Source organism: Triturus cristatus, chromosome 1_1, assembly GCF_964204655.1.
Source record: "Triturus cristatus chromosome 1_1, aTriCri1.1, whole genome shotgun sequence".
In the NCBI taxonomy this organism is placed as follows: Eukaryota; Metazoa; Chordata; class Amphibia; order Caudata; family Salamandridae; genus Triturus; species Triturus cristatus.
In genome coordinates, this window is record NC_140579.1 from 32,701,045 (window position 1) to 32,773,133 (window position 72,089).

Sequence of the window (72,089 nt, forward strand, 5' to 3'; positions counted from 1 at the left end):
CTGGCACCTGATCTATATGCAGAAGCATTAGGTTTGCATGCTGCTGCCGCCAAGGAGATGGTGGTATGAATCCCCCACCTTTGTATGGATCTGGCACCTGATCTATATGCAGAAGCATTAGGTTTGCATGCTGCTGCCGCCAAGGAGATGGTGGTATGAATCCCCCACCTTTGTATGGATCTGGCACCTGATCTATATGGAGAAGCATTAGGTTTGTATGCTGCTGCCGCCAAGGAGATGGTGGTATGAATCCCCCACCTTTGTATGGATCTGGCACCTGATCTATACACAGAAGCATTAGGTTTGCATGCTGCTGCCGCCAAGGAGATGGTCGTATGAATCCCCCACCTTTGTATGGGTCTGGCCCCTGATCTATATGCAGAAGCATTTGGTTTGCATGCTGCTGCTGCCGCCAAGGAGATGGTCTTCTTTTGTCTTTATGAGAAGCACTTCTCAGAACCATTCAGTATACGAATCCCATCAAGAAAGGCTTTTTAAGTGCAAACCTAGTAACTGTGGTACATGTTTGTGGGGAGGCAGCAACGTAATGCAGAATCCACTGTAGTCACCTATCAAATGACTGTCCATCCAAAGTGTGCAAATGACATCTGGTCCCTTTATCATACTCCAACAACTTTCTTATTTTGGGTAAATACTGAAGTCTTATAACATACTACAGTGCCTACTCTAACTCTGTTTTGATACTAAGGGAAAGATGTAGCATTGAGTTGCATCACCCTAGTGCCATGCAAGGTGGCACAAGGGTGGTGCAATTACTAAGTCAGATCTATCAGCGCAAATCACTGCTTTGCGTTACTCTGCCCCAGGGAGGAGTTCCATGGGTGAAGTGTAGGTGCTAGGAATGCAGGGTGGCGACAAGAGTTAAACCCCCGACATAGTGGCATGGACATTGTATATATGCTACCAGAGAATCTGATGTCCCTCCTGACGAATCCCATGAACTCTGAGCCACGAGGCAGAAACTTGTTGAAGGTTGAGTTAACCTTTCTTGATCCCCTCTGAGGCGGAAAGCCGGAGGTTTTGCTCAATCTGCTTTTTTAAAATTGTCACGAATTACTTGTTTTTAAACTCACAAAAACGAGCTGTCTCACCTGTCAGTCGAAGCGCTGCCGCTTCGCGCTCACACAGACCCCCTCCTTCAGGAAACCACAACAGCGCCAGCGCGCCAAAAGGCGGAGCCACGCCCACTGCGAGGCCACGCCCACCGACCACTACAAAAACGCTAGGAAAGCGCAACTACTGCCATTCTTGATCCCCTCTGAGGCGGAAAGCCGGAGGTTTTGCTCAATCTGCTTTTTTAAAATTGTCACGAATTACTTGTTTTTAAACTCACAAAAACGAGCTGTCTCACCTGTCAGTCGAAGCGCTGCCGCTTCGCGCTCACACAGACCCCCTCCTTCAGGAAACCACAACAGCGCCAGCGCGCCAAAAGGCGGAGCCACGCCCACTGCGAGGCCACGCCCACCGACCACTACAAAAACGCTAGGAAAGCGCAACTACTGCCATTCTTGATCCCCTCTGAGGCGGAAAGCCGGAGGTTTTGCTCAATCTGCTTTTTTAAAATTGTCACGAATTACTTGTTTTTAAACTCACAAAAACGAGCTGTCTCACCTGTCAGTCGAAGCGCTGCCGCTTCGCGCTCACACAGACCCCCTCCTTCAGGAAACCACAACAGCGCCAGCGCGCCAAAAGGCGGAGCCACGCCCACTGCGAGGCCACGCCCACCGACCACTACAAATGTGTCGACCAACCAAGCGCAGCGGACGAGCGCAGCGGACGAGCGCAGCGGACGAGCGCAGCGGGAGCGCCGTCTGCGCACCGAAGGCGCGCCTAAGGCAAGCCCGTCTGCGCCAAGACCGCGCCTAGCGCACGAAACTCTGCGCAAACCTCAACCATCATTAGGTACCTCCCTGAAGACCTCTATCGATTACAGGGTGGCAAACACTGCCCCTGTATACTCGATCTAACAAAGTCTGCGGACACTATCAGCTGTAAAAATTGCAACTGGACGACTACTAATCATCCAGCCTCTATACCCACTCCCCTATTGCATCCCAAGGCCGCCCCAACGCTCTTTAAAGGAGGTTTGATTAACGCACGTTCTATGTGCAAGCATAATCAAGACATTTGCGACCTCATCTGCGACTCGGACCTGGACTGCCTAATGATAACCGAAACTTGGCTAACAGAAGATAGCAATCCTGATATTGCTGCTTCCCTACCTCAAGGCTACACATTCTTTAGGCAGGACAGACCAAAAGGCAGAGGAGGAGGTGTCGCCATAATACTTAGGAACACCTTCCCATGCCACTCCTTCAACCTAGAGCCCCTAAAAAACACGGAAGGTTTAGGTTTCTCAATCAAATTGAACGAGCAAACCTCCTTCTCTGGTGGCCTCATTTACCGCCCGCCCGGTAATGCCACTGAATTTCTTGATTCATTGTGGGACTCCCTGGGCCACTTTCTTCTCCGATACCCCCACTTCACCTTACTCGGGGATTTCAACCTACATCTCGACTCCAAATCTGATACCCAAGCCATCAATTTCCTCCAAACACTAGAAATGTTTAATCTCCAACAACTAGTCTCCCAGCCTACCCACCTGCTTGGTCACACCCTTGATGCTGTATGTACCAATCTCTCTTCCCTCATCACCCTACCCCCGCTCCCGCAAATCTGGACTGACCACAGCTTGATCTTGTTCCACATCCATAGCGTACATTCCCCCTCTCGCAATAACACTAACTCACGCCCCTCCAACCCTATCAATTGGAAAAAAGTCCAAGAAAGCTTGACTCTTAAACCTATGGATCAATCCCATACCCCTACTCTGTCCGGAAATGTAGAAGTCGACGACGACCTCTTTTACAATTGGCTCACACAGGAAATGAAAACCAGAAACCCCCCCAAACGTCAAGGCATCTCTCATAAAAAATCCAAAATCAATGCCCCCTGGTTTACCCCCGAACTTGCCACCTCTCACCTACTTTGTAGGAAAGCAGAGCGAAAATGGCGTAAGTCCTATGACATTGACGATCGTCTCTTATATACTCAAACAAGAAAAGCCTATCTTGCGAGTATCAAAACAGCCAAGATGTCCTACTATGTGAACGCCATCAAAGAATCCCATCAAAAACAAAAGACCCTGTTTTCTATAGTAAAGTCATTCACCCAGCCCAAAGCACTGCAACCTGAAATACCTCCATCACAAGACTTATGCGACAAAATCTCCGACTATTTTGAAGAGAAAATTGTTTCCATTCAAAGCAATTTCCCTCCTTTCTGTACCTCCTCATTCCCCCCTCCCTCTGACTCCTTTCCCGGAAATTTGAGCAGTTTCTCCCCTGTAACTCTGGCGCAAACTAAAGAAGTCATCCTGGCCTGCAAATCAGGCTCCCCTTCCGACCCCTGTCCCCCCAAAATTCTTCACCAAATTATCGACGTGATCAACCCAGCAATTAACGACATAGTCAACTCGTCGCTTAGCACAGGAATTGTCCCCCCCCGGTGGAAGAAAGGAATTGTCAAGCCTCTTATGAAAAAGGCCAATAAACCACCGTCTGACTTGACCAATCTTCGCCCGATCTCTCTACTCCCAGCCTTAGGAAAAATAACCGAACAACTGGTCTATAGAGAACTTAGACAATACCTGGAAGCAAATAACATACTCCATCCGCAGCAGTCTGGTTTCCGTCCCAAACATTCGACGGAAACAGCGCTGATAGAATTATCAGACACGATCAAACTGTTACAAGATCAGCGAAAAAATTCAATCCTCATTCTTCTTGACCTGACCGCGGCGTTTGACACCATTTCCCATTCCATCCTCATCAGTAGACTGATGAACATAGGGATTTCAGACTACGCTCTATCCTGGTTAAAATCATTCCTTGCTGACCGATCACAGACTGTCGCTCTGGGCCCTTTCCATTCAAAAGAGAAAACGATTTCCTCAGGCGTCCCGCAGGGTTCTATCCTAAGTCCCCTCCTTTTTAACATCTATCTCATTCCTCTCCTGTCCTTGATTGAATCCTTTGGAATACCTGTAACCTCCTACGCCGATGACACCCAGCTCATCGTGCCCTTGGATGGTAACTCCACCAGCGCCGAACTCAACCTCAAGAACTGCCTAACGGAGGTCTTCCATTGGATGAACGCAAATCATTTGAAGTGTAATTCAAATAAAACGGAGATTCTCCCAATTGGAAAGAACACCTCCTTCCGCCCAGCCCTCTGGTGGCCAGACGACTCAATCGCCCCCCCCCAAACTGTAACTACGGCCAGGAATTTAGGCGTCATTTTCGACTCAGATCTCTCCTTTGATCAACATGCTAAGACTGTAACCGGCAAATGCTTCGGGACAATAAGATCCTTAAGAAAGTTCTTCAACTTCCTCCCTCTCGACGCCAGAAAGAGTGTAACAGTAGCCCTTATAATTTCACGACTAGACTACTGCAACGGCTTACTGGCAGGGGCAAAAAAGAGCACTCTCGCGAAACTCCAGAGCGTGCTCAATACAGCTGCTCGACTTGTACTCAAACTGCCCCGTAGAGCTTCCATCTCCGCAGCCCTTCGATCCTTACACTGGCTACCTCTCCACAAGAGAATTTTATTCAAGATTCTAATCGTCGCCTTCAGAGCTTTCAATAAATCCGGTCCAAAATACCTCCACAGACGTTTTCCCCACTACACCCCCAGGCGATCTCTCCGTTCGTCCCAGGACAACCTCATCCTGCCTGCAAAGTATAATCTGAAGACGAAGGGAGGTAAAACCCTAAGCTACCTGGCCACCAAAGCATGGAACAATCTGCCCAAACACCTCAGGCAACTAACGCAAGAAAAACCATTCAGAAAGGCTCTGAAGACTTGGATCTTCAGCCTCCCCGATGATCTCACTAAAGCAGCCATCTAATCCCTCTCTGTCCCCAGACCGGTCATCAAGGATTCTCAGCGCCAAGATGCTCCTTCCGGAGCGAACGCCGCGCTTTACAAATACCCCTACAAATACCTGGGGTACTAGTTCCTCTATTTCCTATTTGGATTTAGAAAACGTCATAGACCCCGAATCCGCACTGGTGATGGCAACAGAGGAAATCAGAACACCTTTGAACAGAGGAGGGATAGCCGCTTTGGTCCTATTGGACCTTTCTGCAGCTTTCGATATGGTCAACATTGGTTGACCGTATGCAGAGTCTGGGGATAGGAGGTTCTGCACTTGCTCCCCTATAGTCGTTGCTTGCTAACAGGCAGTAGGTAGTGGCAGTAGGAGAGTTCACCTCTAAGTCTTACTCTCTGCCATGCAGAGTCCCACAGGGATCATTTTTGAGGCCTACAATGTTTCATTTGCATGTCACACCACTGGCCAGGCTTATAAAATCTTTTGCCCTATCCCTGGCATCCTATGCAGATGACACGCAAATTGTTGTGTCGCTGTCGAAGGATGAGGTCAACTTTGGGGACACTTTTGGGAAGTGCATGAGTGAGGGGAGTAAATGGATAGATGGCAACTGTCTGAAATTAAACTCATCACAGACAGAGGTCCTTTTATTTGGCAATAACCCATCCTTTTGGACGTGGTGGCCATCTGAATTAGGCTCTCGTCCCACTGCAGTATCTAGAGTAAAAGATCTGAGAATAATGTTAGACACTGAGCTGCAGCTGAAAGAACAAGTCAACAAGGTCACCTCTGCCTCTTTTTGCTCCTTAAGACTATTAAAAAAGAAAATAGAGAAAAATCTTCCCTTCGAGCTCTTGCAGACAGTAGTCAGTTCTCTTGTATTGGCCAGACTTGACCACTGCAATAGTCTCCATCGTAATCTCTCAGCAGGCTCACTGAAGAAGCTTCAGACCTTGCAGAATTCAGCGGCACGCTTTCTTTTAAAAACTCCCAAATTTGAACCAGCTAGAGGTGCCATCAGGAAACTTCGCTGGTTGCCGGTCAGGCTTTAAAAGCATTGTCGCGCGGCCTACAAGACCCTCCAGGGACGAAGCCTTTTCATTTTTATGATCAGTTTGAGGTGGAATACCCCCAGCAGGGCTCTTCGTTCAGGTTTTGCCAAGAACCCGGGAGTTCCCTCTTTTAGAAGGACCATTTGGGGCGGCAAATGTTTCTTTAGGTCCACAGCCCTGTTTAGGAACAGCCTGCCACTGAAACTCAAAACAGCTCTCTCTCTGTCGGCTTTTAGAACGTCCCTGAAAACATGGCTCTTGTCCAGAAATAGGTGATCAGACCTTCCCTTCCCTGTCTCTTCTCGCCTCTGGTATTAGTTTGCGCTTAATAAATTCTTCATTCATTTATTCCCCACATTTCATTTTCCATACCAACGATGCAGTCACTACTTACATTGGACATGTTTTACTTCCTGCAGCATTCCTTAGGACTACTTTCTTTTCCAGATGATGTGTTTCACGTGCAGTATTTTATCACGCAACATGTAACATTTGTACATACTGTGAACCTACTCCGTACCCCCTGGTGTCTGACCGAATTCAGGTGGTGAGTGGGTGTTTATGCTGATGCTGCAGGCAGTGTGAATTTGGTACATCATAGAGGTGTGCAGACTACATGCACATCCAGTCTTTGGCCTCTCTGCAGTGCGCACTTGGAGTTGGTCACATATGTAGCAGCTGCAGTTGTGATTCTATGGTAAAGTGTGTGAAGGGGTGTTCCACAGTGAAACTTCTGACAGCACAAAAAAAAAGAAAATGCAGTCCTCACAGGTGAGTGGGTGTTTCTGTATGCAGGCGAGATGGTGACGTGGGGGAGATTAAAGGAATTACATGCAGGAGAGAGTAAAAATGGTGCTGAAGAGGAAAGAGGCGACTTGTTAGACATGCAAATGAAGGATTTCAGAGGGAAGGAGAAGAGAAAAAAGACGTTAGTCTCTAATAAAATGAGAGACTGCAGAGGAAGGTTAATGGAGAATGGAGGAGTGATTGAGACACTCTAAAGACCACTGCGCTTTCCACAGATCCTGGCCATCATTCATTCAAAATCTTACATTTTTATTCCACTTATTCAGAACATACTCATCATTATCGCCCGTGTATGTGATACTGTAGCGGGCAGTGGGAAAGCTGAAAGGGTTTGATTGTCTTTTGATGTGATCTATATCTCTGGATGCTGGAACAAAACAAGCACAGGGAGACGCCGATACATGTGTCAGATGGCATGCGGTGTGAAGGACAGGTGTGTGGGTTACATGTTTAAGCCACCGCCTTAATGACATAAGACATCAATCTTAGTTACATTTCTGTGGTCACGTTTATTTTTGACCCCCCACCTCTTTTGAGTAGTACTAGATTGTTCAACCATGCTTACCCACGAAAGCAAGGCATTTCATACTAGCAATGTTGTTCATTCTTTGAAAAGCGTCGGTGTTTCCGTCTGTGCAGCCTCAAAGCCATCAGTCGTACAGGCGGAGGGGTGTCCTGGCAGTCTGCTCCAGTGGAATTATATAATGCCAAGTTAGGAGATTCTAAAACGACATTATAGGACCCTCCTCTCTGCCTCTGCCATGCTCTCTCTTTCCTCTTTCTGCCCAGGGCTTGCTGTGAGAACTCAGGCCAGGCGCCTTGAGACCCCCGCTGGCACAGAGAGGGGAGAGACAGGGCTGCATGATCAATTGTACCAGCACTTTGCTTTATTTGACAATCCACATAGCATGTTTACGGCGGTTCCATCTGCACCGAGTTGGGCGCAACCAACAGTACCAGAATGGAAGGAAACGCATACAAAGATGCTCCCAGCAGGCACAGAGGCGCCACTCAGCTCTCCTGCAGCTGCGCACAGCACCCTTACTGGAGGTGTGGTGCCACAGCAGTTACACAGTTGAGTCAAGGACTCTGTGGCAGGTGTGTGTGGTGCGCAGATCTGCTGCTTAGGAAAGAATAGTCAACAAGGATAGTCAAAAAAAGAAAAAATATATTTTAAGCCCATTTCAAACTCCGAGTAATACGAGAGCCTCTGATTTAGCTGCCCCCAAACACCTCCCCCCCCCCCCCCATTGTGAGGGGGAGAGAGTGGCGACCTGCCCTGCAAGCTTGACAAGGCAGAATAAAATCCCCTTTGAGCGGGGAGGGCCGTTGGGCGGGCAGGGCCCTGGAGCTCATCCAAAAAGACGCGTGACTTCAAACCGAAAGTGAAAGAGACAACGCAGAAGTGGGGGGGAGAGCGGGGAGTCAGCAGTCGACGCCAAAGGAAGCAGAGACACGAAAAAGAGAGAGAGAGGAGAGACTAGGGGAAGAGACAGACGGAGAGAGACCGAGCGAGAGATCAAGGGAAGAGACAAGAGGGAGAGACACAGCCTCAGAAGAGGCTGACAGATAGAGACTAGTGCACGGAGGCTGAGGAAAGACATAGAGACACCAGGTGAAGAAAGAGAAGGAGAAGAAACAGCCGGGGAGAGATCGGTCAAGGGAACAAGGGAAGAGGCAAGAGATAGAGACGAATCCTGACAAGAAAGAGGCTGACAGAGAGAGACTAGTGCAAGTAGACTGAGCAAAGACAGAGACCAGGTGAAGAAAGAGAAAGCGAAGAGCCAGCCGAAGGGAGACCGACCCAGAGAACAAGCGAAGAGACAGAGAAAGAGAGAGAGAGATAAACAGAAGCCTACGGAGGCGCTAAAAAAAGAGAGACAAACTAAATTAGACGGAGAAGAGACAACATTCAAGAAAAGAAAGATAAGGGAAGAGACAGGCGAAGGGAGAACTGTGCAGACACTGACGGAGACTGGCATAAGACTAACGAAGAGAGACAGGTGAAAGGTATATAATAAGAATAGTCAAAGACACAGAGGGTGGGATACTAAGAGCGAGCCAGAGAAAAACAGACAAAAGACAAGCAATAAGAAGAGACAAACGAAGAGAAATTTGGCAGAGAATGAGAGGGACTCATTATTAAGAGAAAGACTGAGACAGATCAGGGTGGAGACGGGAAGACGACGAAACATCGCTGTAGGCACCAAGTAACCCGCTTGTCCAGTCCGTGAAATCTGCTGACCGGAGGCTCGTGCGTCCACCATGCTCGCCAGGGGGGTCTCACTCACGCCCCCCGCTGGTGGCTTCAGCTTCGAGAACTGCGTCAGGTGAGACCCCCTAGTACCGAGCTGGGCAGACCTGAGTAGTTTTACGTCCTAAAATGGTGGTTGCCACCATGGCCTGAGGGAGGGCTTCACCTCAGGAACAAGACCCTCTCCTGTGAGGGTTGGAGGATTCAAACCCCCTCACCGGAGTCTCCTCATGAGAAAGCAAGGGGGGAGGGGGGAATGCCCGTGTCCCCTGCAAACCACGGACTTTGCCCGTGCCTCTGAATACGGGTGACCCTCCCTGGTCGCTTCGAGGCCTCCCCATTAGGGTCCGTGGTTCATGATGCTGCACACCGACCACCCCATAAAACCTCTTCTCCATGTTAGCGTCATCCATAATAAACTCTTTGTAACCAGGGCTGTCTCGCACTGTTTTGGCGCCATACTTCAACATGTGTGTTTTGTGGCAACACACCAATTTGTGTGTGTGAGACTCTCCCTATAATGCAATGCACCCTAAAATACGTACACAGAGAGGCGGAAGAGAGTAACTTCTTGATTGGTGTTGGGGGGGGGGGGGGCATTCTTACCGTCTGGGTCTAGTTTGCAGTACACCTGCACAGGATCTCACGTGTTTCCGAGTCTGCATGTCCATTTACTGCAGGGACACAACCCCCCCCCCCCGCCCCCTCCACAGCCACAATGGTTCTCTTGCACTTACCTCCATCATGTAATGTCCGACTCAAATCAGGCTGGGGGAAGCAGGGTGCAGGTTATGTGAAGGGAAAGAAACCCCCTTGAAAGCAGGGTACAGCCACGGGTAAGTACACATGAACATTAATCTCTCTCGCTCTCTCTCCCCCTCCCTCCCTCCTCCCCCCCCCCCCCCCCCAACAGCTAGCCCTCCTGCACCTTCTCCCTTCCTGCAAGCAGGGCTGACCTTTGCTGAAATAGCGCCTGCGGGTGGTGCCAAACAATTTGGCATCCTCACTACTGCTACTTATGCCTACTGCTCCAGGGCCGGACTGGGAACCGAAACCGGCCGGCTGCGGAGGCGGGTAGGGGGTGGGGGGGGGGCTCGGTGGGGGGGGGGGATAGGGGGAGGGGGAATGCTAGTGTAATACTTTGTGCTGCTGTTGTTGCAGGGGGCCGATATTGCAAAACTGGCCCCGGTAACAAAAACATCCCCCAAGGGTCTAAAACCGGCCCACCGGTGAAACGCACGGTGCCTGCTATGGCCAGTCCGGCCCTGCCTACTGCCCCCTCCTGGGTTATAGGTCATCCCTGGCCTGGTCTTTTCTTTCAATCTGACTGCAGGTGAAACCCTTCTCATGGCAGTCAGCCCTGAGGACTCGGCGCCAGGTGTTTCTGGGCTTTCCTCTTTTCCTTTTCCCTTGAGGGTTCCAGGTCAGGGCTTGCCTAGTGGTGTTTGATGCGGGTTTGCGGAGGCCGTGACCTATCCAGCCTCAATGCTGCAGATGAGTGAAATGAGGCCGCAATAGGCCCCCTTTTATGTTCAGCGGTCAGTTGGCGCACCCCTTCGTTGGGCCCAGCTTGCCCATGGCAAAGGCTGGCCCGCCTGAAAGTATAGGCCCAGTAGTGTCGTCTATTCGAACATACCAAGCTTAAACTGAACCATCGACTTGGAGAGTGGTTGTTTAATAAACACTGTAACGAGAAAGATGGAACGCAGTGTAATGGAATTACCACTAAACTAATAAAACATGAATTTCTCATTTACTTCCTCGTTGCAGACATTTCACAGTAATGCAGCCAAGGCATTCAGAGTAATGTATGTTCAACCAACACCTGGGAGGAACATAAAAGAGAGAAAGACGTAAAACAAATGCTGCTCTAGTGCGATTTATTCAAGTGTTTCCACCACTGATTTATAATTAAGGCTCCCGGTTTTATGGCATTTATTTTTTTAACATTTCTGTCTTTATTTATCCATATTTATTTTTGGGCCATTTTAGCCATATTTATTTTGTGTTTTTTCTATAAATGTAGTTGTAAAACTGTACATTCCCATATTTATTTAGCTGATAAAACACGCGCTCATACTTTGATGCCTGTCGTGATTTCGGGATTTAAACTGACAAATATTACGTAACAATATATCAACTATATATTAGCATTACACCACAAATGTACATTGACATATGCCATTATTTAAAGAAAAGTCATCCTGTATTTTAATTTCCCATGCTGTCCATCTGCTCAGCTGTTAGGCTACAATTCAATAAAGACAGCTCGGAAAGCCACTTAAAAGAAGCATTATTTTCTGTATTTATCCACTGTTAAAAATAAATGCAGACAGAAAACATATCGTTTTCTGTCTGTATTTATCAGTAAAAATCCATAAAAACACAAAACAGGGAGCCCTAATTATAATGCTATTTTTACTCCGAACTCACCATAATCCTCTCCATCATTGGATTTATAGTGCACGTGCAAACGTAGAAGGAACCGCCCAAGTCGCTGCCTTGCACATTTCCAAAAGAGGTAGCCGCTGAACCTCCACCCAGGAAGCGGGCATCCCCCGGGTTGATCTTCCCTGTGCAAACCCAGGACAGGTTGACCCTTTCTCTTTGTAAGCAAGAGAGAAAGTGGATTTCACCCATCGATTCAGAGATTGTAGTCGGGAAGAGAAATAGATTGTTGCTTCTTTTATTTGGAGGGGATAATTTCCTCCTTTTTATTAGACATAAAAATGGGACTATGAAAAACCCTGCTGGAGATGATTGCGCAATACATGATGAGGTAATACCAGATTTCACTGCTGCTCCCAATATTTTTTACTGGTATGGACATAAAAATACGGCAAAATACCGGTACGGTGGCAATCCTAGGAGGGTCCTGTTCACATGTGGTGATCTAGGTTTTCCCTCTCTTGAAGGCCCCTTATGGCCCACAGGGATGGCAGCTAGAGTGGTGGCTTGATCTGCATTGCCTACACACACACCAGGAGCTGGTGAGACGGGCAGCTCCCCACTGGCCCCGGTGCGTCTCGCAATGTCTGACTTCATGACACGTAGAGCCTTGGGGGGTCTGCATGAAGCTGCTTGACAGGGCCTAGTACTTGGCGGTCCAGCTTTTGACTGCTTGGATCCAGTCCGTGCCTGGCCTACCACGGCCTCTCTCGGGTGGTATTAGCTGGCTCCGAACCATGTTTGGCTTGTCATGGCAGTGACCCCACTGGCCAGGCCTGGCTCCAGGGTTCTCAATCTGGGAGGGCCATGAAAACACCTGGGCGGGCCATCAAGATGCATGAGGGAAGCAGGCAAGAAACAACAAAGGCCTACTGGATACACGGACGGAGGTCATTGCTGCTCTCTGTATATAAAATACCCTCCCACATAAAACCAGCTAACTACTTGATGTTGGAGTTATTACAAGTATTAGAATTTTGGGTTGCTTATCAAAATCTTTGGCCAATCTTCAAACAGGCTTCCTTCAATGTCATATAACACAAAATCTTTGCCCTGTCTATGGTTGCAAATATGTTAATGCCGGGGAACTACTGTATGCTCGCTTCATTGACATCGAAGCGACATTTGTTGGAGTTGATAGGAACATATTGTGGATTAAATGTATTAGCTGCAGGCTTCCATACTGTCTGTTGCAAGCTGTCCAGCAGCTTTAAGTCAGATCCTTGGTTCAAATAAAGCTTAGCAGCGTCTCCACTTTTCCCCCCAGGATCGATATTAATAAGGGGGTGCACCATGGCCGTGACCTCAGCCCTCTCTGGTTCAGCCTCTATGTGGCAGACGTCTGGGCTGCTTTGGCTATTATAGATCTCGAGCATCAAAGAGGGAATGGAGCTTGACACCAATATTACAGTACGCAGCGGACACAATCACACTGACCAGCATTAGCATCAGCCTGCGTCACCAATCAAGCGCCCTCCATATATACAGCAAAAACAAGACCGCACTAAAAACAGCAAACACAGAGGGTTTAGTGTTTGGCGGAAAGGTCAAGAAAGCAGGGCAGTGGTGTATGACTCGTCAAGCAGTTGCCAAATTACCAGCCTACAGACACCTTGCTTTGGTTAAACGAAAAGGACAGTTGTCATGACCATTGCTAACCCTGAAAACGCATTCTTACATAGGTGTGGTACGGATGTTGTACTCACCTCGCAGGCCCAACAGAAAAGGCATTCCTAGATGCAGCAAGGGCCATAGCTCTGTGCACCTTGGCCTCTGCTGCAGAGGCGCATACAGGGAAACTCTCACAGAGATCAGTTGAGCTTGTTCAGAACATTGTTCAGGGTACCTAACTCCACCTAGTATGAGCGAGCTAGAATGGAGTTTAGTCTAACCAAGTGCATTCTGGGAATGAAGCTTTGTCCTGATTTACACCAACGTAGAAATTCAGAGAGAGCGACATTAAAATCTCTGCTTCTGTTGGGGTTGCTCGGCTTAAGGGCTTCCCCCACATTCCCACAGTTTACATTCATACTTGTATGCTAATTATCCCCGGGCTAAATTTTAATTATGCTGGAGTAATCAGAGTAAATTCTGTAATATCGTGTCACTATTCTGATGCAAAATGACTGAAAATGACACAATTAACATTGCTCATATAATTTTTAATAAATTGTGGCAAAAATGCTTATTGCAAGAGCACAGGAACAGTAAGCGAGTAGCAGCTGGCTGCTGTTGTTCGTGTTCTGTTGTAATTAGAACTATTCTCTTACAGAAAAGTGTATCCTCAGGTCCATTATGGACATGAGAGTGAATATTGTGCTAAGAAAAATGTGCTAAATGAAGGGTTATCCTTTTGCGTAATCGCACACAATTTTGCTATAATTTTGCTGCAGCAAATTACACTAGTTACGCCCACCATGATACTAACATCACTGGATATGCAGCAGGTATGGAAAATTGGATTGCTGCATGGAGACGATCTACTTGACTGTAGGAGATAACCATCTTGGGTAATGTCCCCCTGATTTTTGCCCTATCTGTTTTGCAGGCTTTAGAACTCTGTGCACTCTGCCAGAGCTAACCCGTAGTAACAAACCTGTGCTCCCCGTAAACATTTTTAAATTGTCTTTTTGCTAAATGGAACATTTAATTTGCCTATAAGCCCCTAGTATATGGTTTAAAGTGCACCAGGACCTGGAAGTAAAATGCCGTTTGTGGACTGCAGCACCTATTGTGACATCCACTACAGTGGCAGGGAAAACATGCCTTTAGGCGTACCTGGTGTAACCTGACTGTTCCTACACGGGGTTCCTTGACTGCTAAAATGCAACCTGTTAAAATAACCCTTTTTGACAGGAGAAATTCTTCCTAGTAAATATTAATTAGTTAGCCCTATGTGGGCATTGTAGCTCAAAATGCAGTTTGCATGGTGTTTAAAAGTAGGACATGTAGAAATTTTAAGTTGAGATGTCCTTACAGTGACTAACACGCAAACGCTATTTTCACTGTAGGATGCCTGGCTGGCCTGTACAGAAACACTGGGAAGCGATATTACATATTTATTTTGCTATCCCCAATTAGGGACCAGCTAGAACAATGATTGAACAACCAGTTTCATTTTTATTTTGAAACCCAATACAATGGTAAAGTCGCATGTTTAATAAATGTTGAGGAAAGTTACTTTTTTCCTGTCTGAAGCTTTAGGAGCCTAATTTTCATCAGCTCTCCAGCAGCAATTGAGTGAATGATTAGCCCTGATGAGTTGTGAAAACTGCTCCTAGAGCAGAGACAAAGGCTTGAGTGTGGGGAGGTGTTTTTGTTCCTCTGAGAGGAAGACTAGTTGATGTGTGATCAGGAACTTAATTGACATCAAAGGGGTCTACCCTGTCGCATGCAAATGTTAGTTGATGCCAGGAAAGGCCCCCAGCCCTTGTCCTCCCAGTCAGGAAGGCACCAAACGCAGTGGGCAGTGAGTTGTCACCTGAGCTGATTAAGAGTGATCACAAAGGAGAGGACTGTTCATTAGCCTGGATGCACTTCTGGGTGAGCACACAGGCTTTGCACAGGGGATAAGGGTTTTCCCATTGTGTACTGTAGCAGTGAGACGCACTGGAATTGTTTGCAGTAGGGCAAACGGGAACTGCTGCAAAAGTGGGTAGGGTTACCACCAGGAACTTTTATCCATTGATTTGAGAGGGACTAAGAGTCTGTGAGATGGTGGCCTCTGCTGGAATGAGTCTTGACACTTCGTTGCGTCTACCTGGACATCTCCTACCAGCCCTGAGAACCTAGGACTTGTAAGTTTTTGACCTTAAAGACCTCCAGACGACCAGGGCAAACCACCCCAACCTATTCGTCCAAGGCACAACCTTGCTGGGCTAAGAAATTAGGATTCTCCCACTAAGAGTTTCTCCGCAGTAGCAAATATGATTCAGTGGGCTCTCGTGAGAAGTAATGCGGCCTCATGCGATCCACGGTCTAATACAGCCTGCTGCCTGGCCCCACTGAAGGATTCCGAGCTCTAAAAAAGAGAGTAAGTCTGAGGAAAGAAATCTTGATTAGGTGAAATTGTTAAAAGTATTCAGTAGGTTAGAGGATATCCCTGTGCGCGAATTTCAAATTTTCCCAATCTGAGCATTTTTCACCGAAACCAACGGCTTCAGTGGAACATAGACCAATGCCTAACTGACTTGCCGTGCTGAAGGAGTTTGACTTCCATTATTAAGACTAAATCCCAAGGTAAAACCTCCGACCATGTCGAACCTCGTTGGTTTAGCAAATTCGCACTCGATCGCGGTCAGCCTGACATTTCACCTAGGTCCCGGTCTACCACGACCATTGACTAGAATTGTCGTTTCCATTTTCATATGCTATTTTGCCTCAAATCTTTAAACAATCAAATCTGGTTCTCCGGATTTGATTTTTGATTATTTTAGTGTCATTTTATTAACTATAATGTTGTCTATTTTTCTAATTCGGTTTGGGATTTTTATTGCTTGATGATTTGACTTTATTACTATTTTGGTAGTGAATAAATATTTTACACTTTGTCCTAAATTAAGCCTGCTCTCTCTGGACTTAAGCTCCAGGGGGTCGAGCTCAACCTAATTGAGTGACTTCAATGGTTCACCCTGACAAAAATTGTGATTCTTCCTTGTGGTGAGTAGTCACTCACCTTAAATAAATAATCTAAATTCTTACAGTTATTCTGTACATCATTACAAAAATCAAGTTGACACACAATTCGGCACACAGAGATTAAGAGACTGATTTAAATCTTGCTTTCTTACTGCCGTCCCACTGCGGCGGTGGTCCCAAGTACTCCGTCAATTTGACAGTGGCCCGCCCGCCATATTTAGATTTTGTGGCAATAGACATGAGACCGGTGCGGTGGCCGTCTTATCAGCTGGCTAGCAGTACTCCATTGCCATCAGGCCGGCGGGATTGCGCCGAGCCGATTTAGATGTTCCCATTGAGCTGGTGATGTCCTGGTGGCGGAGTCTTGATGTATTGAGGCAATGGTAGCGTGGAGACAGGTAAGTACTACTTATTTACATCTCAGCACACATATATGTTGTGTATATTTCAATATGTACATGTAGGTAATGTGTACTAATCATTGTTTTTACATATAGCATTGCACACACCAATGAGTGTACATGCACACAAACCACAAAAGCATATCTTAGAATCTGGCGACAAAGGGTTGGCTGTACGTCGTGGTCAAGTAGCAGCAGGACAGGGAGGACCTGGATAACGGCGTTAAAGATGGAATCGGTGGTCTGGCCCCGAGAAAAATGGTATTTTTCACCTTTTTTTCTTTGTTTCCCCCAACCCGGGCTTGGAGGTTTCTCCACTACAGTTGCCTCCCGGAAAGGCACTTTGTAATCTGGACGGAGGGAATCTCGGCGGAACTCCCTCCAACAGCTGTTTTAGTCGCTGACGTCGTCCGTGCAGGAGACAGATCCTGGCGGAGTCGGCGGGACTGTGTCGGCAATCTTCCATCCAATGCGCAGCCAACATCTGAGTCGGGCAGGTGGACTGCCAAGGCGGCGGGTGGGAAAACCGCCAAAAAGCGACTGCGAGACCAGTCCCGCTAAGATCTAAATCAGGCCCTTAGTGATTTGTTGAGTCTAGCGCCAAGGCCGGGATTCAGACAAATACGTTTTCACAGGAATCTGATCTTCTTCACTCATGTCAGAGTTCATAAATCCATGCATCAAACCTACCAATTTCTCACCTTTTGTGGTGTCAGGGAATGCTAACGATTGAGATTTCTAATACAATGCGGACAAATACTATTGATGAGAACAAAAGATGATTTATAGTTAGGAGGGAGATAGGTTCCTCTTGGTAAATATTTGGTGAAACCAGTAAATGATGCATTGTAATGGATAATGGGCAAGAAACACGGATTAAAACAATTGGAATTAAACGCCATTTTACATGAGATTCAGTGTCTCTCAAAGGTACGGTTCATTTAAAGCTCTTGCCGCAATCACAGTTTTCATAGAGAGGTATGGCTTTAGAAAAAGGCACAAAAGGGAGGTTTAAAGCATCTTGCTGCCTTTGTAAGGGGGCAAAGGATGGGGCAGACAAAGTCACATGGAACACACCAAAATAAGTATTCTTTGGCATGTGATTGACTCTGACCCAGCCCTATCAACCTTTCAGAGACGATAACTGTTTCATCATTGAACAGCCGTGGGTAGGTTGCCACCCTGCAGTATTGTTTCTGGTCTAGCGTGCATTTTTATGCAACTGGGAAAATGAAATTAGACTGCTTTTTTCCATTTCATGACAAAGTTAAAACAGCACAGTCAGGAACAAACCACTTCAAAGGTGTTTTACAGTTTTCGATACTATTCCGAAGTGATCTTTAATCCAAACAGGGGAGAACTAACAGGTTAAAAAAGAATACAAACACTACCAATGCAAGAGGACGAAAATACGGTTCGTCCCTCTCCGCTACTGGTTACGGCACAGAAGCCATTTTATTTGTAACTGTCCCGGATCCATGAGGGTGCAGTTACATTTGAGCACCTACACAGAACACAAACCTTCTTCTACATCTGCGAAGATTTACTACCCTAGAAGACCTTATCTTAAGCCCTGATGAAGTTTACACCAGTTGGACGAAACACGTTGGCTGTTTGGCTGTTGTTTTGTGACCAAGAAGAATAAAGAACACTTTATATAATACCTACAGTGGACAGACAAAAATATTTCTGGTGCAGGTGGTGCTTTCCACTTTTGTGTTAAGGTGTCATTGGTCTTGGAGACTGCACCTTGGAAACGGCAGGAGCAGTGGAGATGCACACCGTGTGAGCTATAACACTCCCAATTTTGGGACTCTTTTGGGGTAATAAGTGGTGGGGAGGTGCGTCACAATCACACAGTTGTGTGTTTGTCCGGCTTGCTGTTTCAAGGTTTTGAGTGTAAAAAAGAATACAGAGAAGTCTACACATTACATGCAGGCACCAGCTTAGGGCCTTTCAAGAATCTCCTTAAGGAAAGAAATTGCCATTTTTCTCAGACAACAAGCAACCTTTTCAATTGGTAGTTTACCGGTCAAGGTCTTGACCCGGGAGAAAGTTTCCCTGGCGGATATTGAGAGTGTCCCGTCCTCGTGGGCAAAGAAAGAAAACCTTGAATATGTTACAGCAAAAAAGTGCTTTTCCCTCAGCTCTCATGTGAGTGAGATGCTAGGCACAGAGGACAGGAGCAGGCACATGTCAAACATTGAAAAAGAAACACAAACGGACACTCTTCTGCATGGGCCTTGTTAACTTCGGTTTATATAGCGCCAACTCACCTACAGGTCTCTAGGCGAAGTCTACTGGGTTCCCTTGGGTGGGCCTGGCCACCTGTCTCTCCTCTAGAGCTGGGCCTATTGCTGGCCACATACGCTACTCTTTTACCTCTGGCAGATTATTTCTCAACCCCCTCAACAGTCTGGAAACAAATCCCTCTCTCTCTCTCTCTCTCACTCTCTCTCTCTCTATTTCTCTTTCTCTTTCTCTCTCTCTCTCTCTCTCTCTCTCTCTCTCTTGCGCTATCTCTCTCTCGCGCTCTCTCTCTTTCTCTTGCTCTCTAACTCCCTCCGGCCAATGTACATTCCAACAACCAATCAGACTCCGGCCATTCAATGTCAATCATCCAGCACTTCATTTTGCATCATTCCTTCCAGTACAATGTCAGTTTCTGTAAAGCCTAAACACAAGGCTTGCCTCGTGCTCAGCCGCTAGGGCACGTGCTGCAGTCAACACCTTTCCTTTATACACACTTTCACATACCAGCAGGGGTGGTGGGCTTACACAGTTAACTAATAAGTATTTACATCTGACCCCAGTCCGTTAGCGGTGCCATTGAGTGAGTCCAGAGGCTGTTTAGTTTGTGTTGTGATCTAGACAGTGTCTTTTATCTGCAATGCACATTCTGTGTATGGACTCTCTTCTGCTCCCAATTTTGCCTCTGTGTAGAACTTGCAGGAATTCTTTAGAAAGGGGGAGGTTGTTTGTAAGATGGTTTCTGTCAAATTTCCGTGCTTGATTATTTTCTATATTTTCTTAAATTACGATCAACTGTACTGGTCGTTCCGTACAAGTGTAAATGACTCATGTTTTTCGGCAGCCTAACGCTGGTGTCTTGTTGTTGGCGGCCACCGCAAGAAAGGGTGGTGGGATGGGTGGATGGAACGCGGGAGGGGGAGCGCGTGGGGGGTATCACACAGGCGGGGGTTAGTAATAATATATAAAAAAAAGAACTTACCTAAAGCCGCCGGCTGCCTCCCGTGTCGTGACTCCTGTCCTCTTCGTGGTCCCAGTAGCGCCTGGGACAAACTCCCATCCAATCCTCGTGCTGCAGTGCAGAGATTGGCCTGTGCAGGCTGGAAATACGCTCCGCTCAGACCAGGGAGGCTGTGGGGTTTCTCCAGCCCAGCTCTTCCATGCAGCCGGGCTGGAGAAACCTAAGTACGCATTTGTGTTTGGCCGGCCGGAGGCACATAGCACTCCTCCTCCCATGCCTCGACTCCGTCCCTTTTATTTTTCATTTGCTGGCTCTGAGCCAGGCAGTGGGGCAATGCTCCTCCGCCATTGCAGAGGAGCCGCCGCTGTAAAACAGGACTCCCCAAAACGCTGAAGAAGTTCTAAATATTGTGCAAATGGCTGCAGTAAATGATAGTCCATCATGGCCATTCCTGCAATATATGTGGACATGTTATAAAACATACTGGCTCATTAGTTACTGAAAATGAGGCACAGACTCAAAAAGTCAGGGCTGGGGGGAGGGAAAGCTGGAATTTCAGCTCAGCTTTTCTCATATCACAGTCTAAAATGTACAAACTTGTTGTGCCCTCCCCCATATGTACACTATACCTGGACGTAATTCGCGGAGTTTTGCTATGCGGAACTCTGCGAAGTTACAAAAGTTCAGCGAGTGGCTGAGTGCAGTGCGAACTGCAGTTTGTGCTGGTACTCCTGCTGCTTGGGTAGAAATTCTACCCGAGCGGCAGCTCGCGAACTTACCGTTCAGGATCGCAAACTTACCATTTGCGATTGCGAGCGGGGAAAAAACGCCGCTATACATCGCGAAGCAGAGTTTTCTGCACTCCGCAAGCTCCGCGGAGTGCAGAAAACTCCGCGAACGGAGCGCAGTTCACCGCCCAGGCCTAATGTACACTAAGTATTACATTTCTGTCCTTCCGAAATAAGGAGTTCTCAGTATTACAAATGCAAAAGAAGCAGGCACCTATCTTCTGAAAACTGACTGCTCCGTAATTGTTCTACGGTTTTGGAAAAATCTAAAAAGATGACTTCTGCAAAAAGGATAACTTAATGTTCTTGTAAACAAAAAGTAGATTAAAGTCAGTAATGGCAATTTTAATTTCAGGAATGAAGTTGTCATATTTTATTTTGATATTAATAGTACTAATGTTATTTATTTTTTTTTTTTAAATAAGGTAATCACATTTTGTTTTAATGACAATAATATGAGTTTACGAAATTTTTGTGAGCCCGGCTGAAGACGAAGAGCCAAAGGCAGCTTTTTCCAGGCCTGGGCAGTAAACACGGACACAGCCTTGCCCCCTAGGCATAATTCACAAAACTTTGGAATGGTAATTTGGCCAGCAGAAGACCATCATGGAAGTCTGGGGGGCAGAAGACCACCATGGAAGTCTGGAGGGCAGAAGACCCCCATGGAAGTCTGGAGGACAGAAGACCACCATGGAAGTGTCTGGAGGGCAGAAGACCACCATGGAAGTCTGGAGGGCAGAAGACCACCATGGAAGTCTGGAGGGCAGAAGACCACCATGGAAGTCTGGAGGGCAGAAGACCATCATGGAAGTCTGGGGGGCAGAAGACCACCATGGAAGTCTGGGGGGCAGAAGACCACCATGGAAGTCTGGAGGGCAGAAGACCACCATGGAAGTCTGGAGGGCAGAAGACCACCATGGAAGTCTGGAGGGACAGTATATTTGTAACATATCTGAGACATATGAGCCCCGCGTTGCGTGATATAGAGCTTTGTGGGCATCTCCCCTTCAAAGGCAGCCAATGAAGCTGTCTAATAGGAGGCAACACTGTCATATTTTCTCTTAACAGAGATCTGTCTGGCTGCTGCATTCTGTATAGGTTGTAACCTCCTGGTAAGGTACTCAGTGAGCCCGATATATAGGGCATTTCAGTAATCCAGTCTATTAAGCGCCAAGGTTTGCCCCAGCAATTGTCTGGAATACTGCGGATCACCTTCCTAAGTTGTCTCAAGAGTAGGAAACAAGTTGAAATGAATTAGTTCATATGCAGCTGCCACTTTAGAGTTGTTTCACAGAATGAAAAATGCTTATTTAATGAATTTGATATCGTTTTAATGTATTGTATCTGTTATGGCTGTGTCCAGCATGTTGTCAAATAGAATTCGTAAGTTCCTGGACGAAGTTGCGGGTGCCGGGCATTCACCCAAAGAATGAGGCCACCACTCATGGGACCAGATGGAGGGATTCCCAAAAATGAGAACTTCTGCCTGATCAGAATGAAGGCAGAGATAGTTGTGATTCTTCCAGCTGGCCAGTTTAACCATGCAGCGCCTGAACTGCGCCTGAAATAGTGAAATGTCGCCTTCCATGCGGATAGCAGTTGTTGACCAGAGCTTGCCCGTTTCTATCCCTGGTGTCAGGGCCACAAAGACAGAAGAAGGACAAGAACGCAAGCAAAGCTCCAGGAGCCCTGCTATGGGGTCAGGGGCCTGCCCTGTGATGGTATAGGAAGTGAGAGTGTGTGATGTCACTTCCGCCATCAGGGGCATTTTGATGAACTGATGTCTGTGAAGATGAATTGATTTAGGGGTCATCAGGAGGCCCAGAGAGGCAGGACAGTGTTCCTCCTCCTCCCCAGCCAGTGGCATCTGCGTCAGTCATCTGTGCTGCCAAGAAACGGCTTGATTGTTGCATATCTCCCTGTTGGAAAGTCTGCTTCTTCTCGGCGCTTGGCCTGCATTACATCAATACCAAAACTATGTAATGAAACAGCATCCATGGTCCAAATCACCTCCATGGTCCGGGAAGCGGTAAAGAGGCGCCTAGATGTTCCAGAAAAAAGGATTTACAGCTCACGGCTATGAAACACGCCATGGCAACCTTATTGCAGGGGTCTTGGTACATCAATCGCAGTGCTATGTAAAGGTTCTGGGGCATATTTACTCATTTTTGTCGCAATGCAGGGCAGCATTGCATGAAAGGGGTACAAGAGAAATGCACCCTATCAACTAAGAGATTTCTGCTATCTCCTAGCGCTGGCGCACTGTGGGCTGCATAGCGCCAACGCAGGAACCCCTGCACCATACTGCAAGGGTGTCTGCGTTACAGGCAGGATTGTTTTTGTGTAGGAAGAGACACTAAGGTGCAGATTTATTTAAAAGCACAACACATTACAGCGCTGAGTTGCGCAAGCGGTAGAAGGCACCACACTTCGGCTGCTGTTCACTGCTCCTGTGCTGGTGCACAGACTGCAGCCGGTCACCATGCACAACCTTTGCACCATGGTGCAGAGAGAGACACTTCTCTTCCAGTACAAAATCGCGTGCCTAGACACATTTATAAACAATTCAGACATTGTACTATATGCAGCACATCTACACTGTGTGGAATATTTGATGAAAACAAAACATTGGCCGCATTAAACATCTGGCGCATTTTCCTTCATTGCGCCAGGTGCACCTTTAAAAATGTGCTCCCGGCACAATGAAGGAAACTGCGCAGCATTATGGGGAATGCGCTGCCCCCTTCATCCACTCCAGAGGCCTGTAATCACGGGGCGCACTGACAGAACACAACCTTTTAGTTGGCGCACTATCAGTGCGCCTCCTGACGGCTTCACTGCCTCTGCGCCCATATCAGTAATACAACGCGGGCGCAGAAGCAAAGGGATTCCCTCATTTGCATGGGGCACGCCCTCATGCAAATTTGGGAACGTCCCTTTGAAGATAGCGCTGGCACTTTATGTGCGCCAGCGCTATTGGTATTACAGTAGAGGCCGCACAAGCGTCTGAAGCCCCTTCTGTAATACCAAAGTGCACCGGATGTGCAAATAGGGCTCAAACACCTTTTGCGCCGCCGGAGCACTTTATGTCATATGCCCCCAGGTCTTCATATTAGCACCTGCTTCAAAGAGGGGTTTTGACACAAAGCCCAGTCTTCCTAGCTTATTAGCTCAAAAACTATGGGTACTTGCACAAATCTGCCCACATTTTCCCCAAGAAATGCTCCTGTGACGCGATGCAAAGCAGAACAAAGTGCTATTTGTGCTGAGGGAAGGGCACCTTTCCAGGCCAAAATAACTTTCATGCTGCAATTAAAAGCAATGCCCATTCCAGCTACCAGACAGTTGCAACAAGCCATTCTCCTTCGTTCTTTTACTCACAAAGCAGAGTTTCGCCCATAGACCCCCGAATCAGACTGCACCGCTCCGGATTTATTATTAACCGTCAGTAATAACTGCCTGCCACATTAAAAAAATGCCAAACGGGGGGATTTTCAAGAGCACAAAATAGTAAAATAGCTAGACACAAAACAGTAAAAGAAAAGCTGCCTCACATTCGTTCCTAAAAGTGAGCAAAAGAAAATTTAAAATACATCTAGCCCTTGGTGGTAAATGTTATTTGCATGCAGGTGAAAATCGCCAAATGTTTGACAGCCCAATAGAGAGCAGGAGGTGGAGGTTGGGCGAAAAGTGATCTTGATAAGAGTATTCCTGTTTTTTCTCCTTCTCAATGGCCACAGTCAAAAGAACATTCCTTGCAATAGGGCCAGTCAGTAGCATGTGTGAGATGAGCCGACGCCTATGGCGTAGACAGTAGACCTTTAGAGGGGCGTAGGAGCAGCCTAAAGCAGTCTTCTTCAGCCGTGGTTCCAAAGGAGGGTTCATGTGCACATTTCTGCATTTTGACTGCTTTTCTGCTCATGGCTCTCCTTTCTCTTGCCCCCAAAACCTCCATATTTTATAGGTCTGGGCGGTGATCTCCACTCCGTTCACGGAGTTTGCAGAGTTTTCTGCACTCGGTGGAGCTCACGGTATGCAGAAAACTGTAGTGAGATGGAGTTTTTCCCCGCTCGTGCTCGCCACTGTCAGTTGGCGTGCGCAAGCTGCCACTCAGGTAGAATTTCTACCCTAGTGGCAGGAAGATCTGCGCTAACGCTTGCGGAACTACGCAGACTTTTTCACGTGGAACTCCGCAAACTCCGCCCAGGCCTAATATTATACTCCATTACCCCTCTCCTTTTCTTCAACAAACAGACAGTTAAAGAGAACGAATGGGAGAGTCACCAAATTTGGTGTCACATGAGGCACTCTCTGAGCAAAGGGCAGCTTTGCCATTTAATCATTTATGTGGCGGCACAATAATTCTGATTTTAATCCGGAGAAACAGTGGTAGTATAAATTGCCCAAATGCAGATATAGCAGATAGAACAGGACCAAAATCCCAGTAGTGCCTGGATCGCCTTGTAATATCACCCATTATAATAGGTAATTACATTACACTGGCTGGAACTAGTTGAAGAAAGCAGCAATTTGGCGCCATTTTCTGTTCGTATTTTTCAATTGACCAATCTAAGATTAGAAATGCCACTTAGATTGGTAAAAAAAAGTGAGCTAACAGACTACGAAAAAAATTCAACTTGACATTTTTAGGTCTCACCTAGCGTTGCAGTGCGCATGCAGTGCTCGCTCTGCGAGCCTTCTTGTAATCAAGCCAATTTCAGAAGTGGACTCTAGGCTCCGCCCCTTCTTTCCATTGGCTTGCGTCATCGTGCATGCTAAACCCTGGCTTTCCATTGTCAGTGAGGCTTTTTAGTCCCTCCTTGTTACCGCCCTGTCTCCTTTTGGCCCCGCCCACCCAGACGGGATCTTTTACTTGTGGTTAGACTGTCTCCTTCAATTAGTTGGTAGGCACTTTCTTTTTGTCATTCGTTCACGAAACGCGATGCTGCAACGCTATGCCCTCAAAATTGTATGTTTTTGTTATTTCTTAAATGAGCGGGGCGCCCACTAGGGACACCACGCTCCATATAGTTATATTTTTGCGGTGTCCACTTCAGGGACACCGCACTCATCCCAGCAGCCTGAATTTGATGCAGTGCGACGCCTCATCACAGCGGCCTGTGGTTTATTGCACTGAGAAGCTTCATCTCAGAGGCTGCCATTTTACGTCATGAGAAACCTCATCATAGATGCCTGCATTAAATGTAACAAGAAGCCTATCGGATGTGCCTGCATTTAATAGGTGTGGCTGCCTGACCAGAGAAGCCTGTATTTAATGTCCAGAGAAGGCACATCAGAGATGCCTCTGTGTACTACATACGTACAGGAGCATTACCACAGAGGTCACACGCAGAGCGCGTGAGGCGTAAAAACACCTACCGCAGAAGCCGCTACGATTAGAAGGGTTATTGACAGAGCCGCTTGACCGATCGGGATAATCGATGATGCCGATGCTCACCCCGGGCGGGAGGCTCACAGACACTGCTTGTGCTCTGCCGCAGCCTGGGGGACTGCAGAGGGGGACAGAATTACATTTAGGCTTGTTGGGCCCGCAACGTGACCGCGTGACTGTAATCAATTAGGGACATTCCACGGACCCAGGCATTAAACACCGAGCGGCTCTGTGAAAAAAAAAAAATGTGGGTTCGACGATGCAGGGTGTTATAGAACAAGCAGACGTTTGAGAATGTATCCCAGCACAAAAAGTAATTTCCAACCAAGCGCCAGGTTTTTCAGCCTTTTATGCACCCCCCTAAAAAAAAATAAACATAGATACGTTCTCAAGAACGACCCTACTAAGCAAGCAGTCGGCTGAGAGAGTAATTTCATTTAACATGTTTTTTAAATAACTGTAGATCTCATACTGTGGATATAGATTGTAAAGCCAGACCGAGCATTTAAAATACTTTTGTTGCAAATGTCTTTGTGGGAGTAAAGTCTGGTGTTTCTTTGACAGGCTCCCACACTCGGGCACGTTGGCGCTCTGTCAGCCCTTATTTTGCCGCTGGAATGCTAACTTTCGGAAGGCTGATGCTCACACGATGGGACGAACATTCAAAAACATTTGCACTGCACCCGTACCTTCGATAAATGCGAGCATCGATTTTCCGTTGTTTTATGAGAAAATAAACTTTTACATTGTTGCTTTCGTCTTACGTTTGCTAGAGTCTTATTTTAAAAAAAAAACTGAAATAATTATATTTATGCATAAGTGGCCCGTGCAACTCAGAATGTCACTAACAACCCTCACTCAATCATTTTCGCAGTGACTCCTTGGTTTTAGTTATATTGTTGCAATCGGTGCGAAACAGGTGAGTTCACCTAAAGTTGAGGACGTGTTGTATCCATTGTCTTTATATATCAACTTTTTGTGTAGAGCTACTCTGCCGTTTCTGAACTTCACCTGCACTTGTTAGTTCGCCAATTCATTGTCCTAGATGTATTAATGTGTGAATGATGGAATGCCGAGACTGGAACTCGCCACGTCTAGATGACTACATGTTGTCAGCACTGAGCATTCAGCTCACTGAGCCATGATGCGATATCTGGTTTATGAATGCATCACTATTGGCAAATAGCGAAATTGAGACGACATGAGAGATGAGCCACTTTGTCCAAGATCAGACAGTTGGTTTCCTCGGGTCTGATCTTCTTACATCTGGCAGCTCACATTGTGTTATGGCTTTTCTTTAGTGTGTTGTTGTACGCCTACATTGCCCTCAAATGCGTATTATTGTTATGTGATAACATTAGCACCTATTATACAGGGCGCTAGGAAACGATTGAATGCATTTGGAAGAGCTATAGAATAAACTGGTGTCACTGTTATTATTTCCAATGCCTCTCGTCTCTGTAGGGCGTCTCAATCTGGATGTCTACCAATATTGTCACTGCCCTCGGTGTCAGAGTGAGCCCTGTCCCCAGGGCACAAGTTCTAAACAAGCATTTGCAATGCAATAAGTCTCACATTTACGTGAGTTTGAGCTATTGGCATTGTAAATGACAATACCTTTTATTTATGTTTTAAAAAATAATAAATAAAAGGCATTGTCATTTACAATGCCAATAGCTCAAACTCGCGTAAATGCGAGACCTATTGCATTGCAAATGCTTGCTTTATGTTGTATTTTGTTTTCTTCAGATACCCGCGAGAGGTGGGGGAGCAATAGAGAAGCAAGTGGGGAGTGGGGGGGGGGTCGACACAATAAAATAATAATAAAGCCTGGTTAGGGAAGGAGTTGTGAAAAGCAGAACATGAGGGAGAGAGCAATATGGAGAGTGGGGTGGGTGGTTTGGGGGGATGTAGCTCATGGGAGCGGGTGCAACACATGATGAAGGGAGCAACACGGAGCATGGGGGTGGGTATTTGGCAGGGGAGAAGCACACAAGGGTGAGAGCTAGAAAACACGTGCACTCTCATGGAGTGCTTAAGGAAAATTTTAAAAAAAGTAGTTCCTCAAAAGTGAGCAGGGAAAAGAAAAAGATACACATCAGATGGTAAAGAGGCTATGTTTCAGAGGAGAGGTAAACACAAGATGGGCTAGGATGGACAAGGAAAGCTAACAAACAAAAATAAAAGAAATAAAAGTGATAAAAGGCCAACAACTGGCCGCAGTGGGTGGGCTCTAAGCCACTGTAAATTCTTGGTATAGATGACAATAGGTCTGGCACTACCTGGTTTAGGATACATAATGAGGTATTGAGCAGACTGCGCGGTGTTCTTGCTGTAATCAGTTATTCAAACCTTAGATATGTATTCTCGTGGCTTTTTCCACATCTAAAGTTACCAACACAGGCGGTATAACTTTCTTGGTACCACTCGACGCTTCCCAGCTGAGTGGTCGCTCCCTTTGGCTCCGGTATCGTTGTGTAACGCTTCTTGCTGGAAACTGTGTGAAATTAATTGCCTGCTGTGCGCTTTGTATGCCGCTTTGCATATTTCATTATTAAGATTGCCAGCGCGACTTTCCTGCTCTTTTAGTGTATTCCCCCAAGCGCCCTCCATTTTGTTGTTGTTGTCCTCCTACTTAGCCCGCCCCGCCTCCCAGCTGAGCCGCCCTCGCCCCTCCCCCCACCCTCCTTATATGACAACCGTTCCCGCGCGCAGCGTTCACGCGCAGCGACCGCGCCCAATCCGCGCCGAAGGTGCGCCAAAGGTAAGCCCGTCTACGCCTGGACCGCGCCCAGCGCCAGACCCCCTGGCCCTTGCACCCCCCACCCCTCCCGCATCACTTACGATGCCACCACCCTCCTAGCCCTTAACCCCGGTCGCGCCCCCAACTGCGTCCAAGCCGCTCCCGGACACACCCATGGACCTTTCTCTTGCTACTCCTGCAAATTCAGCGGCACCGACAACATCTCCGCTACGACCACACCACAAATTCCCGACCCCAATCACCTACAATGCATCCTTCTCAACACCCGATCGATCCACAGGCACGCCATTGACCTATGGAATCTACTAGACACCATCTCTCCGGACGTCGCCTTCCTAACAGAAACATGGATGAACGCTTCCTCCGCCCCAGACATCACCATTGCCATCCCTGAAGATTATAAGATCACACGCAAAGACCGTACCGGCCACACAGGAGGAGGAATCGCTATCGTCCATAAAAAATCAATCCGCATCTCAACCAGCTCTGACACCAACCTCGCCAACTCCGAACACCTTCACTTCCAGATCCACATCGACCCCAAGACCACACTCAGAGGCACCCTCCTCTACAGACCACCAGGACCCCGCGCAAAATTCAGTGAAGAAATCACGGACTTCATCACTCCACACGCGCTCCCCTCCAAAGACTACATCCTTCTGGGAGACCTCAACTTTCACCTTGAAAAGATCAACGACCGCAACACCACCACCCTCTTGGACAACCTCGGACTTAAACAACTGGTCACTTCCCCCACCCACATCGCAGGCCACACACTCGACCCCATCTTCACCTCCAGCAAACATGTCTCCTTCAACTACACTACGGATCTCCTCTGGACTGACCACAGCTGCGTTCACTTCACCTACAACAAGCCAAAACCCACCAACCACCTCCAACCAACTCTGCAAAGAAACTGGAACAAAATCACCATCGACCAGATCTCCTCATCGCTCCTTCTAAACACCCCAGCCCACTCTTCTAACCCAAACCAAGCCGCCGCCAACTTCACCCTTTGGTTATCCAACACCGCCGACACCTTAGCACCACTGAAAAAACGACAAATCAAACTTGGCAGCAAGAAGGCCTCATGGTTCAACGATGATCTTAAGAAATCCAAGAAACTCTGCCGCTCCCTCGAAAAGGCCTGGAAAAAAGACCCAACCACTAGCACCAAGGACGCCTTCAAAAACGCCACCCGCACACACCACCAATTAATCCGAAAGGCCAAGAAAACAGCATTCAAGGATCGACTTGACAACAGCGCCCACAACAGCAAGGAACTTTTCAACATCGTCAAGGAGTTTACCAATCCCTCGGCCAACTCCAACGACATCACCCCCTCTCAAACCCTCTGCGACTCCCTAGCCTCATTCTTCCACAACAAAATTGCAGACATCCACAACAGCTTCGACAACCAACCCACCGAACCATATGCCGAACATTCTCCCCCCTTGAACACCCTTAACGACTGGAACCCAATCTCCACTGAGGACACCATCCGCCTGATGAACTCCATCCACTCAGGATCCCCCACAGACCCATGTCCTCACCACATCTTCAACAAAGCAGACTCCGTCATAGCACCACACCTCCGAGACGTCATCAACTGCTCCTTCAACTCCGCCACCTTCCCGGAAAAATGGAAACACGCTGAACTCACCGCCCTTCTGAAAAAACCCACAGCGGACCCCACCGAACTCAAAAATTACCGCCCCATTTCGCTCCTTCCATTCCCGGCCAAAGTAATCGAGAAAGCTGTCAACAACCAGCTCGCCGCTTTTCTCGAAGCCAACAAATCCCTCGACTCCTCACAGTCCGGCTTCCGAGCAAAACACAGCACTGAGACCGCCCTCATCGCAGCAACAGACGACATTCGAACTCTACTGGACAATGGAGACACAGTCGCCCTCATCCTCCTCGACCTCTCTGCAGCCTTCGACACAGTCTGCCACAGCACCCTTTTACAACGCCTCAGAAATATCGGAATACAAGGAAAAGCACTTGAATGGATCACCTCGTTCCTCACCGGTAGAACCCAGAGAGTCCGCCTTCCACCATTCAAGTCCGAGGCCACTGAAGTCATCTGTGGCGTACCACAAGGATCCTCACTCAGTCCCACCCTCTTCAACGTATACATGAGTCCCCTCGCGACCATCGCCCGCCAACACAACCTCAACATCATCTCCTACGCGGATGACACTCAACTGATCCTTTCTCTCACCAATGACCCCAGCACCGCCAAAACAAACCTACACGAAGGAATGAAAGAAGTTGCCGAATGGATGAAACACAGCCGTCTGAAACTGAACTCAGATAAAACAGAAGTCCTCATCTTAGGTACTTCCCCCTCTGCTTGGGACGACTCCTGGTGGCCGGAAGCTCTTGGAAAAGCACCCATCCCGACAGACCACGCACGGAACCTAGGCGTTATCCTGGATTCTTCACTCTCAATGTACAGACAAGTCAACGCCGTATCCTCATCCTGCTTCAACATTCTTCGCATGCTCAAAAAAACATTTCGCTGGATCCCCACCGAAACCAGAAAAACAGTCACCCATGCTCTGGTCACGAGCCGACTGGACTACGGAAACACCCTCTACGCAGGTACTACCGCTAAACTCCAGAAGAAACTCCAACGAATCCAAAACGCCTCAGCCAGGATCATATTAGACATCCCGCGCAACGAACACATCTCTGGTCACCTGAAAGACCTCCACTGGCTACCCGTCAATAAGAGGATCACTTTCCGACTGCTAACCCACGCACACAAATCACTCTACGACATCGGACCAGAATGCCTCAACTCACGACTGTCCTTCTACACCCCCTCCCGCCAACTACGTTCTTCCAGCCAAGCCCTCGCCACTGTACCTCGCATCAACAAAACCACAATGAGAGGCAGATCCTTCTCATACCTGGCTGCTAAAACATGGAACTCACTCCCCACTTACCTTTGCCTTACCCAGAACCACCTAGCATTCAGAAAGCAACTTAAAACGTGGATATTTGACAAGTAATCCTCCTCCCCTCCCTAAGCGCCTTGAGACCCTCCGGGTATGTAGTGCGCTATATAAATTCTTTGACTTGACTTGACTTGACTTTTCAACTAGGTGGATTACCCTTCTTAGGTTATCTTTTGTTTGGCGACGTTTAATAAAGCCCGACTGATCCAGATGGGCATTAGCCTTGGGGGGAGGATATTCTTCAAGCGAGTTGACAGTATTTTAGTAAATATCTAGGTGACAACATTCAACAAGGCTATAGGCCAATAGGAAGTACATGTCTTGGGGTCCTTCCCTGGTGTGTGTATCAAAAAGGTGAGGGATTCCTTTGTAGAGGTAGCCAATTTTGTAGTCAGAAGAGTTGTAGACTCTCGCCAGTTAAGGGCTCAGCAGGGCCCCAACGTTTTATAAAAAATGCCCGTATAGCTGTAGCGTCCTGGAGACTTGTTGACATTATGGGTGGTAATGGCCTGTTTGACCTCCTGTTCTGTAATAAGGTCTTCTAGCTGGCAGCGTTCAGCTCAGTAAGTTTGGGAAGGTTGTCCCTTTGTAGATATTCAGTTTGAGCTTCTATGCGGCTGCACTCACTCCTTCTTGTATAGTTGGATATAGTAGGAGCGGAAAGCCGCCAACTTGTGCCCCTCCTTAGTGAGCCTGGTACCATTGTCTAAGACAGGGGTCTCTAACAAGTAGCTTGTGAGCTACTGTAGCTCTCCAGCTACCTCTGAGCTCACCTGTGTGCAGCCCAGCTTATTAAATTAGAAAGCTTTTGCTTTGTTCAATTTATATACAAATAAAAAAAATGGAGAATATACACTACTAATAATATTAGTAGCTCTCAATGCGTTTCATTGAACATAAGTAGCTCTCAGTTCAGAAAAGGTTGGAGACCCCTGGTCTAAGACAATATCTTTAACATAGTGGCATTCACGTTGTATGCATAGTAGGCGAGCCAAGTGGGGGCCTGTCTTATTGCTGTGTTGGTAATGCATCTGCTTCAGATTGAGGAGAGTAAGTTTGGCCCTATTAGTGTCCATTGTGAGTATCTGGCCTCGGAGTGCCATAAGCTGCTGTTGCTTAGGGAGTGTGGTGGCTAATGTATAGTCTTTCTCTAGATCTTTAAGCTCCCTCTCAAGAGACTCTCATTGTTGCTGTCTGAGTCTTCTAAGATAGGATAGTTTACATATGCAAGTCCCCCGTGGTACCACCTTAAAAGCATCCCATAACTTCTCAATCAACATATCAAGGGTGTCATTACGTTGGAAATAGTCCTTTATGGACTCCATCAACTCGGTCCGAAGGACTGGGTTCCTAATCAGGCCAGGATTAATAATCCACCTGGGGAATCTCTGAGGTAGGTCCCCCTGATCTAGTGTCACTGTCACCGGTGCATGATCAGCTATACCAATCTCCAAGGCCCCCGTTAGAGCAGCTAGAGGTTAGAGCTACTGAATATATTTTTGTATTCTCGAGAGCGTCTGGCGTACAAGGGAGAAGAAAGTGTAGTCTTTGTCAGAGGGATGTCATCCCCGCCAATAATGAATCACTAAGTACCACAGCTTTCCTTTCAGTGTGGCGGAGAATCCCCCAGAGTGTGGGGTGCACGGTCCTGTCCTATTATCTCAGAGATTCCAGACTAATATGGAGTCTCCCATAAAGATGATGTCACCCACAGCAAATACCAACCACTAGATCAATACTTTTACACAGGAAGGCATCTTGGCCAGTGTTTGGGCTTAGAGCACCATCACTGTCAGTATCCAGCCATCGATCGAGTCTTTAATCATGAGTAGGGCACCCGGTTTTATGGTATTTATTTTTTGGACATTTCCCTCTGTATTTTTTCATATTTCTTTTTTGCTAATATTTTCCATATTTATTTTGGGGTTTGTGAAATCGAAACTAGTATTTCCACATTTATGTAACCGATAAATGTGCACCTGATAGGTTTCCATGATATGAATGCCCAAAGATGATAAATCAATGCACTTCTCTAAAAACATGAACATTTTGGTATCAAGGTTGTATATAACTACTGCTGTTTAAGCCTCTTAACTAAAAGTCCTTTCTTTGTTTAACCCCTTACCTGTCAGTCCGCACAGCTATTGGCCTGGCAGTCATGAATGACAGCATTCAGAATCACTCGAAAAAGAATCCAATTTACATTTGTATCCACTTTTAAAAATACATACAGACAGGAAAATAAATGGTTTTCTGTCTGTATTTGTCTGTAAAAATCAATAAAAACTGAAATACAGAGACCCCTAACCATGAGGTATCTGCCCTCCCTGTCTTTTTTTGCTTTGCACTCAGCAACATGGAGGGGGAATCCATTATGTATGAAGAGAGTGAGCAGTATGCCTGAAAATATAGTTTGTGTCTGACTCTAGTGACTTCTCCCTGTTTCAGCTGTATTTCCTGAAATGCAATGAGACTGTACCTGCCCCTCTTTATGAATTGCCAAATCTTGGTCCATTTATTGGGGACGTTCAACCCCTTAACATTGAGTAAGAGGACCTTAACCAAATCGCATACCATGGATCTTGATTATCAAAAGCCGCCCTCCCCATTTTCACAAGGGAATCCGAATCGCAACATACCGAGTCTTGCAGTGTTTGTGCCTTTCGATTATCCAGGCCACTATGTGGACCACTGAAAGTGTTCTCCTTGTGAGGAGTGAAGGCTCTCTGTTTCCCCGCCCTTTTTGTTCATCCTGCCCCGCCTTCCCCTCATAACCCCAAACAGTGTGAAACTAATAAACAAGAATAGAAACATAACACCAATCAATGTCACTGTGCCAAAATACACCCTGTCTGAGCGGCAGGGATCCCCTTCTTTCCCAAGGAGGATACTTGAGCTCCGTCAATATAAGGGAGGGCTTGGAGGTGTAACCAAGGGGTTTTATGTAACCTCTCTCATATTCCATCATCCTTGCCCATCAATGGGTATGGTGGTTATGGCATCTAAAGGTCCAGAAGGAGCTATTGCCACTCCCCTGCAACAGGACACCAGGAGGGGACCAGTTTCACAAGTCATAAGTCTTCTTTCCGAGTTGCATTTCTGTTCCTCCTGAGCCCCTGGCACTGCAACTCTTGTACCTGCCAAGGGGTAATGGTATGTATGTATGTATGTATAAAATATTTATAGAGCGCACTGCAACCCTACGGGCATCCTGGCGCTGACGACACAGTGAGGGGAGGGAGGAGAAAAAAGGGGTTAGGCTCTGGGAAAGAGCCAGGTCTTGAGCTGCCTACGGAATGCTGTCGGTTCCTGGACCTGTCGGAGCTCCATAGGGAGACTGTTCCAGAGACGGGCTGCCGCAGCACTGAAGGCACGTCCCCCCAAGGTAGATCTCTTTATCTTGGGGGTAATGGCCAATCTGGCTGCTGAAGAGCGCAGACTGCGCGTGGGAGTGTACCAGCTGAAGAGATTTTGTAGCGGTCTAGGACCAAGGCCATGCAGAGCCGTAAAAACTATGCACAGGGATTTAAACAGAATTCTCCGTTGCACCGGAAGCCAGTGGAGATCAGATAGTGCTCTGGAGCTGGATGAAATACGAGGTCTCGAAAGGGCGAGTTTTGCCGCAGCTGACTGAATGCGTTGGAGGCGCTGGATCAGGTATCCCGGGGACTCGAGCATCAAGGCATTACAATAATCAAGCCGGCTGAGAATTGTGCAGCGGACCACTGTACCTTTAACATGGGGGGGGAGCAATGGTAGGAGTCTACGTAGGCCTCTCATGATCATGTGGCAGTTGGGGGATCCCCAAACAGGGGGGGATCCCCAAACCTCTGCGACGCCAATGTAATTCCCAGGAGTTCTGCCGCCACCTCCAGGTCTAAGGTCTGGTGTGACTTGTTGCCATGATCAAACGCAATGCCGAATGGATAGAGCCATCTATACCTGATTTTATTTTGGCAAAAGTGTTCCGTGATTGGCATGAACTGCTGTAGTCTGAGAAGCGTTGCCGGGACAATGTCCTGGAACAATGTACCGGAGTAGCCCTTGTGTTGGATGTTGTCCTTGGATCTGGCGCCTGTAGGACATGTGCTTTTATCTAGAACTCATGGAACTTGGCCAACACATCCTGGGGTCTGTCCGATCTCGCCATTTGGTAGGGGTCCATGCGGTGAACTCTGTCTAGCTCAATCGAGGCATAGTCAGTACCAATTAATGATTAAAAGAGTCCCAAGACAAAGTGTTTAAGATCTGAAACCTCCACTCCCTCTATTAGACCCCTGATTCGAATGTTGTCTCTCCAGGATAGATTTTCCAGGTCTTCGACCTTTTTCATAGGTACATCATTTATGGCATGAAGAGCTGTGCAAGTGTCCATCTGTGTGTGGCTCTTGCCCATATGATCCTTTAAGTTGCTTTCTGCTTCAACAATCCTGGCTCCCACTGCAACCACGTCTGACCTTATCGTGGTGATTTTGTCACCGAGATCAGATCTTAGGGCGTTGATCTCTGTTGTAATATCTGTCTTGAGCTCCTCCCCCAATTCCACCTTAGAGCTGGCAAGCACATTTTCCTTTGTCAGGGCCACCTGTCTCCTCTCTGCCAGGCCTTGCCTACCAGGTCCTTCAACCACATCCCGACTCCAAAGAAGCCTGTGACTTTCCTCGGTGTGTGTTATTTTGGGGGAGACATAGTTAGAGTTAGGCGGTGGGGAATCTGTGCCCTCTAAAAGTGGGCGCAGTCTCCAGTGGAGTGCCAGCTAGGGTGGATGTCATAAATGGTATGGGCTGTGTGTGGTGAGACTTCAATCCCTAGATATTGGGCTCTCATATTGAATCTCGCAGAAGCAGGTCACGTAGTCGCCAGCAAAGCGACATAGTGAGGGGCAGGACGTAACAAATCTCTCCAGACCGCTCAGCGCCAAATGTGCTGTTTCCCAGCAGGTCTGTGTTTCTCTATACTGCCCCAGTGCCCACATTCCCCTGCGGTCCAGACAATATTGACAAGAAGGCCTAGTTGAACCCCTGTGTGACAGAGGCAGGGGATCCAGGTGTGCCGGAGAGTTCTGCCGGGGACCTATCAGACCTCTCTTTCACCTGAACCAGGAGGCATTGCTTGCTTCTTCTCCACAGGGCTCAGTCCGTTAGGAAAAGAGAATGGCATGCCCTTGTGACCCGCAAAGGCCCCTAGCCCACCTCAGGTGTGGTAGACCCCGTCCCACTGCAGAACATTCCGCCCCTTGCGGTGTCGGGGACCAGAGCCTGGGGTGCCACTGGCGTCATCACCACACACTCTGCTCCTTTCTTCTCTGCAGGGCTATTCGGAGAGTCTGCAGCGCCCTCCGGTGCCAGCCGGCAACAGCACCATCCAGGCCCTCTGGCCCTCACCCGTGCTTAGTGCCTCTGTCACAAGGCGCGGTCCAAAGCTCCACATGGCCATCGCTGCCTCACCATCTTCTGCAATCACCCTGCGGCTACAACTCGCTCCCTCAATCGCTGGTGTCCCCCTCACCCTTGCACTGTTTCAGGGCATCATGGGGAGGATGTGTTAACAAGCCAAGGCGACTGCCGAGATCACAGAGCTCAGTTAGGGAGCGTCTATCTTGGTCCGCACCGAAGCTACTCCCCTCCATCTGCTTTCATCATTGGAAGTATGGATTAAAAGGTCCCAGCAGCACAGTGCTGTGGAAGAAAATGCCAGGAATGACTGAAGCATAGCTGGCAAGTTTCAATGTGCTTATGCGTGACACTTCAATGCCTTATGCGTGAGTGAACATTGAGTGACACATTTTGCCACTGCAACAAAGCAATTATGTTCCTATGATGAAATCAGTTTTATGAAGTTAACTCCTTTTGTGCAGCTTTACATAATGGCTAGGCAAGAGATACACTGCTGTCCCAGTGAAAAGCAGCTCTTTCCCCATAATAAGTGATACCTTCAGCCTGTACTGGTTTTTACAAGGAATAGCACATTACATTCAGGCTTGTAGTTTTGCTATTGATATGGTTTGTTGGCTACAGCGCCAGTACTCATTGAAAAGGTGTTACAGGCGATCAGCTTCAAGGTTCAACGAGGATGAGCTGTAGAAGATTTTTTTTTTATTCATGCCTTGAACGAAAGGTTCAACTCTCATTTCATAGCCATGCTTGTTGCAGTGCAGGGCAAAAAGGTCAATATAGGTTTGTTGAGTAAACTACGACTCTGGCATAGTTCTACAAGGTTTCCTTTCCCACCCACGGGTGACACAGGTAAAATTGGTTCAATGCACCAACGCTGAATGTGAAAGACAGGTTATTGTATATCTTCAGAACCCCACCCAATACATTGTTGTAGTGGCATCATTGCCTTTAGGTTACTAACAATCCCTAAGCCGGGATTTGGGGCACCGTGGTACCGGAAACAAACCTGTTTGACTCTTTGCAATACCACACCCACAAATGGCACTAAGAACAATAGACATTTTTAACTAAAAGCATTTATTTCAACAAAGTATTTATTTCAACAGGACGAACCTGTTTTTCAGCATATCTAGAATAACCACGCAGAATCTCACAAAAACAACAAATAAGGATGTTGCAAACAACGAGAATAATATGAAAATTTCTAACATAATTAAAATGCCATTTAAAAACTAACACCCTAAAACATACTTCTATGCACTACGTTGTGAGAGCTTTTGAAGTAGAACTTGCAATCTAGACTTTCTGTGGAGAAGCAACGCTCTGCATACCTTGTTGACAGCAAAAGCTGTGGATATCAGAGAGGCGTGAAGGCCGTGTTCCCTGTGAAAGAAAAACACGCTGCGGCAGCGTCCTTTCTCCCGGACTTAACTCGTTATCCATATCAGGTGTGATGTAGGATCTTCATGGGACGCGGGCAGCAGTTCGGATCATCTCTGGCAGTTTTTTTGTGCGATAATCTGGGGAAGGACCTCTCCTGACGAGTGGCAATCCATTACACTACCTCTTATCAAGGATTGGAATTTCTGACATAAGTTCAGGAATTTCTGACATAGATTATTTGCATCAAGGTGTATGTTCCAGACATAACCTTATGATCAGATAAAGGTAAATGGACCTCAATTCAGACGACACTGTTTTGATGTATGTCTGTGTTTGCTCTTATTTGACCTTGCCACTGTGAAAACTAGACACTGGTCCCAGACTGACGTTGCATCGGGTGACATATCTATTTCACAATTCTTGCAAAGATAAGGACAGACGACATCTGCATCAATGGCAGACATGACAATGAGTCAACATAAATTGGGAAAAATTACAACAACCATTACCTGAGATGGAGTTGGGGGCCTACTTAAAACGGAATAGGGTATTAGGAGCTTTACGTCAAGTTGACTCGATTAAAGCCATGGCAGGACACGGACATGATTGGTATATTGGAGTGGCAGTAATTTAACAGACACGCTTTCAATATGGGGGAGAGGGTGAGGGTACTCGATTTGTTATGCTACCAAAGATCGAAACATAGGGAATGTTTTTGATATTTTGATAGGTGCGACTCGTAGCTGCACACACCACGACTCTCCAGTAAGCATGTCCCTCTCCGGCTGGTACATTAATCACTTTAAGCTCCTGTCTGATTTATAATTGACCATTTCTATAAGTCTGGATAATTTCAGTATAAAATATTATGCACATTTTGGACAACACTTTTGCTATTTAGGCTTGAAGGGTGGGTTCTTTGTAGTACCCAGACAGTGCATGCCCTGCCTTGTCATGGGAGCCTGGAACCTCAGCCTCAGCGGTTTGAGACCGTCAACATAAGTGCTTTCATACAGGCTTGGTGTGCCGCATGCCGCTACATCACAGCAGGTGCTAGCCTGCCCCAGGGCTGCCTATAGTGCATAACGCTTGCTTATTAATACTTATGGTTCCTACTCCAAGACCTGAATCATGGCGTAGCAGACAGGGGTCAGGTACCACTGTCCTCTGTCCTGCGAATGAGGTAAGGATCGTCGCTATCTGAACAGCTACCAGGACAAATGACTTTAAATAGACCATGGCAGAGGCTAAAATACCTCAGTGTAGACATTTCAGCTTAGCGTTTTAATCACTGCAAGGCACTGTGAGATGGAACACGGTGATATCTGTGTTCCTGTGCGGGTCCTTATGGTGATACGGGAAAACAGACCAAATGCGTTAGCCCGACCCTAGATGCGTGGCACTTAGCAGGGCTGCTTAAGGCGTTCCCCTGAAGTGGGTCACGTGCCGTCTCTGACGATTGTAGCAAGGGCTAGCGGGGAGGGACAGAGGAGGATTGGACGTCTAGGAGTGGGAAATTGAAGGTGAAGACGCGTGTGGGGGGAGGGAGAAGAAGAGAGCTATGATAAGGTAGAGAGTGTGGGCGACAGATCCGCGAGGGCCATTGGTTTCATTTTCCTGCCTCAGACACGCCGTACCTGGTGTTAGTCAATGGCTGGGTTTTTACCAGAGGGCAGGTGCAGGCCCCATTGTTCTGGAGGAGAAGTGGGGTTAGCACCACCCTTTCATTCACAGGGGTGTTGTGCGTGTGCGGTAGTAGCGTCCACGAGCATCTGCGCTTCTGAGACCTCCTCGGCGCGCGCGCGCCCTCTGCCCCACGTGACTCCTAAACATTTGACGCCTTCCTGTTTAGGACTAGATGCATGTCTGGTGCACCAGGTATGCTGAGGGGCAGGACCAGATGTAAAGGTGGGTAAACAAGGGTCTAAATCATGAACAATGCTAGTTTTCCGTTACAAAAGGCAACAAAGAAAAGTGAGTACATTTCGTCTTGTTATTGATTCAAGTGCCAAGTGGTTCCGTGTCATGTGTGATAGCATGATATAGACCGGCCTTTTCAACAAACAGCAGGTCATTAGGGTCTAATAAATCCTAGCATGCAAAGTGATGTTATTGGAAAAGCTAGGACTGGATGAAGATGTCACACAGGACGTGGACAGCTATTTGTTTTAGCTTTCACAAAATGTATTAGTCCATTTCTAAAAATGTGGCAGTACTTGTTACCATCATTTTTAATTTTGTGTAATGATAAGGTTTATATCAAGTTTCTCTAAAACACAATCGCTTTATAGCAATAGAGGCAGAGGTGCAAGCTTCCCTCACACAATTAATAGGTATGAAAAGCATACGGTTCCGTCACTCACAGTATAAACTATCACAATGGTGGCGCTGGACATAAAATACCCACACACTCAGCAAATGAATTTGCCCAGTCTTGAAATATAGTCCAGTTAGGACTGGGGATGCAAAGACGACACTCCTGCTACCACAAAGTGTTTATAGGGAAATTGCTAATTCATTCACAAATATGAAAACTCAAACTTGCCGGGAGAACACAGCGATGTTATACAGGCAGACCATCACGTTGTTGAAAAGTTACAGAACTTATTCACAAAAGTTTAAAATATACAATAGACAACGGGAATATGTGTACAAAGCCTATATATTAAGATACAGGCGAATGTGTACTGACAGAGCTCAGTCTGGAGTCAGTGAATGTGGGGACCGTGAGTCTGTAGTGCGTGTCAGGCCCATTAGGCTTCAGTCCTTCAGTGCTCACTGTGGTGTTGGTGGGATTGGTTTGGGTGAGATTTATTGATCTCAGCATTTTTCTTTCTCCTTACAGGAATGCATCACTCGAGAAGCACCTCTTGGAAACTGGGGCGAAGGCCCCCAAACCACGGAAGACGGGAACCACCATAGCGGGTCTCATCTTCAAGGTAGGAGTGAATTCCACCTGTGTGCAACCAACACTGACCAGCCAGTCTCGCGTGCTTGCTGCTTTCCTGTGTGACATCACCAACAGCTGCCAGCCAATCACAGGCACCCTCTGCTGTCATTGGTGGTTTGTTACTCCAAACTATGTGCTCCCCTCTTCCTCCTGGTAGCTGTGTGTTAAAATGTGTATATAGAGGTGGGCAGGGCGGAACGGTATTGGGCAAAGCCGGCACAGTGTTCTGGCTTGGCTCTAAGAGCCATGTCATCACCATAGTCGGCTTCTAACTCGTGCAACAAACATCATGTAAACATATGATACAGACTCTTAGAAATTCAAAAACGTGTATTTCTGTAGCCTGTGCACGTGTTTCCTGTTAGTACATTAGGTTGTGTTGTAGCATTCAGTGACATGTATTTGAGGTGACACATCGGGAAATTAATTTGAAAAGATTCCTGCTCCCCTGCCCCCCACCATGAAACTCATGCAATTAGTGAACGAGAGGCAAATCAGCTGTCATGGATACCCAATGTGTGGCCTAAGATGCAATTACAGATGGAACAACACTGTAATCTGATAAACCATGTACATGATAGGTTATTGTACTGATGTATTTCAAGGTGCTCTTATATGTGAAAATGAAGGAAAACGAGTCACAGTGAAATGCACTATTTCCCTAGGATCACACGGTTTGACAAGCTGGACAGTCGGGATTAATCCCAGGCCTCCTGGTTTCACAATGTTCAATTCAGCAACTACATGGGTATCTCTTTCTCTCTCCCATTTTACATCAAAGGTTGATGGTTTATGATTAATTCTTTCAGACGCAACATCATTACACTGTATTAAAACGTTGTTGCATGTTAAATCAAGTAAAAACCTAATTCACTCTAGAAATAAATTACAAAGTTAAGGGAAGGTAGACTACACTACTTTCATGTTCATATCACCTGCTTCACCTCACTTGGTAAGGACATCAATTTAAGTCTCAGCACAGTCAGTGGAGCAAATTATGCACATTAACTGAACAAAGGTCTGGGAAGAGGCTACAGAGTTCACATGGCACAAGTGGAGAAGAGCACAGCTGCCAGCAGATGTTCACCCAGCAACCACACAGTTTTTTTTGCATTTTTAATTACCCCGTGGTGGCGAGGGGGAGAGATCCTGAATATCAACTCTATAATTTTGATGGACCTTAATATAAAGTTGGAAATATCATGAGCGTCAGAATATCAAAGATAGGTATATTGACGGTAAGTACATCAATTGTTGTGGAATAATATTGACATTTTAAATATTGTTTACTTAAATATCATTAAGTATAATATCATTTTGTAATTGTTTTTCAATTTTTAGAGTAATTTAATTTTACGGATTCCATTTTATAGTTTAGGAATAGTTAAAACAATTCTGGTTTTGGAGAATTATTGGGGTTTTGGATAGGTAGTTAAAAAAAAAAGTGTTTTAATTATATTGATATTGTATGTGATATTGATAAGTTCTTCTAATTTACTTTAAATGCAAATGTTTAAAAATGCAGTGATAGTTCAAATATTTTTTATCTGGATTGTGGGTTTTATGGCCTGTTAGGCTGGGTAATGTTTTAAAAAATAAAGACTTATAATAGGTAATCTAAATTCCACCAAAATTGATTTACCTCGTTGTTTGCAGCTTTGCAGTGTTACCCCAATGTTTGTATGACTTGGAGTTGGATTAGTAATTCTGTTCTTCCCCAAATTTGTGCTGCCCATTATTGGTAGGTCTTGGAGTTAGAATAGTAAATCTGCTCTCTCCCAATTAGCCCATGTTATTTTAGTGTTTGTACACATTAGTGTTAGAATAGTAAGTTTGCCTTCCCAAAAATATATTGTGTTACACCATTGCGTGTAGGTCTCGGTCTTAGAATAGTAAATCTGGTCTCCTCCACTTATGCTGTGTTACTCCAATATTTCTATGCTTTGGTATTAAGGTAGTGAATCTGCCCTCCACCAATTATGCTGTGTTATTCCAATGTTTGTATGCCTTGAATTTAGGATAGCAGGTATGCACTCCCCAAAAAGCATCTCTGACCTCACAGTTTAGCTTTTGGAATTAGCACAGTAAAGCTGCCCCCTCTCCCACCGGTCAGGCTGTGCACCCCAGGGTTTGTAGGCCTTGGAGTTAGAATAATAAATCTGCTGTCACCCTGTTAATGCTGTATCACCCCCATGAATGTATGTTTTGGAGTTCGAATAGTAATTATGCTGGGATAACCCAAAGATTGTGTGTTTTGCAGTTGGGATAGTAATTGTGCTGGGATACCCCCTTGATTGTGTGTTTTGGAGTTACAATAGTAATTATGCTGGGACACCCCTGTAATTGTGTGTTTTGGAGTTACAATAGTAATTATGCTGGGATACCCCCATGATTGTTGCTTTGGAGTTGGAATAGCAATTATGCTTGGATACCCCCATGATTGTTGCTTTGGAGTTGGAATAGTAATTATGCTGGGATACCCCCATGCCTGTGTGTTTTGGAGTTGGAATAGTAATTATGCTGGGATACCACCGTGATTGTGTGCTTTGGAGTACAATAGTAATTATGCTTTGGAGTTAGAATAGTAATTATGCTGGGATACCCCCGCGATTTTGTGCTTTGGAGTTGGAATAGTAATTATGCTGGGATACCTCCGTGATTGTGTGCTTTGGAGTAAAATAGTAATTATGCTTTGGAGTTAGAATAGTAATTATGCTGGGATACCACCATGATTGTGTGCTTTGGAGCTGGAATAGTAATTATGCTGGGATACCTCCGTGATTGTGTGCTTTGGAGTAAAATAGTAATTATGCTTTGGAGTTAGAATAGTAATTATGCTGGGATACCACCGTGATTGTGTGCTTTGGAGCTGGAATAGTAATTATGCTTTGGAGTTAGAATAGTAATTATGCTGGGATACCACCATGATTGTGTGCTTTGGAGTTGGAATAGTAATTATGCTGGGATACCTCCGTGATTGTGTGCTTTGGAGCTGGAATAGTAATTATGCTGGGATACCTCCGTGATTGTGTGCTTTGGAGTAAAATAGTAATTATGCTTTGGAGTTAGAATAGTAATTATGCTTGGATACCTCCGTGATTGTGTGCTTTGGAGTAAAATAGTAATTATGCTTTGGGGTTAGAATAGTAATTATGCTGGGATTCCCCCACAATTGTGTGCTTTGGAGCTAGAATAGTAATTATGCTTTGGAGTTAGAAATGCTTTCCTGTATATCTGCAAATCAATATCGGTGTCCAAATACCAATCTGTACATGTGTGTGTCTATGCAAGCTACATTAAAGGCTCCCTTGCTACACCTTCACCCTTTACTGCCCTCCCTCCCTGCAGGACGGCGTGGTTCTGGGAGCAGATACAAGGGCCACAGATGACATGGTTGTGGCTGACAAGAACTGTGACAAGATACACTTCATCACCCCCAACATCTAGTGAGTATCCATGCCTCACTTCCCTTACTGCTCAAAACATAACCCCAACATCTAGTGAGCATCCAAGCCTTACTTCCATCACTAGTCAAAACATAACCCCGCCATCTAGTGACTGTCAAAGCCTCATATCCGTTACTACTCAAAACATAACCCCAACATCTAGAAAGCATCCAAGCCTTACTTCCATCACTAGTCAAAACATAACCCCGCCATCTAGTGACTGTCAAAGCCTCCCGTCCGTTTCTACTCAAAACATAACCCCAACATCTAGAAAGCATATAAGCCTTACTTCTATCACTAGTGAAAACATAACCCCGCCTCCCATCCGTTTCTACTCAAAACATAACCCTGACATCTAGTAAGCATGGAAGCCTCAATTCCGTTACTACTCGAACCATAAGCCTAACATCTAGTGACTGTTCAAGCCTCACTTCCAATACTAGTCAAAACATATCCCCAACGTCTAGAGAGTATCCAAGCCTCACTACCATTACCAATCAAAACATAACCCCAATATGTAGTGAGCATTTGAGTCTCACTTCTTTTACTACTCAAAACATAAACCCAACATCTTATGACTATCAAATCCTCACTTCTGTTACAACTCAAATCCCAACACTGACATCTATTGAGTATCCAAGCTTCACTTCCATTATGATTCAAAACTTAACCCTGACATCTAGGGAGTATACAAAGCCTCACTTCAGTTACTCCTCAAAACATAACCCCGACATCTAGTGAGCATCACCGGCCACACTTCTGTTACTACACACATCATTAGCCTAACATCTACTAACCGTCCAAGCCTCACTTCAATTACTACTCAAACATTCCTCCAACACCTGGTGAATATCCTAGCAGCTTCACTTCCAACACTACTCAAAGCATAGCCACAACATCTGCTACATATCAAAGCTTCACTTCTGTTACTACTTAACACGTAACTCAAAGATCTAGTGAGTATCTAAACATCACTTACCTTATTACTCAAAACAAAACCCTGACATATAGTAAGTATCTAAGCTTCACTTCAATTCCTACTCAAAACATAGCAAAAACATTTACCATATATCAAAGCTTCCCTTCTGCTACTTAAAACATAACTCCAAGATCTAGTGAGTATCACTAAAAATGAATGGAGAAAAGACAGAGATGTTGGTACTGGGAAGGAATCCGTCCTCGTGAAGGACCCCCCATTGGCACAAAAAATCTGAGCCTGCTCTCTGATCCAGCACACACACAAGGTCTAGAATCTGGGATTCCTGCTGGATGAAAGTTGTCAATGAAGCTTCAAATGACAAAGGTTTCGGCCACTTGTTTTGCCGCTCTCAAATGGTTGCGGAGGATCATCTGGCTACTTCCATTTTCAGCGCAACAGACAGGGTCTTATCATGTCTTATCATGACTGCCGCGAAACTCTGGAATTAACTTCCACTCGCAATCAGACAAAGTAGTACCTTGTCCCTGTTCAGGAAAAGGATCAAAACGTGGCTGTTCCCTAGTAATTGATTCTGTTATCTCTGAGCAATGCTCATTTTAGGCTCTATTTTATTATTATTTTTTTTTCCTCTTGTTCCTTGTTGGTCCGTGTTCACGTATCTTCAGCGCTGGGGTACCCGTAGGGTGTTTGTTGCGCTCTGTAAATATTATATACAATACAATACAATGTTGAGATTGGACTACAGAACCATGCTTTGGGAACTGACAAATCCTCCATTAGAAGGCTGCAGGTGGTCCAGAATTCTGCAGCAAGAATGCTGTCGAGGCTTCCAGGGGGGACCTTCGTCCCCCCTGCACTGGCTCCCAATTGAAAAACAAATGTAGTTTAAGACCCTGTGCTATGTGTCCAGAGCACAAGCTGGGGTTGGTCTGAGCTATTTGCAGGATTTTGTTGAACCATATCATCCGAGCTGGTCACTGCGCTCTAGTGGCTCATCCCTATGTGTGGTCCTACTCTCAGGCCCTCTTCATATCCTCAAACATGTAACAAGTATCCTGGGCCGACTTTTAGACACATCCACTTAATAACCTCCAACCTCCAGTGAATAGCGAAGCCCTCACCCTTACGCAAGACACACTTCGTAACCCTGTGATCTACTAAGAATCTAACTCTTATCTTTACACCAGACCAGTGCTTCATTTTTTTAAATATAAGAGCCGGAGCCCTTGTCAGGAGGTGCAGCTTACACCACCTATTGCCCCGCGAGTGCTGCAATGACAGTACCAAAAAGTATCAGCACAACTTCTAACCATCACACTCCTGCAAATGTGACAATTCAGACTCTTCCAGGACCCCAAAGCTTTAAGAATGGCTGGGGCGGCAGTTATTAGTAATTTTTAATGTATATTGAATTAATAAGCAACTGTTGTGCTCATCATTAAGTTAGATAGACAGGGCTACCATGTTGCAGACTATTATAAGGGCCAGTGTTGAGTATTAAGTGCCTCTGCCGAGCACCGGAAACCACCGACTCAAAATAAGCTTTGCACCTGCCCACTTCGTAACCGCAAACATGTTCAGGTATCCAGAAATGACTCTTAGACACGATCCACTTATTAACCTCCAACCTCCAGTGAATAGTGAAGCCATCACCCTTACAAGACACTTCAAAACATCCAAACTCTAGTGAGTATTAAAGCCCTCACCCTTAAGACGCACTACATAGCCTCCATCCTCTAGTGAGTATTGAAGCCATCACCCTTACACAAGACACTTCAAAACCTCCAAACTCTAGTGAGTATTAAAGCCCTCACCCTTAAGACGCACTACATAGCCTCCATCCTCTAGTGAGTATTGAAGCCTTCACTCTTACACAAGACACTGTTCATCACCTCCAACATCTAGCGGGCATTGAGGCCATCGCCATTACACAAGACACTGTTCATAACCTCCAACATCTAGCGGGCATTGAGGCCATCACCATTACACAAGACACTGTTCATCACCTCCAACATCTAGGGGGCATTGAGGCCATCGCCATTACACAAGACACTGTTCATAGCCTCCAACATCTAGCGGGCATTGAGGCCATCGCCATTACACAAGACACTGTTCATCGCCTCCAACATCCAGCGGGCATTGAGGCCATCACCATTACACAAGACACTGTTCATCACCTCCAACATCTAGCGGGCATTGAGGCCATCACCATTACACAAGACACTGTTCATAACCTCCAACATCTAGCGGCCATTGAGGCCATCACCATTACACAAGACACTGTTCATCACCTCCAACATCTAGCGGGCACTGAGGCCATCGCCATTACATAAGACACTGTTCATCACCTCCAACATCTAGCGGCCATTGAGGCCATCACCATTACACAAGACACTGTTCATAACCTCCAACATCTAGCGGGCATTGAGGCCATCACCATTACACAAGACACTGTTCATAACCTCCAACATCTAGCGGGCATTGACGCCATCACCATTACACAAGACACTGTTCATAACCTCCAACATCTAGCGGGCACTGAGGCCATCGCCATTACACAAGACACTGTTCATCACCTCCAACATCTAGCGGCCATTGAGGCCATCACCATTACACAAGACACTGTTCATAACCTCCAACATCTAGCGGGCATTGAGGCCATCACCATTACATAAGACACTGTTCATCACCTCCAACATCTAGCGGGCATTGAGGCCATCACCATTACATAAGACACTGTTCATCACCTCCAACATCTAGCGGGCATTGAGGCCATCACCATTACATAAGACACTGTTCATCACCTCCAACATCTAGCGGCCATTGAGGCCATCACCATTACACAAGACACTGTTCATCACCTCCAACATCTAGGGGGCATTGAGGCCATCACCATTACACAAGACACTGTTCATCACCTCCAACATCTAGCGGGCATTGAGGCCATCACCATTACATAAGACACTGTTCATCACCTCCAACATCTAGCGGGCATTGAGGCCATCACCATTACATAAGACACTGTTCATCACCTCCAACATCTAGCGGGCACTGAGGCCATCGCCATTACATAAGACACTGTTCATCACCTCCAACATCTAGCGGCCATTGAGGCCATCACCATTACACAAGACACTGTTCATAACCTCCAACATCTAGCGGGCATTGAGGCCATCACCATTACACAAGACACTGTTCATAACCTCCAACATCTAGCGGGCATTGACGCCATCACCATTACACAAGACACTGTTCATAACCTCCAACATCTAGCGGGCACTGAGGCCATCACCATTACATAAGACACTGTTCATAACCTCCAACATCTAGCGGGCATTGAGGCCATCACCATTACACAAGACACTGTTCATCACCTCCAACATCTAGCGGGCATTGAGGCCATCACCATTACACAAGACACTGTTCATCACCTCCAACATCTAGCGGGCATTGAGGCCATCACCATTACATAAGACACTGTTCATCACCTCCAACATCTAGCGGGCATTGAGGCCATCACCATTACACAAGACACTGTTCATCACCTCCAACATCTAGCGGGCACTGAGGCCATCACCATTACACAAGACACTGTTCATCACCTCCAACATCTAGCGGGCATTGACGCCATCACCATTACATAAGACACTGTTCATCACCTCCAACATCTAGCGGGCATTGAGGCCATCACCATTACACAAGACACTGTTCATCACCTCCAACATCTAGCGGGCATTGAGGCCATCACCATTACACAAGACACTGTTCATCACCTCCAACATCTAGCGGGCATTGAGGCCATCGCCATTACACAAGACACTGTTCATAACCTCCAACATCTAGCGGGCACTGAGGCCATCGCCATTACATAAGACACTGTTCATCACCTCCAACATCTAGCGGCCATTGAGGCCATCACCATTACACAAGACACTGTTCATCACCTCCAACATCTAGCGGCCATTGAGGCCATCACCATTACACAAGACACTGTTCATAACCTCCAACATCTAGCGGGCATTGACGCCATCACCATTACACAAGACACTGTTCATAACCTCCAACATCTAGCGGGCATTGAGGCCATCACCATTACACAAAGACGCACTTTATACACTGCCATATCTAGTAAGTCGCATCTCCTCCCACCCACCACTGGCTGCTGTATCTCTGCATATCAAGCTACCATTTAATGTTGAGCTTTACTTTATTATTTCAGTGCATTCGGACATTTGTAGTCTCGGCTTCCTTCAGTTGAACCAACTAGGCTAATTCACCTGATAAAATATAGATTTATAGATGGGTAACAGGGAATTTTCAGTATGTTTTTCATTGAGGAGTTGTGAGTGACGTCAAATAGACAATACGAGCGAAGCCTGGGTCTGGGAATCTTCCCATGCAAAGAAATTGTTGGCTATAAGAATATGCACCGGAAGGAACACTAGAACTGACATTCGATGGGGTGCATCCTTAGCTCCCACGTTTCTCATTTCCTTGCATAGGTAGTTCATCCAGTCCAGTTCTTCCCGCTATTTTCTAATATTCTAACAGGACTGCGGGGCCTAGAATGTAAAAGGCGCATCAAGTGCGTTTGTGTACAAAAAAATTAATTGTAAAATTTAATTTCTTGTGCAACACCGCCACCTGCCGGCTATTTCATGCAACAAATATGACCTCTCAAACAGTGTGGCCCCATACTGGGAGACGTCAGTGCATCAGAGGCCCGCATGCAGGGAGGGTGTTCTGAGGTGATTTTCTGATACCCGACACTGTGCACTGACTCCTGTTTTCTTCCGCCCCTCGCATAGCTGCTGCGGAGCCGGCGTGGCGGCGGACGCAGAGGTGACCACACAGCTCATATCCTCCAACATGCAGCTGCACGCCCTCTCCACCGGCCGCACCCCCCGCGTGGTGGCCGTCAACAGGATGCTGAAACAGATGCTGTTCAGGTGGGTGCCAGGGCAGGCCCGGCCCCCCGAGCCCAGGAAAATATTGTATTCAGCGAAATCATACAGACTCTACAGTCTTTCGCGGCCTAATCTGCTATTACAAGATATGTCGCGCCTTTTCTAGCATCACAGCTGCTTCGAGGCGCCCTGGGGGAATAGAAGAGCGAAGCAAGGGTTCAGAGGGAGAGTGTGAGGAAATGTAAGGAGTGTGGGAATAGATACGAGGGAAAGATATGATAGCAAATAGAAAAGAAGTGAACGAGGAGGGAAGGAACATCAGAGAGTGTGGAGAGCTGGATTTCTTATGCTTATGTTATGCGGTATTTTCTTATATCAATAAAGTTATTTGTATATCAAGTGTGATGTAATAAGAATGTATCAGGTCACTGCGCTCTTAGATCTAGAACTCCTGTTGAGTTTGTGTCATTCTTTGCTTGTCTTCAACTGGAGCTGTGTGGGTCTCTGTAACAGTAAATACATGAATACTTACTTGAAGTCTCAGTTTCTTCAACTCACCAGGACACCCTCTTACAGAGAGGGAACACGTGGAAATACAGAGGGAAAAAAGGAATAAATAGGAGAGGGATGGAAGGAATGGCCTAGATTAGAGTAGGAGGAACTGAGGGGCAAAGCAAGGGATTGAGAGGGAAAAGGTTGGAATTAAGGGGCAAGAAGGGTCTATGAGAGGGAGGCGGGGGTGTGAGAAGTTAAAAGTTAAGTGTCGGCTTGATGCAAAGCCAAGTAAGGTACTTGTGAAAACCACAGAGAACTTTCTTGATGTTTATACCACAACATGGCGGCGCGACATCTGACTGGTGTCAGTCACTGGAGCCAAATTACAGGACGCCTTTAACGGTTATTCAAACTGAAAAAGCCCAAACTACTAACGTGTGAAATTGATTCTGGAAAGAGTATTTATAGCTGTCTTCATCGATTTAAGATCATTTCAGCTATGATGATTCCTGCAACCAAGAATTCTTAAACATCTATGAGGTCATTACCTTATCTACTGCAATTGATAAACAAAATAGATGGTGTATAATAATGTTAATTCTTCCATTAATTGCTATCAGCAGTTATCCCTTTCATTGATATTTGCATATAGAATTATCTGCAGACTGGGATAGAGGATTGCAGACAAAGATCACTCCTTCCCCCGATGAAGACTTCAAAAAGTTATAGCATAGCCAAAAAACCAGCTCGAATGTAATTTGCAGCAAATCTTCTCTTCTGTGGCTGTTATGAAAATGAGATAATGTTTCTTTTCATATACAGTACCACAGGGCTACTTTAAGAATTGACTAAATTACTCTTAAAATTACTTTTCTTGATCTGTGTGGAACGGTGATGTGTTTCAGTCATGTTAGGGATTTTTACGTATATTTTTAATATGTTTGTCCAATAGATTCTGATACTTTGAAAAAATTTCTTTGGTCTTGGCCATAGTATATGTTGATCGCGCCTCCGAGAACATTATGGTATTAAAAAAAAAAGAGTTTATTTCGCCACCCTGGCTATATGAACTTATGAATCATAGGTTTATTGTGTAGGTAATGTGGCTGGAAAGGCTGAAGTAATTCCCCTTCCAGGATGGGAAGGAGAACGTATTACTCCCACATTTGATGGGGGTGAAGATAAAGGGCTTTTTGCAGTGAAAATAAGTTTAAAAAAAAGTGATTTTGCACTGAGGGCTCCATTCCCTCTAGGAATTCTGCGCTATATAGTTTCCGCACAGAGACTAGTAGCCTGAGGGAAATGCCGCAAGACATTCTCACTAGATCCCTGCATATGGCTGAGCTGTCCAGCCACATGATTGGGAATATCTACTATAAAAACCAGTAAAAGTAGGTTTGGTGGTGTAAATCTCTGCCCATAGTTTTAAGTTTTTTTTGAAAATGTGGCATGTGTTGGGCCCACCTAGAAGTATTCTGGGCATTCCTCTTAAAAAAAGACCAGACTAGACTTTGAATGTATTTCTGTGAAATTGCTTGTGTTGCTGTTGCCTCCTAGAGACAGCTTTGACTGCTTGCCCTTACTGCCCATGGAGAGTCAAGTGTACAACGGGAGAAACAGCAGCCCCGGGCGCTAGTAGTAAATGACAGATGCCAAAGTAGATTCTGCCAGTAACTACTGACTGATATGGAGCATAGACCTTACACGTCCCTGTTCTGAGATTTAAGGAATGCTTAGTAATGAAGATGTTCGTCTAGTCGTTGTATGTTGGCGCTGTACAACCCAGCACTGGGAGCTGAGGCAGGCATGCTCTTGGTCACCGCGTCCTCCGTTTAGATCCAAGTGGCTGCGTATTCCGTGTGCAATGGTGCTTTAGCACAGGTCGAGAAGCGATTAAGGTCATGCATGTTCTTACTTCTGTGCATATGACTGCCCTCCTCTGCCACAGGTACCAGGGCCATATTGGCGCATCTATAATTGTGGGCGGCGTGGATTGCAAGGGATCCCACTTGTACACCATCTACCCCCATGGATCCACCGACACGCTTCCCTTCGTTGCCATGGGTAAGACTTTCTTTCCTGTACTGAAAGCAGACTGAGGTGTTTGAGTAATGGACAGTGCACCATGGTGGAGAGAATGCCATTATGACAATGACACAAGTAGACATAGTACCTGTAGAGACTTATAGATAGATTAATGCTCACTAATGGATGGACGTGTATAAGAGAGTGAATGACCGACCGAGAGGCAGACAAACACACACGGCCAAGGATGGAGAGATGAGCAGACACAGAGACTGACAGATACACCGTTTGACAGACCACAAATTCATAAATGTAGACAGATCAGACATACATACTCTACCTCTGGAGCTGTCGCTAGATGATGAGGGGTGACTTGTCACTAGATGCTGGTTCTAATCCGTTCTCATCTTGCGGCCACAGGTTCCGGATCAGCCGCTGCCATCGCTGTATTGGAAGATCGTTTCAAGCCCAACATGGAGGTGAGAGTTGCTCCCCATGTAGCAATGGTTTTCACTAACGTCGCTTTATTATCCAGTGCACAGAAGGAGGGGCGATGATTGTGCTGCACATATGTGGTAATACACCAGCGCTATCAGTATTACAGTGGGGGCTGCGGGCCCTTCTGTAATGCCAAAGTGCCCCAGGGACACACAAAGCGGTGGCACACGCCTGTGGTAATCTGGCCTCTGGTGTAGAGATCTTTGTAAAGCCTACAGGTCACCAGTTTTCAGTCCTGGAAGGTTAACTAAGCTTTAGAAGCTAACAAAATGGACACTATTAAGTTACTAATAACACTTTTTATTTACAAAATTCACTTTGAGACGTGCAGTGTATAAATATTTTATATTATAATATAATACAATGTGACGCTATATTATATATGCCAATCTCACTTTGAGATTATTTGCAATATCAGATGCATGCTGAAGTCAGAAATCACCTGTAATACCAATATTATGTCACTTCTAACAACTTTGTTTTAGTTGTATAGCCATGATTTGAATTCCGACTACGGACTTGCAATTTGAAAAGACACGTCATCGTGTTGTTGTTCAAAAAACTTTCTTCCAACCCGGTTGTCGTGAGCAATTTTCACTCATATCTTTGCTCCTTTTGCCATCCAAAGCACTAGAAAAGCATATTCATGCTCAGGGTTCTTCTTTGTTGAATTCAAATCTTTCCTGGACTCTAATTGGTCTGGTTTAAGACCATTTCATAGCACTGAACCTGCTTTACTGTTTGTCACTGAACCTGCTTTACTGTTTGTCACTGAACCTGCTTTCCTGTGTCACTGAATCTACTTTCCTGTTTGTCACTGAACCTGCTTTACTGTTTGTCACTGAATCTACTTTCCTGTGTCACTGAACCTACTTTCCTGTGTCACTGAATCTGCTTTCCTGTATGTCACTGAACCAGCTTTCCTGTATGTCACTGAATAAGCTTTCCTGCATGTCACTGAATCTGATTACCTGTACGTCACTGAATCTACTTTCCTTTCGTGTATGTCACTGAACCTGCTTTACGGTAAGTCACTGATTCTACTTTCCTGTATGTCACTGAATCTACTTTCCTATATGTCACTGAATCTGCTTTCATGTATTTCACTGAATCTGCTTTCATGTATTTCACTGAATCTGCTTTCATGTATTTCACTGAATCTGCCACTGAATCTGCTTTCATGTATTTCACTGAATCTGCTTTCATGTATGTCACTGATAATCTTAAACTTGCAGTGGATCGGGGAGTCCTGGCTCCCTAGATCCTCCTGGATATCTCGGCAGCTATTGTGTCCCGTATTATTCTTCTGCTTTGTCTTGCATATTGTGGCTCATACTCAACATTGATAAGACTTATAATTATTGCCACCCCCCAGTGCATGGTCAGCTGCTTTATGACCACCTGAGGCGGAGTACTCTACCCTCCCATACTCACTCTGCCAAAAACATGGGCGTTTGCTTTGATCCCACTCTGCCGTTTTGCACCCAGCAGATTCTTTCATCTTCAGGTCATCCAAAGTATTATTCTTTTTCTTCCAAAGGACCCCCACAGTGCCATGGTACAGTCCATTTTTATGTCTGAGCTTGAACGTGCCACTCTCCTCAGCCTCCTCTGCCCTGCCGCTGTCTCTTCTGGTCCCCGCTCTTTGCCCTGGTTTCCTTCGGAAGTGGTCGGCGTCTGTGGTCCTCTGCCTCTGTTATGGGGCTTGTCATGGTTTAGATCCCAAACATATTTTGAAAAAAACCAAACAAAAACTGGTCATGTATCAACCATTCCACACCCTATGCTCTCAGGCTCAACTGTATTCCAAAAGTCCATAAACTCCATTCTGAATGCAGAAATATTGACTTTCTAGCCACTGGTTGCGGGTATCATAAAGCCAGGATCTCATCATCAGGTCTCCTGATAATTATCCTAAGTTTCTTTGCATTCCTGATTCTGTGCACTGCTTCCTCCATTAGCTTCAGGACACTTTTAGTGGTAATAGCGCGCTGTATAATTGTATATTGTGTTTATCAAGTGGAAGTCATGTGCCGGCAGGACTAGCAAGTGCAGCAGAAGAGACACTGTGCATGCTGTCCCCTCGTAGACAGGCCATGCGGCACAAAGTTGGAATGGAGTGGGAGGCTAAGGGCCAGGGTGATTGCAGGGTAAAGTCTGTGGTGTAGAATTTAGAAGCAAAGAACATCTGTACTCATCACTGCTAAGTAAGATCATGAAATGGGCAGATGTCACTCCCTTTTCAAACCACCAAAAAACCAGAAGCATGTGTCACTTACTCCCAGCACTATCTGATGAACCAGTCCCCAGCAGAGCTCTTGTAAATAGCCAAGGTGAATGCCTGATGATTGCAGATTGCCAGATGTGGTTGTGGGAATCCGTTTTGCTATGTCTGCTGCGGGCTGGGATTGATGGGACAATGAGAGGCCTAGTGCCTATGTGTAGGATGTTTGGCTTCTCTTCCCTCCACACCATGTGATTTCTTTGAGTATAAGCTGGGCTGTCCCAGCAGAAGGTAAGTGAGTGAATGTTGATCTACAATACTATTGTCTGGAATACGAAGCTGTCCCTCCAGCATGTGTTTGATAGTAGATTATTCAAGAACGCTTCTTTCCGCAGTACAACTCTGCATCTCTTTTCCTAATGTGTGTTCCTGGAGTTGTACTTCTCTTGCATATTGCTTTGCCTTCAGACTCCCCACGGGTATACAGGATTACATAGAAGTGACATCCAATTTGACTACTTCTATTGCCTTATTTTTCCCTTTTGCCATTTTTCGGTCCACTTCATCGCTCACAGCGTGAGGATGCCAAACAGCTGGTGCGGGAGGCCATTACTGCTGGAATCACATGTGACTTGGGATCCGGGAGCAATGTGGACTTGTGCATCATCACCAAGGAGGGCACAGAGTCTCTGCGTGGGTATGACAGCCCAGGCCAGAGCGGACACAGGTGAGCCTGAATCAGTTCTGCTCCTGAGCATCTTTACTCATGCATATCCCTAATAGACTCTTGGCAACTTGTAGCTGGTCTTTTCTTAAAGGGTTATAATTGTTAATACTTCCTGTGAATTCTGCTGTGGGAAATGTTACCCCAGTATGTAGTTAGCAGTGCAATGTGTCTCCAATGTGAAGCTGTGCTTCCCCCTTGTTCTGGCAGAGCAAAACAGTAGAACTCTGATTGAGACCACAGGAGAAATTAATGTGTCTGGATATGCGGTTTGTTGGATCTTTTTAGATGGTATTTGTACATGTGACCCCTACAATTGCTCCATTTTAAGGAATCCTGTCTCCACCGTCATAACAAAGTGTTTCTGTGGTCCATGGATCGATGTCAAGTTATCACAAGTGTCTAACTCAAGCCCTCTGAACCTGTTGTTTTCCCAGGCTTGGGTCTTACCGTTACCGGAAGGGGACCACCGCAGTACTGACGAAAACCATCACATCCCTGGAGCTTGAAGTAGTGGAAGAGGTGGTGCAACCCATGGACACAGAATGAAATCCACTGTGAGCTTTCATCAGTCCTGAACTAGAGGTGTATAAATGAGTCTATCTTCCCCAGCCAGGAGCAGGGGCATGACTGTCCCCCAGCCCTACAACACAGGGTTGCAACTCTCTCAATCCTGTGCCAGCTGTAGGCTAGTGGTGTCTGGCTAGCTTGCTCCATCCATGAGCTGCCTCTATGCTATTTCTGTGTCATCAGCCAGACCTGGCAACAGGTGCACAAATCTTTCTACCATCCCTTATCCCTTCTCTAAATATATGAGGTCTCCGCACATTATATCACGAGCTGCGTGACGACATGCAGCTCCGTCCTTTCGGCTTTGAGCAGCCCTCCAAGTTATGCTGCTCTTTTCATCCTCCCTTACAGGTCAAAACCTCTGGGCTGGATTGTACACCTCATTCAATCCACCTTCAGTCCTAGGCCTCTGAGGAACAGCTACTTCCATCCCCCATGCCTGGTCTGAGGAGCGCAACACTCCTTGGATTATCCACACGACCTGGGCCACATCTGTGAGGTTCCCTCCATTTTCACATTGCCATCAGAGGTGTGCAGCTCCTTCAATGCTCCTCCTCCCCTAAACTTAGAAGAGTGTTTTCTTTCTTTGAATCCACCCACAGGTCCAGAGGTATACAGTTCAAGCTCTCCTCCCCGAGACACAGTGGTGCAGCTAACTTGCATTACACCCATGAGTCCCCACATGAAATTGCTACCCTCTGTAGAAACATCACACTTAGATTACATTACACTCTTTTTCTTTTCCTTTCTATTCTTTTATTCAATTATTTTTAAAGGATTTTTTGATTAATTGTATAAAAAAAAATCTTATTTTAGACAAAATTTGACATCTTGTTGCTTTTTGGGATATGTACCAGTTCCTCAATAGATAAATCCCAAACATTGTCATGGAAAACAAAATACACAACTAATATTTGATTGATTCACTGTTCTTCAGAAATAGATGTTCAAGGCATATGAGCTGTAGATTGTATACTTGAGCATAGATCGCCATCTGGTGTTGGGCTCGGATGTTTGCAGTTTGTTTTTGTGGAAGAGGTCTCTGTAGTCACGGGATAGGTGACCCCTCCTTATGGTGATTGTGCGCATGGGCGTCGACTCCATCTTCAGATTGTTTTTTTCCGCTATCAGGTTTGGATGTAAACTGCTGCGCTCCGGGTCGGTATCGTATTCGATTCCCCTTCGACGCACAATCCTTCACCGCTCAACGGTATTCTTTTTGATCGTGCTCCCCAACACAAATCTCAACACCTTCGATTACGGTCATCGACGCAGGCCATTGGGCCAATCCACGCCATCAGACCCTACAGCTAATGTAAAGAACTCCATTAAAAAAATGCCCCCTATGTGGTGCCAAATTCCCACACACTGATCTTCACGAGGTCTGTAATCTTTGCCTCTCTCCAGAACACGAGGACAAAGATTGCTCGGCCTGCGCTTCATTCACATAGAAGAAAACCATACGTGATCACCGGGCTCGATGTCACATAATGTCTCGATCCACTACCACGGTGCCGGACGACATCTTCGATGCAGGCCCTGATGCTCCCGAGGAACAAGAACCGGAAAATGAGGACATCAGCGTCTCCGAGGCCGACGAATCAGAAGCCAAAGATCAGATGGTTACTCCAGGGCAACGAACTGTGAGTACCGACATTGACACCCCTTACTCTTCTCAAAAACATAAGGCTCCGGTAACACCTTCACCTTCCAGCTCAGATCGACACCTTGACAGAACTGCTGATGCCCCGCCTTCAGGCTCGGCTCCGAAGTCCAAAGACAAGCCTTCAGGCGACTCAGGACCGAGCCAGCCACATATCGTACCAAATTATCATCCTCGGTACCGAAACCCAAACATTCGGCAGACCACTAATCTTCAGAGCCGAAAAAGAGCAAATTTTCGGAGCCGAAAAAACTCAACAAATCCTCAGAGCCAAAAAAATCCTCGGAGCCCAAAAAAGACCATAAATCCTCGGAGCAAAAAAAGTCTTCGGACTCCACAGGTCCTCCAAAACAAAAGGACACTAAAATTCCTCCTACAGCTTTGGAATCAAGGCCAAAACAACCAAAATCATCGGTGCCGAACAAGGATACTGGATTAGAAGACCTATTCCAACCAGATCCAGTGGACCCTAAACAAAAAAACCTTCATATTGACCCTAAAACTAGTAAAATCAAAAAATTCTATAAAAAAGTGACCTTTGAACTCCCCAGCAGAACCCAAAGTACCCTTAAAGAAGAGAGACATGGGAACGTCTCCAGCCAGGCCTTTCTCTCCTCCAAATATCCCCACTACACACTTTACCACTTTCTCCAGAACACTCTCCAGTGCTTCCATATTTGCCTACACCACAAGATGGTGATAATGATCACCTTGAGTGTGGGGGTGGAGGAGGGGATGAAATCCCACAAGAGGATAATGATGATGACACTACTCTCTCTCCACCTGATCCTTGGGAAAATTATGATAATCCACCAGACGTCCCAAATCTCCCCGATCCAGACTCCTACCCATCTAGGCCATCCCCCCAGACGACAACATAGGTTTTGCAGAGCTCATAAACAGATCTTCGGCGTGACGTCATATACGTATTTGTCACGGTGGGTGCGCGTCTGCGCGAGTCCCGTGAAATTTTTAAATGTCAAAAAAGATATATATATATATGTATTTAATATAAATATTAAGGCAAGACATAATCTGAGCTAATCATAAAAATAATATATTTTTACTTTTAATAAACCTATATTAGTTTTTAAAGCGATTTCGCGAAGTCGCACTGGGTGCGTGCTGCCTATGCGCAGGGTGCGCGGACCCCATGTGACCTGAAAAAAAGAGATTTGATTGGGTCATTAGACTTCTTATTCTAACTATTGAAAGACCCCACCCATTTCAATCATTCTTCTTAGACCTTCTTTGGAGGAGCATCTCTGTACTTTGAAGAACCTTTTTTTTGCTAAGTGCACACTTAGTATTGATTTGTTTTCTAAAACAATGGCTTCAGGACAGCAGCCATCATATCAATTTGATCATTCATCAGATGATGAATTTGTGGCTGAACCTCCACGCCCTGAGAGGTACAACACTATTGTGCGGAAATGTTTTACATTTCCAGAGGGACAAAATAAAACAAATGCCACCAAAGTGACATGCAAAATCTGCCAAAGAGTCCTGTCACGCGGTGATCCCACAAAAAAGTACTCTTGCGGGACTGCAAGCATGATGAAACATCTAAAGACTCTGCATCCTGTCAACCTGGCGCGTGAGGAGTGTCGAAGAATGCGAGTTATTCCACCACCTGCAGTACCGAGTACTTCCGGGACGTCTGCCTCTACTGAACATCTGGACATACGTCCACAATCTACCACCCTAAAGGTGCACTGCTTGAAGTGCAACAAATTACTCTGTTATGGAGCACAGTCCATCGATTTAATTTGTCGGTTGGAAGAAAACCATCGGTGCTAGAGTCTTTTTCTTTCCCTGAAGTTCATTGTTTTGTTCCTCCAGTTCTCTTTTTTTCCCTTTTGAAAAAACCCCCCAAAAATCTAAAAAATTGTTCAAGAAAATAAAAAAATATATAAAACAAAAAAAAAAGAAAAAAAAAGTTATTTTCAGAACTAACTTCTCTGGTTAAAAAAGAGCTATATTTGTATGATAGTGTGTGAAAGTTTAGATGAATGTATATAGTCGTTAATTGACTGAAAGAATGCATTAGTAGTGTATGGTGAATGTATAAGTGCAGAACTATGAGGAAGTGCTGCAGCATCACCCAGTAAGCTCTTTAGCTGCAGTGTGCTGTGGTACTTCTGAAGCACAGGGATGCAACATATGTACATAAATATGTTGCAAGTCTATGCTTCCCTCTTCACTGCTGCTTAAACTGCAGCCATGTGGTAACACAGGCACCCTTGCACCATGGTGCAAGGATATCTGTGTTGTGTGGAGTTTGTTTTTGTGCAGGAAGACACACCTTCCTGCACAAAAACAATCAGTAAAGGCATTTTTCTCCTTCAATGTATGCTGAGCATTGTAGCATATATTGAAAGAGAAAAAATGAGGAGGAAAGGAAAAACATTTTTTCTTGTTGTGCCTTGCTACACCAAATGGAGGATGGTGCAGCATTCACACACAAGTCCAGATTTATGATTTATTATAAATCTGGAGATGTGTCTTGTTCAATCAATCAATCAATCATAATACTTGTATAGCGCGCTACTCACCCGGAAGGGTCTCAAGGCGCTTGGGGGTAGGGGGCTGCTACTGCTCGAACAGCCAGGTCTTGAGTTGTCTCCTGAAGGCGAGGTGGTCCTGGGTCAGCCGAAGGTGGATGGGGAGGGAGTTCCATGTCTTGGCCGCCAGGTAGGAGAAGGATCTGCCTCCGGCGGTGGCTCTTCGGATGCGTGGTACGGTGGCGAGGGCGAGGCTAGCGGACCGTAGCTGGCGGATGGGCGTGTGGAAGGTCAGGCGGTCGTTGAGGTACTTGGGGCCCAGGTTGTGGAGAGACTTGTGTGCGTGGGTGAGGAGCCTGAACGTGATCCTCTTGTTGACGGGGAGCCAGTGCAGGTTCCTCAGGTGGCCGGAGATGTGGCTGTGTCGAGGGATGTCCAGGATGAGTCGGGCGGAGGCGTTCTGGATGCGTTGTAGTCTTTTCTGTAGCTTGGCTGTGGTTTCGGCGTAGAGGGTGTTTCCGTAGTCCAGCCGGCTGGTGACGAGGGCCTGGGTGACCGTCTTCCTGGTTTCGATCGGGATCCATCGGAAGATCTTGCGGAGCATGCGGAGGGTGTGAAAGCATGAAGAGGAGATGGCGTTGACTTGTCTGGTCTTCGAGAGGGAGGAGTCCAGGATGAAGCCCAGGTTGCGTGCGTGGTCTGTCGGCTTGGGGGCGGTGCCCAGGGCTGGGGGCCACCAGGAGTCGTCCCAGGCGGAGGGTGATGGTCCAAGGATGAGGACTTCCGTGTTGTCTGAGTTTAGTTTCAAGCGGCTGTTCTTCATCCACTCGGCGACGTCTTTCATCCCTTCGTGGAGGCTGGTTCTGGCGGTGTCGGGGTCTCTGGTGAGGGAGAGGATCAGCTGGGTGTCGTCGGCGTAGGAGATGATGTTGAGGTTGTGTTGGCGTGCGATGGCTGCGAGAGGTCTCATGTAGACGTTGAAGAGGGTGGGGCTGAGCGATGATCCTTGCGGGACGCCGCAGATGACTTTGGTGGCCTCGGAACAAAATGGGGGGAGGCGGACTCTCTGTGTTCTTCCAGCGAGGAACGAGATGATCCACTTCAGTGCCTTCTCTTGGATGCCGGTGTTGCTGAGGCGTTGGACTAGGGTGCGGTGGCAGACAGTGTCGAACGCGGCGGAGAGGTCCAGGAGGATGAGTGCCGCTGTTTCCCCGTTGTCGAGAAGGGCTCGGATGTCGTCTGTGGCTGTGATGAGGGCGGTCTCGGTGCTGTGGTTGGCTCTGAAGCTGGACTGCGAGGGGTCGAGGGATCCATTTGTCTCGAGGAAGGCGGCAAGTTGTCTGTTGGCGATCTTCTCGATGACTTTGGCAGGAAAAGGAAGGAGCGAGATGGGGCGGAAGTTTTTGAGGTCGGAGTGGTCCGCTGTAGGTTTCTTCAGTAGGGCGCTGAGCTCGGCATGCTTCCAGCTCTCCGGGAAGGTGGCGGTGTCGAAGGAGGTGTTGATGACGTCTCTGAGTTGGGGTGCGATGGTGGAGTCTGCCTTGTTGAAGACGTGGTGGGGGCAGGGGTCAGTCGGAGATCCGGAGTGGATGGTGTTCATCATGCGGGCTGTGTCTTCGGTGGTCACTGCGGTCCAGGTGCGGAGGGTGGCGGTGGGGTGCGTTGGTTCGACGGTTGGGTGTGAGGATGGTGCGCCGAAGCTGTTGTGGATGTCGGTAATCTTGCGGTGGAAGAACGAGGCGAGGGAGTCGCAGAGATCTTGTGAAGGGGTGATGTCGTTGTTGCCGGTGCTGGGGTTGGAGAACTCCTTGACGATGCTGAAGAGTTCCTTGCTGTCGTGGGCGTTGTTGTCCAGTCGATCCTTCAGTGATTTCTTCTTGGTGGTGCGGATGAGCTGGTGGTGCTTGCGGGTCGCGTGTTTGAGGGCGGTCATGTTGTCATTGGTCCGGTCGAGGAGCCAGGGTTTCTCGAGGGTGCGGCAGGTTTTCTTGGAGTCCTTGAGTTCGTCGGTGAACCAGGGAGCCTTCTTGCTTCTGGGTTTGCTGGGAGGATTCTTCAGTGGTGCGAGGTCGTCGGCGCAGGCGGTCAGCCACTGCGTGAAGTTGCGGGCTGCTTCGTTGGGGTCCGGTGTGCTGGCAGGTGGGTTCTGGCTGAGGGAGGTGGTGAGCTGGTCGGCGGTGATCTTGCTCCAGCTTCTGTGAGGAACCTGTTGCGGGTGGTGGTGGGTAGTGGTTTTTCTGAAGCAGAAGTGGACACAGCTGTGGTCGGTCCAGTGAAGTCCGGTGGAGTGGCTGAAGGAGATGTGTTGGCTGGATGAGAAGACGGAGTCAAGCGTGTGGCTGGCGTAGTGGGTGATGGTGTTGACCAGTTGCTTGAGTCCGAGGTTGGCGAGGTTGTCCAGCAGGGTGACGGTGTTGCGGTCCTTGTTGTTCTCCAGGTGGAAGTTGAGGTCCCCTAGGAGGATGTAGTCGGCGGAGGGGAGGGCGTGTGGGCTGATGAAGTCCGTGATGTCTTCGCTGAATTGTGTGCGTGGTCCCGGGGGTCTGTAGATGAGGGTGCCTCTGAGGGACGTCTTTGGGTCGGTGTGAATCTGGAAGTGTAATGTAATGTAATGTAAAGGTGTACTTATAAAGCGCGGCTACCACTCCAGGGAGTATCTTGGCGCTAAGTGGAGGTGCTCGGCGGCGGCGAAGGTGTCGCTGGAGTCGGTCGTGATGCGGATGGTGTTCTTGTGGACGATGGCGATGCCTCCTCCGGTCTGGTTGACGCGGTCCCTCCTGATGATCTTGTACCCGCCCGGGATGGCGATGGCGATGTCGGGCGCTGAGGAGGCGTTCATCCATGTTTCGGTGAGGAACGAGACGTCTGGTGATGTTGTGTCTAGCAGGTTCCAGAGTTCGACGGCGTGTCTGTGGACGGAGCGGGTGTTGAGCAGGATGCACTTGAGATCGCTGCTGGGGTTGGGCTTGGCGGGCACGGTGCATGTTCGGAGGCAGGTGAACTTGCAGGTTGTGCAGGTGAAGGGTCCGTGGAAGCGTTTCGGGGCGGCCCGGCAGCAGGCGGGGTTCCGGTCAGCATTGAGTGTGTTGAGGGCGGCGGCGTCGTAGGTCTGTCGGGTCGTCTTGCGTCGGTGGGGGCCAGGAGTCCTGGCGCTGGGCGCGGTCCAGGCGCGGACAGGCGCAGACGGGCTTACCTTTGGCGCGCCTTCGGCGCACAATCGAGTGTCTATGAGTGTTCTGTGCAATCACGCACAGCAACACCTATCGGACGCCCTTTCAACACAAAGTGGTGTGTATGATGAGGTCGTATTTACATGGAGAAGAAAAGGTACACAGAGTGCCTTTTCCTCTCTTTGTAAATATGAAAGAATGTCTTGAGCTATAAGTATGTTACAAAAAGTGACATATTTTTGGCACAGGATGCTTCTAAAATTGCCCTATAAGTGCTTAGGTATTGGCAGACTATTACAATAAGAACATTTTGGTAGTACATTGTTTGAAAAATTGCACGCGAATGATAGGAGGTAAGCACAGACTATTGTCTCCAAAGATGCTCAAAGAAGAATGATTGAAACGATTGCGGTCCTTCAATAGGTACAATGGGAAATATTATGAACCAGTCAAATCTTTTTTTTTCAGGTCACATGATATCCTATGACAGAGAGATTCCAAAACTACATAGGTATAAACTTGGTGTTTTGAAGACTGTATTAATACTTTGGGGCCGATTCCAATCCGGGTCGGAAGGGCACCGAACGCGATTTGGCCGGAAAAACTACGAGCCGTACGCGTGTTTTCCGCCCGACTCGTACAGCTGTACGAGCGAGCAAGTACGATGCGAGCTACGTGAGATTCACCGACCGAGTCGTTTCCGGGTCCGAACCGCTCCGTACGTCTCGGTCGGAAGCTAACCGTGGCGTGCAATGGATGCGATTTACAACCGAGCCAGTACAATGCACGCGTCGGACAGCCTGTGCGAGCCGGACTGTCCGGCTCTCAAAATCTCCCGGAGTCGGACTTCGGGGGTCTGCGTCGGACCCCCTAACACCCGCAGCCCTACGACTCGGACACTCCCCCTGGCATGGGCACACAGGCATGTACGGTGCGGATGGCACCGACGGTACCCACTGTAGGGGGCGCACTTGTTCGAGACGTACCCATTCAGTTAATGGGAGCGCATGTACGGGTCGTACAACTGGCTCCCATTGTCTTCTATGGGAGTCCGACTGAACCGAGTCCAACAGCATACGGCCGCATCGTACTCGCTCGGTCAGACTGTAGTGGTCCGGCTCGGTCAGAAAACACTCCGGATCCGACTCGGTCGAAGTGCTCTCCGACCCGGATCGGAATCGGCCCCTTTGTAGCTTCTTGCAGATCTTTTTGCATAGTATGTAAAGAAATTAACTTGTACTAGGGTTAATGGCTAGGCCAATCCTTAACTAGATGACTAATAAATAGAGTAATTTCAGTACTGCAAAGAGAGAAGAAGGTTTTGGCAAAGTGATAAGACATATTTTTAGAGTGGTGAAGGGAAGGGATGGAGCCTGATGTCACATCTGCAAACACACTCTGTGACGTGTTTTAAGTTGAGGAATTTAGTGTCTTTTAATTCTGAAAGTCCCTGGGCCCTACTAACCCTCCATGTCTCTCTATTGAACACCATACAGCTGCATTGCACTGAGGTGCTCTGTAACCATGTCCAATTTTATACCTCTCTCCAATGCAAGTCTTTGGCACTTTCTGCATATATCTGGTGGGTTACTTGGCCCCAGGGACACTCAGTATTCATGTTAACTTTATCCTGTAACTTAAAACGCCCACTGAGCATCTTTCCACACATATCTACTCTGCCCATCCCCCCTTTCTTCACCAGTTTGGAAACACGGCCCATTGTGCGTATTAATACTTAGTTAAACTTACCTTCACATTTATAGAAAAAAAAAATGCTACACATTTTTTTCAGTTGTTTTTTATAATTTAAATTTCTGAAAATTTCAAATGTTAGAATTAGTATCTGTGAAAGAGAAGAAAAAATACAGTTATAATATATAATAATATATTTTTTACAACACAACATAATTTTAACATTTTGTAAAATTATTTTCTTTGCCTTTTTTGCTGTTCTCAGAATATATTGAATTTCATTGCAAACAGTGATTTCGATCGTACTCATCACATAACAGCGGGCAAAAAAAACCCAATCAATTAGATTGTTTAAAATAAACAAAACTATATCTAACATATTTATCATATATCCAACTGTTTTTGAATATTCCACAAAAACTACATCCTCAGTAACAAACCATATAATACAAATCACCCATATGTAACATGCTTTCTTCTAAGAGAAATTTCTTACTTGAATATGAAAGAAATCAAATAATACGATGAACAATTATTCATACATCGTCAATATCAAACCATATCATACAAATCATACATATATTTAAAATGGTTCCTTCTAAGCAAATTTTTTTACTTGAATCTGAAAGTACTCAAATAATGATTCAATAAAGAATTCTTTTTATAATTTCTGTACACTGTAAATGATGTTTCTAAAAAATATATGCTGTGAGAATGTGCAACAAAAAGTCCATAATTCAAATGTATACCTTTCCTCTGGGCCAAATGGTGTCGCTGAAATCCTTTAAACTGAAATTGTCTAATAGTAATCATAGTAAGACATTTTAACATATTCCTAATATGCTGAATTATGTTCCTAAAACTTTGGCTTTAAAAATATTAGATAGGAATTTGGTAATTCGCCAGGCAAACGTTGTTTAAAATCCAATTGAGCATCATTACAATATGGCCATCCATTATCACATTTTAAATAGGCAGTGTAATGTCCTGATGTTGTAGAAGGACCATCATGGAAAATTATTGCTACTGCTACAAAAGTTCTTCCTGATATTGATAGTTGACTTGCTGCAAAAAATTTTATTAAAGTTTCCAATTTTCTTCCATCAGCTGTACAACGTTGCATCATTAAAGTTATATATTGTCCATATCTTTGTATAAATAATGTTGATAACATTTCTGAGTTGCATTGGCTACACTCCATGTTCTGATTTGCTGCTTTAACTAGTTTGTTGACACTGATTTACAGTCTGGTAATGTCAAATGCATAAATCTTTTAGTGTCTATGTCAGTGCTACATGTAAACATACAATTTTCACATTGATGTTCCCATTTATAACGAAGGCCAAAAAGATTTTCAATTTCTATGCCTTCATTTTCCAATACGGTAAGCATATGTATTAGAAATTCTATTGCAGGACCGGAGGCTTCGTATTATGCTTCTCTTTCTTATTTATTGCTACTCACAGTTGCCAATGAAAACTTTTCTTATGCAAAACAAACTACATTTCCCATGATGCATGCACCACATCACTTCCTGCAGAGCCCCATAAGAGCCAGTAATACCGGAACCAGTCCTCTTTCTTTGCTGCTCACGCAGACAGATAAGTTGAACTCTCGATTATTACAATTATTAAATGCTTTATTTGGATGATTGATGTGTTATATGCTGCCAGCGGCGCTTTGTTGTTTGATCTATAGTCATTTAACACCGCGTTGCATTTTGAAACGAATGCCCGATTTTCGGGACGAGCCTGATTTCGCGCTTGGAGTGCTACGGAGCTCTCGCTGGGAGCGGGGAGGTCTCAGGGCTTAACGGAGGCCCATACACACGGCGTTCGATGCGTGGGGGCATCGTGCCGCTTTATGACATTTTGTCTCAAAGAGTCTGGTAGATTGGAGAGTCGGGTAGATTGCACAACAGCGCGTGGAAGCGCTTTAAGTATACAAACAGCACGGTACCGTCCCGCCTTCGGTGGGTACATAACAGAGCATTATGTGTAGCGCGAAGGCTCTCCTAATAAGCCGGTGCACTGGGAGCCTGTCACTTTCTTTTTTGCTCAGGTTTCCACGTGCGTAGCCCAATTGGGCTATTTTGGTAGGATTTGGGCTACGCACGTCGTAACTGCCCGTTTCCTGTAGTTTTTCTTTCGTTTTTCGCCATTCCAGGCTGATTTCCATACAGAGAGCATCTACTACGCCTGGCTGGCTGCAAAAACGACTTGGGCCTGGAGGGAGCACACCTCCTTGGATCTTTTCATGCTCTTTTGGCTCCACTACGCCCTGTGGGCTGTAATAATTGGGATGCAGCTTTTGCTGAGGAGCTAGGTACCGGTGCTGTGGTGCTGAGGGTTGGCTCCCCCCCTGTTACTCCTCTTTTCTGCTGCCTTATGAGCAAGTACGTCTACAAATTTGGTTCCACCATGGAAAATTGGGAACACTATGAGGAGAATGACACCTTGAATGAGGAAGAGGTGGGTACACCTGCCATCGAAGATAATATTGTTGAGGCTCTGGACGCTTCCGTGCAGGAGTCAGTCAACAAGGCCCTGGAAAAGGCAGTTCCGGGAACTGTGCAGCAGGCATTGTCGACTGCATTGAAGCCTATTACTAGGCAACTGGAGAGGTTCGCGAAGCATCATGGCTTCACTACCCCGACTGAGGGGCCGGAAGAGGCACCACGGCCTAAGTCCTGGCCTCATTCTGCTTCCTATTCGTCACTCCCGTGCCCTGCGACAGAGAGGGAGAGGGTTCAGGACACTGATTCGGAACCTGGTTCCACCTTCTCGGACACCCCTGATGATTCCCCTCCCAAGAAGAAATCTCGGAAGGTTAAGAATGTGGAGACTCCACAGGCGGCCCCTACGCCTTTCACCTTCAACCCCTCGGATATTGTTCACCCTAGATCCTCGGATTGGTTGCCTGCCCCGGAGGTGGCAGCGTACCTCCATGAGAACTTGTGCAAGAGCTTTGACAAGGAAGTGCGCAACAGACTGCGGTCTGAATGTCCCCGACCGGACCTTACGGACAAGGTGGCGGAAACGCCAGAAATTGACGCCAGTTTGCTAACTTTCCTTAAAAAGTTTGCCAAGGACCCCAAGAAGGGTATAGACCATGCATGGCGAGGGTGCCAAGACAAGCTTCTGGATGTGGTTGGTCCCCTAGCTAAGATTTTGGAGATGGCTCTGGAGGCACAGGAATCGGGAACTGCTATTGATTCCCATGTATTGGCGGGCTGGACCCTGCGGGCTATCTGCCTATTAGGTAATGCCAACTGCGCAATTTCCACGGAGCGCAGGAAGTCCATCCTGATGTGCATGGACACTAACCTTACGGAGTTGGCAGCAGCGGAGCCTGGCCCATTGGCAGACGGCAACCTATTCGGCGACCGCTTCGTCAAAGATGTGGCGAAATACGTGGGCACCTTCACAACCCTGGACAAAGCTCAGGCAGGAATCAAACGGGTATTCCAGGCAGGGGTTTTCAACAGGGCCGGACGAGGCCGGGGACGCTCGTTTGGCCGTCAATTCTCCCAAGGTCCTCAGCGAGGAGATTTCGGATGCGGCAGGGGAGAGTGGGACTCCACCCGCGGTGGCACCTTCTACCCCACCAGGCAGCGCTTCAACAAGCGACGCTTTAACAAGGGATCCTATCGGGGAGGATTCCAGAATACCGAATCTTCAGGTGAGCGCTCCAGACTTATTTCTTCTTCCATTGGGGGGACGTATTCAGCAGTTTTATCACAACTGGGTTCAAATATCGCAGGACGCCTGGTTGTTGCAGACAGTTCAGGGGTTCCACCTAGAGTTCTTTCAGACACCCTGTCAGGTTCATCGGCCCAGACAGCTTTCTTTTTCCCAACTAGAGTGCGATTTCATCGATTCAGAAATAGAAGGATTGCTGCAGAAACGCGCGATAGCACCTTGCGACGAGGGCCCTTGTGGTTTCTGCAGCAATATTTTTCTGGTGCAGAAGAAAGGCGGTGGTTACAGGTTGGTACTCAATTTGAAGGATTTCAATCACTATATGACTTACAAGCACTTCAAGATGGAGGGCATCCATCTGCTGGCGGATCTATTGAAGCAGGGGGACTGGTTGGTCCGTCTGGACCTGAAGGACGCTTATTTGTCCGTCCCCATCTATCGTACCCATCGCAGATTCCTTCAATTTCAATGGCGGAACCGGTGGTACGAATATTTGGTCCTTCCTTTCGGACTTTCCTCAGCACCGTGGTGCTTCACCAAGGTTCTGAAACCTGTCGTAGCCTACCTCAGGGAACAAGGGGTTCGCATGATTGTCTAACTGGACGACATGCTCATCATGGCGCAGTCTCAGGCGTTGGCGGCTCAGCACTTGCGCATGACCATTCGTATCTTGCAGAACCTGGGGTTCATGATCAACGAGCCAAAATCGGTTCTGTGTCCCACGCAGATAATAGATTTTCTGGGGTTCGTCATAAACTCTCAGACGGCCCAGCTCAGTCTCCCAAATTCCAAGCTTCGGGATATCAAGAAAGAGCTTGGCTCCTTCCTGACCAAACAAATGGTTTCTCTCAGGGGGATTGCCCGGATAGTGGGACTTCTTGCGTCGTCCATTCAAGCAATATTTCCGGGCCCCCTACACTACAGGGCCCTGCAAAGACTAAAAATTCAGCACTTGCAGAAGGGTCTCTCATACACGGACGTAGTCCCTCTGTCCCAAGAAGTGAGGGAAGAGATGCAGTGGTGGTTGGCCCACGTCGAGGCGTGGAACGGCAGAACAATTTTCGGCTCTCTACCGGAGGTGGTCATAGAATCCGACGCCAGCCGTTGGGGTTGGGGAGCGCGCTGCAGAAATATTTCCACAGGGGGACGTTGGTCCCTGGAAGAGTTAAATCTTCACATAAATTGTCTAGAACTCCTCGCAGGATCATTTGTGATCCGGACACTATCTCCCAGGCAGGTCTCATGTTGCATCCTTCTTCGGATGGACAACATATCGGCAGTGCGGTACATCAACAAACTAGGAGGCACGAGGTCCTCAATGTTGGTGGAGATAGCGAAGGCCTTTTGGCATTATTGCCTGAGTCATCAGATTTCAGTCATAGCAGAATACATTCCGGGTCAGTCCAATGTGGTGGCGGATTGGAACTCTCGCCACCTCAGGGACTACAGCGACTGGCAACTTCTCCCACGAGTGGTCTGGTGGTTGCAGGAGATATGGGGGTGTTGCGAGATCGACCTGTTTGCCTCCAGGCTGAACCGTTATATGACGAAGTTTTTCAGCTGGAGGCCGGACCCATTGGCACTAGCGACGGATGCCTTTGCGCAGGAGTGGACTCAGAAGTTGAATTATGCGTTTCCACCATTCATTCTCATTCCTCGAGTGTTCACGCAGGTGATGCACCCGAAAGCAGAAGTGATATTAGTGACCCCCTTGTGGAAGTCGCAGCCTTGGTTCCCGTTGTTACTGGAGGCGAGTTGCGACTTCCCCAGGAGGATCCCATGGTCCACGACGATGCTCAAGAGCCCTCATGGAGAGAAACACCCGATGGTTCTATCGGGGCATCTGTCTCTGATGGCCTGGAGACTTTCTGGCAGCGTTGGCAAATGCCAGGATTTTCGGAACAGGCTTCCGGCTTTATCAACCAAGCATGGGCCCCCTCTACCAGGAAACGATATTCTTCAGCCTGGGGATGCTGGGTTCGTTGGTGCATGGGACAGCATGTGGATCCCGGGGGGGCAGGATTACCCTTTATTGTAAACTTCCTGTCAGAAAAGGCGTCGGAAGGTTTAGCGTATCGCTCTGTTAATAAGTTCCGTTCCGCCATTTCGGCATGCCACTCTCAGATCGAGGGCAAACCTGTCGGAATGCATCCTTTAATATG

The 72,089-nt window shown here is 46.7% G+C and overlaps 1 protein-coding gene across 1 annotated transcript; it reads left to right on the forward strand.

Annotated features, from left to right (window-relative positions):
- Positions 1 to 8,197: 8,197 nt before the first annotated feature.
- Positions 8,198 to 59,358, forward strand: LOC146869251 (proteasome subunit beta type-7-like). Its single transcript, XM_085646204.1, has 8 exons — positions 8,198 to 9,107; positions 41,264 to 41,357; positions 44,717 to 44,814; positions 50,563 to 50,703; positions 53,105 to 53,220; positions 53,602 to 53,660; positions 56,479 to 56,630; positions 57,065 to 59,358. The coding sequence occupies exons 1-8, from the start codon at positions 9,043 to 9,045 to the stop codon at positions 57,174 to 57,176; spliced, it is 837 nt and encodes a 278-aa protein (XP_085502330.1). The 5' UTR covers positions 8,198 to 9,042; the 3' UTR covers positions 57,177 to 59,358.
- The last annotated feature ends 12,731 nt before the right edge of the window (positions 59,359 to 72,089 follow it).

Excerpts from the sequence above, each read along its gene's own strand:
- LOC146869251 (XM_085646204.1), top strand. The coding sequence starts at position 9,043 with ATGCTCGCCAGGGGGGTCTCACTCACGCCCCCCGCTGGTGGCTTCAGC. Across the intron at positions 9,108-41,263 it reads AGCTTCGAGAACTGCGTCAG|GAATGCATCACTCGAGAAGC; the intron begins GTGAGACCCCCT and ends TTCTCCTTACAG. Across the intron at positions 53,661-56,478 it reads GTTTCAAGCCCAACATGGAG|CGTGAGGATGCCAAACAGCT; the intron begins GTGAGAGTTGCT and ends CATCGCTCACAG.